Here is a 72089-nt window from a genome sequence, read left to right on the forward strand (position 1 = left end):
TTTGGTAACTTTTCATCTTTACTTTTACTACATGACGGACCAGAGGACGCTGATGACTGTGAACACTGAGTTTCCGCTTACTGACGCCTTTCTTCGTGCCTTTTAGTGTTTCGGGAGATTTGTTTCTGGCGAATCAACGAAGAGAAAGAGAAGAAGCGTAGTGGAATGTACAGGAATGATAGAAGGCGTGTTGGAGGGAATGCTGTAACTCCGCTGGTCAGGAAGGCGTGCCTTGCTTTATCTGCTGATGCAGTTGGCGTCTCTTTAAGCGTGCTTGTTTATGTGTTCTCGTGCATTTGCCTCTTTGGGAAAGCAGACATACGAAGAATAGAATGATTTCTGCTCACAGGAAACTTAGAAACAAAGTTTGTTCCCGCTAATGTATATAAACTAGGACACTGAGGGATGCAGGATTACTCCCCCTACTCAGCACACTGTAAGCTCTTTCTAGAGTAATCAAAATCCAACTGTTGTGTGGAGTGATATTCTCTTCACTCGAGTCACTTGCATATTTGGCAGCATTCGAAATCATTTCAGATCTTTGTTGTTATTGTGCAGAGGTCACCGACTTGACAGGAAATAAATATGTGCACTTGAATATTTAGACATTTTGGAGAAATTGAGTTTTAAATAACATGATAATTGGATGTGTAGGTGGACCTCATTTAAAACACAATGACTTAATGTCCAATTCGTTGCGTCCAATCTACGAAGGCTACCACTTCACCACAATCTGCGTGTGCATATTTCTTTTTATTAATTTTCCTACCGAGTGAGAAAGGTTCGTACAAAATGACAAGCTAAGCACTTTGCCTAATGTTCTAAACGTTATGTGCAGATACGGCATACAATCTTCATATCAGATGCGGGGGATATAAAAAGGCTTCGTGTGGTGATACAAAATAATTCACTACCTTTTTTCCTCTTAAAAATATTGTCATGCATCACATTTTGGTCATCAATATGATAAGCGTGAACCCGTCAACAATGTATTATCAGGTTGGTATTTCAAGCATTTAAGTCTTTTAGAAGGTCTTAGAAACGGCACAAGGAGGGTTTCAATATAAAGAAGTAGGCGCAATATATTTTAATTGCGTTGAAGAAGTGACACTTCGATTTATTTAGCATCACAGCTGACGTAAACTATGATGTTCTATGATGTTCTCAAACATTTTGCTACCACGTGTACATATGCCCTGATAATCAAAATACCCCAGAACGATGCACTGCTAAGATAGGTAAATGCGATGTTTATTAGTATAATAGATGGGGAGTTCAAACAGACAAACACATTCATGAACATACATGAAGTATGGCTGAACTACCCCCTCCTTCTCCAAAAACATTTCTGGCTACGCAAGTGCTAACGAAACTTCTTCTTGCACCGATAGGCTAATCAAAATTTTACATACTCTGATTCACTCATCATCATCATCATCATCATCATCATCAGCAGCAGCAGCAGCAGCAGCAGCAGCAGCAGCAAGCAGAAGCAAGCAGCAGCAGCAAGCAGCAAGCAACAGCAGCAAGCAGCAGAAAGTAGCAGCAACGCTATGCGCGAAAATGCAAGGGCTTCCTGCGATCTGCTAAAACGATCCGAAGCAGCAGCAGCAACAGCCTGACTACGTCCACTGCAGGACGTAGGCCTCTGACCTGTACCACCAGGGAATGTGGCCCTGTTCTTGCTGCTGCCACTTTCTACCCACAAACTTCCTAATCTCATCTGCCCACCTATGTTTATATCTCCGCCTCATGCCCTTTCCTTCTCTGGGAATCCAATCAGTTAGCCTGAATGACCAGTGGGAACCCTGTCTACGTGCTACACGCCCGGCTCATGTCCATTTCTTCTTCATTTCGACTCACCACTCACTAATCAAGACATTCCGGCCATTGCAGTTGCCCTGCTGGCTCTATCGAAATAAATATTCAATATGCTTAGGGGTACCTGTCCTGAAGCGAGACTCTGAATTTGTGTACTTTCCCTGTCAGTGCTAGCTCATTCATTGGCTTCTTGATGGCTTCAGCTCTTAGTGAGGAAACCAACCTTAGCATAGATACAATGAATGATAATCTGACGAGTATCATTACGGAGTGTGCAGTGGAATTTTGAGGCAGGGTAGTTAGACAGAACACTGGCAAGCTTACCCAGGAAACGAAGAATCTCATTAAAAAGCGTCAAATCATGAAAGTCTCAAGCACAACAGACAAAACTAGAACTGACAGGGCTTTAGAAGTTGATTTATAGACGTAAAGTATGTGATGTAAGAAGGTATAACATGGAGAGAATTGAACACCCTCTGAAAAACAGAGGAAGCATCAAAGGAGTGAAGAGGAAACTTGGGATAGGCGAAAATCGGATGTATGTACTAAGGAACAAAGAAGGCAAAATAACTACCAATATGAATAAAATAGTTAAAATAGCGGAGGAGTTTTACAGAGATCTGTACAGTAGCCGGGACAACCACGCCTTTAATAGTATAAGAACTAGCAGTAACCCAGACGACACCCCACCAGTATAGATAGAAGAAGTCAGAAAAGCTGTGGAGAGCATGCAAAGAGGCAAAGCTGCTGGTGAGAATCAGGTAACATCAGATCTGCTGAAATATGGAGGACAGATTGTGTTAGAAAAACTAGCCACCCTGTTTACGAGGTGTCTCCAGACAAGAAGAGTACCAGAGTCTTGAAAGAACGCTAACATCATATAAATACATAAGAAAGGAGATGACAAGGACTTGAAGAATTACAGGCCGATTAGCTTGCTCTCGGTAGTATACAAGCTATTCACAAAGGTAATTGCTAACAGAGTAAAGAAAACATTAGAATTCAATCAACCAAAGGAACAAGCAGGATTTCGAACAGGCTACTCAACAATTGACCACATTCATACTATCAATCAGGTAATATAGAAATGCTCAGAATATAACCAACCACTATACATAGCCTTCATAGATTACGAGAAGGCGTTTGATTCAGTAGAAATATTGGCCGTCATGCAGACACTGCGGAATCAGGGTGTAGATGAAGTATACATAAACATCCTGGAAGAAATCTACAGGGTATCAACTGCTACCATAGTGCTTCATAAAAAAAGCAACAAAATACCAATCAAGAAGGGTGTAAGGCAGGGGGACACAATCTCCCCAATGCTATTTACCGCGTGCTTACAGGAGGTTTTCAGAAGCCTAGAAAGGGAACAGTTAAGGATAAGAGTTAAGGGAGAATACATTAGTAACGTGCGCTTCGCCGATTACATTGCATTGCTGAGTAACTCAGGGGTTGAATTGCAACTTATGATTACGGAGTTAGACAACGAGAGCAGAAAGGTGGGTCTCAAATTGAATCTGCAGAAAACGAAAGTAATGTACAACAACCTCGGAAAAGAGCAGCGCTTCGAGATAGGTAATAGTGCACTTCAAGTTGTAAAAGACTACATCTATTTAGGGCAGGTAATAACCGCAGAGCCGAACCACGAGATTGAAGTAACTAGAAGAATAAGAATGGGGTGGAGCACATATGGTAAGCACTCTCAATTTATGACAGGTAGATTGCCACTATCCCTCAAGAGAAAGGTATATAACAGCTGTATCTTGCCAGTACTTAGCTATGGAGCAGAAACCTGGAGACTTACAAAGAGGGTTCAGCTTAAATTGAAGACGACGCAGCGAGCATTGGAAAGAAAAATGGTAGGTGTAACCTTAAGAGACAAGAAGAGAGCAGAGTGGATTGGGGAACAAACGGGTGTTAAGGATATCATAGCTGAAATTAAGAAGAAATGAACATGGACCGGGCACGTAGCGCGTAGACAGGATAACCGCTGGTCGTTAAGGGTAACTAACTGGATTCCCAGAGAAGGCAAGCGGGTTAAGGGGAGACAGAAAGTTAGGTGGGCAGATGAGTTTAAGAAGTTTGCGGGTATAAATTGGCAGCAGCAAGCACAGGACCGGGTTAACTGGCGGAACATGGGAGAGGCCTTTGTCCTGCAGTGGACGTAGTCAGGCTGATGATGATGATGATGATGGTGATGATGATGATTATGAAGATGTTGCTTAGGGGTATGACGTTATTACCGCAATTAAGCATACCGGTACCTTGTATATATTTGAAATCAGAACTTCATATGCACTAGAAATAATGTTGCACATACATACAGCAAAAAACAGCAAGAGAAAACATTCAGTAGATAGCCATCGTTCAGTGTGGATGGCAACGAGACAATGAATTCACCCGTAACAAGACTTTTCTATACTAGTGTGGCATTTAGGAGGCGGAAGAATGAAATAGGAAGGACGGGGAGGTTAGCCAGGCATTTAGGAGATACTGCAAAGTAGGTGCGGCACTGTGTGGCAAGCGCTGCATGACTTAGAAAGGAAATGTCATCTAGCTCGCACGAAAAGACGCAGCATTTATATGACATGCACTCATAAAAGTCGAAGCCAAGCCGCAATATTTCGGGGTAAAATGCGTTTGTGGGAAATTTGGCACTGTTTTTGAAACTTCGTAGAAATCAACCTACTTCTCCTCTCATTGAAGACTCGGCCGCTGCTATGAAGTATACTTCGAGAGACATGTTCTGTGGATGGCGTTTGAAGAGAGAAGAGGTTGGGAGAGATTCATTTTATTCGTGGCGCAGTGTCTCGCAGCGTTTTTACGAAGTACGACAGGGAAGGACGAAAAATTGCCTTGAATTAAATTCTGCAAAACGAGAAAGCCACTGCGTGGTTCCTGTTCTCCTTTTGAATCTAACAATAAGAATGGCCTCTTTAGTTCTCGCGTTGAAAGAAACGCAGAGAACAGTTTTTTTAACTGTTCATTTCGTATTTTATAGAGATGATTGCATAAACTAGTGCACGGCGAGGAAAGTCGGAAAGCAGCAGACGATGACGAAGAAGTACGGATTGTGGCCTGTTGTCTCCTCTGTTCTTGCACCAAGAAGTGCGTGCACCCCTAACACCATCATAGAGAGTAGCGTTCGTTTGTCGCCATAAAAAAAACATTCTTTTACTTGTAAGGCGGCTCCGTATTTCTGGCGGCCCTTCATCAATCGAAGGCTGGTGTTCCGTGACAGTGGGTGTATGGTTTATTTTAAGGACGACAGACTGACACACTGAAGATTTTAAAAAGGGCCTGCAACAACTTTCCAAGCAGCCAAGTGTTGTTTTCACTGAAGAAGCTTATTACCTCAAAAATTGACCACCGCTAAATTTTGAGAATACATTCAGTACGAGTTGAATTATAAATAGTTGTAGCGCACAGCAACTGCATTCGTTCGGCTCTTGTCTCGCCAAAAGCGCTGAGTGCTAAGCAGGGAGGAATGACATGGGAGAAGACTTTACGTCACGCATGCCTCATGACATTGAACACATTTAAAAACGATAATCTTTCTTAGAATACTTCGACGCAAAAACTTTGGTCTATCGGTTGGTTGGTTGACTTGTCTACTTGTGTTACCCAAAACTGCCAAAAATTCAACCACATTCGCAGCGTACCCACCCATATTGATCTGATTTCCGCGTTCAAAAAAGAAACAACGAGCGTATCTGAGGTACAATCTCGAAAAGTCAATATCGGTGGTGAGTATATTTGTGCTATAAATGTCTTACTTAAGTAATTACAATAAACGTAGCGTTTATTACGCTGCGTTCACTATGCAACGCTAGGCGCAAAAAACCAGTATATATATATATATATATCTATATATATATATATATATACATATATATATATATATATATATATATTAAGTGTGAATACACTTTATAAGCGACCCCAAACTATCCACCGCCGTCGGCGGCGTCCACAGTCTTCTCTCTCTCTCTCTCTCTATATATACATATATATATATATATATATATATATATATATATATATATATATATATATCGGTGTCGGTAACGCGCCTTATATCCAGATGGTAGCGTTGCCTTCGGGACATCCATCGCACGACCCGCTCTCGACGGGAGAATGAGAGAGAAGGCGGGCACGCGAGAGAGAGAGGGGTGCGCGCGCAGCTGCAGCGAGTAAAAAGAGCGGAGGAGCGACACCGATATCAGCGTCGCGTCCGTGGCTTATTCCGTAGAGCGTCGCGCTGCGGCCTGCCAAGTCCTCTTTCTTTTAAAGATAGAGAGAAGACTGCGGACGCCGCCGACGGCGGTAGATCGTTTGGGGTCGCTTATAAAGTGTATTCACACTTAAAATGCGAGTGCTTGCTGCGATCTGCTAAAAGCGATGCGGTGGTCGCATCTATCCGCCACCTTGCACTCTGCAATTTATAGCCTCCTAGAGTTAACGCAGTTGCGGCGCGGTCGTTGAATCCATGGCCAACATTTAGTTTTTTTTTTCAATACTCCTGCCACATAGTGTTCATGTCTCACGCAGCGCCTTCAGAATCCGTTTCTCAGATTTCCTCGCGTGGAACGTAAAGCTCTTCTGACCATTTCGATAATCGGATCTGTACTGAAATTGATATGGCATAACATGGCTGTATCAGGAGCCTGGGTGACCAGTTATAACATCAAAATATTGAAGTGTATGTCATAATTCTCATGCATGAGATGTCATGTTCTTGCTGTTCTTGCGGTGGTTTCGTTCCCATGACATATCGCAAGACTGGTATGGTATGATATGACTGCATGGCGAACGTAAGTGACAGGCCCTAACATGGAAATCATAACATGCATATCATGTGAGTCACGACTACACGCTAAGCTCATAGTGCGCCCACGGTCGTTTTGCTAGCTTCACATATACCCAAATTCGGTATTACGTGACGTGAACGGACAACGAAGGTAAATGACATGTCTAAACATGATGATCATGATATGCGTACTGCATGTAAAATATGATTGCATGCTATGCTCATAGCGCGCTCCCGGTTTCTTTGCTAGCTTCACATATACCAAGTTTAGTATTACGTGATGTGAATGGACGACGAACACAAATGCCAGGCGCAAACATGACTAACATGGTATGGAAGTCATGTACGGCATAAATAACGTCCGCCTAATTTACGTTCGCCCCATAATGTTGTGCTGATGTTAAAGTGAAATATCAGCCTTTCTCTTTTGTGCTTCGCATCCCATCGATTGCATTTGTGCGTAGAGCCTACCATTTTTTTTGAGCCTGTAACGGCAGTTTTCACGAGAACAGAAAGCACATTTAGCTGATCCTAAAATATAATGTGAAGTTGAGGCCGCGTGTCGCGCTCCAATATTTGGCTCACGAGTATGGTATTTTGAAATGCCCGCAAAGATACGGTATTTTATCATACACGGCAATACACAGGAAATATGAAGCAAAAGTTTATGACAATATTTCAAATGTAAAAACAATAGTAATCCAGAAATTTCTCACCTAACGTGTTAGGCACAGCTTCCTGTACATATTCATTCTTTTATAGAACACATTGGAGGTTATAATTCAGTGACTCCAGTTTATAGTGTGTGCGTAAGCACGGTACAAGCCATCTCTTGCATTACGAGTGTTAATAGCGTGGCCGTTAAGTCGCAGAACTGGAGTTGACCTAATAAATTGCTTATATGTAGGATAACAAAAATAAAGTTTCCTCTCAATCACTAGCCGAGCTGTGGTTTTCGATGGGGATCTCAACCATGCTGAAAAACTCCCACGTTGAGCATGTTCTCGGTTGTATAAATGTGAAAAAATTCGAGACGAAGCCTCGTTCTTTTCTTCTTTTATTTTATAAATACCTTCGCGCTATCTCAGTAGATAGCATTGTTTGTGGGCACTGCGTGCTCTTTCAGCGCAGTTATTGCCATCTGCTCGGTTTTCACGTGATAGCTGTGCTGCCTGTTTTGTTTTTTTCTAATGTCACCTTATACACGGATGTTGACTTGCTTACATTCAGCTTTATAAATATTGTATACGATGCTAGTATTATTCTCTATTCAGAGTTTTTTTTACGGTTGTCACAGCTTAAATGAGCTTGCGTGCAGGCACGTGAGCGACGTGGATTTCGCTGCCCCGAACAATTCAAACAATCAGAAAATGATCCCACAGTGAATCACAACTCAGACAATATGCCCAGTTTTACACCCCATGCTTACGTTACATCAAGAAGACCGTACTATCGAAATTCCAAAAAAAAACTTAGTTTTTTGTGAATGAGGTCGTCGTAACAATATTTTTGGTGTTTTCGCGAAAGTGTTTCTGCCGGGGTTCATTACGGCTTTGCTGACGTATTTCAGTCATGGATTTCAAAATATATATCCATAAATTTATTTGAAGAAACGAGAGAGAAATGTTGCATCATAAAACCACAAGACGTATGTATTGCATGTTACGCCACAAGACATGTTGCACCAAAAGGCAGAAGTATCCAAACTCTCTTAGCAAGATTGCATTTAGACCGGCTGTAATCATCGGTGAGGCTGCTGGCAGCTGAAAAGCAATGTGCTAGGAACCGATCGATGCCTTGTGCTGTCGACAAAACTTGAAGAATCGATTATTTGAACCTGTTATCTACTTTTTGCACGCTTCATCGTAACGTCATTTTCAGAGTATCAATAAATTTTTGGAATTACTAAAAAGCACCAATCGATTCGGTTGAGGATGCACGACGTGTATACTCACTGCCCGTAAGACAGTAGACTCTGTTGCCAATGATGTCTGTGCCCTGGCCTGTAGCAATTATGGAACCGAATCACAAAGACAAACTTAGATATGCTGAACTCACTAATGACCGACGGGAATGTGCGTAAAATATATGATGATGATTCCATTATATAATTTACAAAAAGTTTTCACATTCCAAGACAATTCCGCACAATGTCAAGTTTTACTATTGTTGCCCGCTAAAAATGAACGTACTGCATTTCACACCGTACGCACTCACCACTATACAGTGGACGGAGGGCTAACCACGTAGATCCGTCATCAGTGCGTACGTGTACTGTGGCCGGTCGCCCAACATTACCGTTAACACACAAAGATGACGCAATCTGGCTGACACGTGGCCGCTAATTGAGCCTTGTGGAACACGGGCTCACAGCATCGAGGGAGAAAACTGACCGGGCTCCAACAGAGACCTCTGTCGCTATACACGTTTCGGGTAATCTCCTGAGACCATCAGTCCTCACTCGAAGACGCCTGCTACGGGAACGAACTCCGTCACGTCATAGATTGTTTGTGGCATATACAAGCAGTCGCTGCACAGGAATACGGGATTTCTATGCATGAGAAATCAATACTTACAATTCGTAATCATTCCTTCTGCATTCTCGGGCATGGCATATTCACAGTGGTTGTGGTTTTTAGAGTAGTTTTTTGTGCATACTAAAACCAAGGTTTGTGCGAGTTCCTACATACACTGCGATTTAGTGACACGTTAACTCGCGCTTAATTTCATTAAGACCTATTGAATATGCGATCTTTTATGGCTAAGCTTTGACAGCGTGGATGCAATCCTGTATGCTCGGAACAAACATGACCCCTTTGAGGTGGGAGCCTTGAACGTGCACATAGCTCAAATTTTGTTTTGTTCATCGTTAATACACAGAGTATTTGAAAAAAAGAAAGCGTTTACTATAAGCAGACGCTTCTCATATGTTCCTGGTAGTAGCTATTTTTTGCGAAACAGAAATAGTAGTTTTTTTATTGAAATTTATAGGAAATTATGAAAATATGCATCACGAATATTGAGGGGGCGTGAAAAGGGTGACGCATATTCGAAATACTGCATGCATGCTGATTCGCCGAGATATATTTGAAATGTACAAAAAAACAATGCACAAACATTGTGGCTACTTGCACGACTAATGAGGATAAAGAAGACAATGGAAACGACAGCACCCTTTTCATTGTCCGTGTTACTCGAGGCGTTAGCCAAAGATAAACTCTAAATATTTGACCGCCTTTCTTTCTGCCTAGTGTGTGAAACAATGTTAAGTTCACCCAACGGTATACACCGGGCTTCCAAAACATAGATGCATTTTTTTACTCCTAGGTGCTTCAACATAAACAGATGCAAAGAAAAGGTGAACTAAAAGCACCGCTGACAAAGTGCTACAAATATGGTTGCAGCAGACAAAACCGCACGCCAGAAAATTATGACAAATACGTGACAAAACATGGATGCATACGCACTAAAAAGATAAGGTTTTTTTATTCTTTTGTTGCTTTGTGCATGCTAATTTCTGGACCCTTCACGCTTTCACATTTACCTTTCTTTGTCTGTGATGTGTGAATATACATACGGATACAGTTTCTATTGCAAACTGCTGGACGAAGACCGTCGTGGTGAGGTAAATTTATAACTAGTAATATCGTATCGCGTAAAAACTGAGACACAGGACAAGGAAAGGGGACAAAGGTGAGCGTCCCTTCACTTGTCCTGTGTCTCAGTTTTTACGCGATACGGTATTACTAGTTATGTATTACCAACACCCTAAATACATAACTGGGTCAATTTACACTTCTAAGCCATAACAGCGTATGTTCAGAGTTGATGGAAATAAAGTGCGGTGTTCTCCAGGGGTCCTTTGGGGTCCCCTATTTCTTATCATTTATAATAATGGTATCGTGAATATCGATTATTCCTGAAGTGGTTCTCTACGCCAACGATGTCAGTTTATGTTTCTCTGATAATTATTTAGCTGACGTGGAAACGGTGGCAAGTCATTGCTTGCAAGAAGTACTGGCTTGGTAGTCTCTCAGCCAAATTGAGCTACATATATTTAAAACTAAATACGTAGTACTTCAACCCAGGAACAAACCTGATGACACTGGCAATCGCGCATGTTTTGATGCTTTTGCTATTGTTTGGTTATCGTGAAAGCTCTGGAAGTATTTTTCAAAGAACCTTTCAACTGGACTGATCAAGTTACTAAATCACATACTAACATTTATAGTAGACTTTATAGTACGAAAACATTTATTATCAAATGCTTTCTAAAATCTCGCATCTGGTTCCGACATGGCTGAAACATGAACTATATTATTCGTTGATACATTCAAACTATATTAGTGCCTCATAATCTATATTAGTGCCTCATAGGCTGACAGCCCTTCAATGCAAGGTGTCCGACACAAAGAACACTTTGGGTAGCTTGACCACACATCATGTTTTTTTACAAAAATGAGATTCATCAAGTTGATCTTCTATATAACCTTACAGTTCCTACATAACAACACATAAAAATACGAAGAAATGAATGAACTTTTTCGCTCATGTACCTAACTAAACGCGATACATGTATAGCGCTAAGATGCAGCCAGTTCGAACTTCCGCTTTGTAGAACGAAGTATGGAACTAACCAACTGAAATACCTGGTGCCTACTTTTATAAATCAACATACCTAGGTTCTAGTTAATGTGGATGACGCGATGCGAACATTTTTGATTAGGCGTGTTGTTAAGTCATATTAACGCGACAGCGCTAACGAGCTCGTTTCGCAGAAACTTCGGTGTCAAAGTGGGCGTCGGCGTCGGTGTTGTTGGTTTTCAGTGAAAAATTATTAACTTATGCGTGACCAAAAAGTCAGGAGTGATACAAATTAAAATAAATAAACAGTCTTCGAGCAGAATGAAAAATTAACCAGGGTTGTTTGGGTCCGAGTGGGGAACGAACCCAGGTCGTTTGCGTGGCAAGCCGGTGTTCTAGCACATAGCCACGCCTCTGCTTTTGAAAACAGTGCAACTAACTTACTCTGCTTGGAAATGCAGTGATAGTAGCTTTCATGCTTCACAAACACACGTGTCGTGTATACATGCTGCACAATGCAACATGAAATATTGCAGTAATATTGCGTGCTATGAGCGTCAATTGCCAGCGGGCGTCAGAATATGTGATTATCATAATGGCTCCATGGTTTAAAGCTGGTGCCCCACTACAAAAGGCACACACACTACTGCGCCTATTCCTTTAAGGCCACGTAAAGTGGCTGCATAGCAAATTTTAAAAAGTTTCAAGCATGAAGTGTTTGAAATGCGCCAGGGAAACAAGATGTCGCTTGCGCGTTCAACTCTTGCAGGCAAAGCTTTAGGGTCCCCTAACTTTTCCCTGACATATGTGTCTTCCGAGTATAAGCAAGAACAATGCGGTCTACGTACTTTGTGTGAAACACAAAAACTAGAACAGTTTTTATTGCATTCTTTAGCTCACCGAGATGCATACCCGCACAAACTGCTAAACGCCGCTACGCTGCAAGTGAAAATATTTTAATATACTCATATGAATACATCTCGCCAGCTTCTATAAGCAGCCGCTGCTAATGTGGTCGGCGCTTGGCCTATCTGACTTGCATTTGAAAGAAAAATCCTCTCCGGCTATTCCAAAAATTCACAGATTAGGGATGCCATATAAGAAGAAGGCGAATTAATGGCCCACAACAAATTTTAATGCCAAAGAACCAATGACAAACAAAGTAGCGTAATTCAACTAGTTCAATTTATAATTTTCATACGTGGTCGTGCATAATATAAGTTGTCACTACGCAATGGATCATTTTCGCGTCATCTGTTGCCTCCAGTAACGAGCTAGTACTGGGTTATTGACCCAGGATATTTAGACTAATTATATACAGTTAAAGGCTATTTCGAATAGAAGAAAGAAAAATAGTTTAACGTTTTAAACTCATATTCACCCGCATGTTTTCTTTCAAAGAATAAGTTATTTTACACCCTTTGTATCGACGTATATATAGTTATGCAGAAAATGATTCAGAAGTTGAAAATCTTGGTAATAGTAACGCTCGACTATTAGCAAACAAGGTTAACTGTAATGCCCACCACAAGCCTTAATATATGCAGGAAAGTGTAATACTTAATTAGAAAAAGTATAAAAATATTCATTCAATAAAAACATATTTTAACTCTCCGTCACAGAAATCGGTATAACACAACATTGAAACATGCTTTTACAGATGTAATTTAAAGTTTCCTGTGAATAAATAAAAGAGGGCTTGCCGAACGCATGTTTTGATATTTCAAGGCTATAGCACTATTCAAAGTGCATGTACCGTCGTGAACACATGGACATCGCCATCCCGACAACTAACAATCATGACTAATTTCTTAAAAAAAACATTGCGATATCTGTGGATAACAATTACGAAAGCATACTCAGAGATAAAGGGCGTGATAGCAAAGTGAATCTCGCATCTAATGATTATTGCGCTGGACTGCCAACCCGAAGTTCGCGGGATCGAATTTCAGCTGCGGCGGCTGCGTTTTTGAAGGAGGCGGGAATGCTGTTGGCCATTGTGCTCAGATTTTGATGCATGTTGAAAAACCCCAGGTGGTCGAAATCTCCGGAGCTCTCCACTACAGTTTCTTTCAGAGTCATGTAGTAGTTTTAGACGTTAAACACTAAATATTATAGCTACTACTGTATTGCACGCAGAAAGTTGGCTAAGAGTGCTGTCCCTCGGCTTATTAAAGTGGGATCCAAATTTTTGGCATTTAAGAAAACAGTAAGCGCGTTGTCTCGCCAATTTTTTTCAAACCTCCTTGGTTTCACCCTGTATACTAGCAGTGGTTTTCTCGGAGCACGCGCAAGCGAGGAACACCCTTTCACTGTTTAGAAACACGGACCTTGATGACATCCGGTTTCACTCATCGATGTGCTTTAATAGCAACGGTGGAGAACAAGAGCTTTAGAAAATAGCCCGCTGATTTTCTGCACTTACTCAAGTGCAAATATTTTCGAATAAATGTTCGTCCTAGCTACCCAAAACTTACAAATGATTCTCTTGTACTTTGTGTACGTTCTTTTTATGTGAAAAACGACAGGCTTTGCTTACCCTTGAAAAGAACTGTAAAACGGTCATTTACTTTAAAATTAAGAAGCTGGTAGATGAGACAACCAGAAGGTTTTTTTTTGTAAGGCCAATGGGTGCAATGCTTGAAACCTTGAAACCGTCTATGATATACTAGTGACGTAGGCACGTGTAGCAGGGCTATTTTTAGGGGCGAAGCTTCTTAAGCCGTGGGTCGTGTGTCGTGTGTCCGCGATGTATGTAGCAGTAGTAGTAGTAGTAAGACTAGTAGTAGTAGTAGTAGTAGTAGTAGTAGTAGTAGTAGTAGTAGTAGTAGTAGTAGGTAGCCACCTCTACGGCCGGACTAAAGGAGCGGCACGCACCCGCTCTTTTGATTGAAGAGGAAATTTGCGCACGTTGGTGATAAATAAAAGAAAAATGGCTGTTTCTGATGAAGTAACCTATCAAGAAGAGTATCGGTGACTTATTCTCTAATAAACTTTGCTTTTAATTTGATGCTTATTAAAAAAAACTAGTAACGGAAGAACGCACTTTGAGCACTATCTGACCAGAAAAGGTTACCCTGTTAAATTCGCTGGGCGTAACCTCCTTGGTCTTAGCAAGGGGTTGGGCAGAAGTGCCATGAAATAGCGGTTGTAAAAGGTTGGAACTAGACGCGAAGCGCTGGCCATAAGAGAGTGCGTATGTCGCTCATTTAGTCCGGCCACCGTGCCACTTCTTGTTTAGTCCTTGGAATGTCCGCTAGATGGCGGTACCTCTATATATGATGATGCAGCCTTGTGCATGAGATGAGAAGTTCAAGCAAGATTAGAAATTAAGCAACGTGGAATAGGTAGGCTTGCTTTAGGAGCTCACGTGAATACAACAATTCAGGGAGTACAAGGTGATATGAGATGGACATCATTTGAGGGCAGGGAAGCTAGCAGCAAGATAAAATTTGAGAAGCGATTGAGAGAAATGGGGGAGGAGAATTGGGCTAGGAAGGTTTTCAGCTACTTGTACATGAAGAATGTCGATACAAAATGGAGAAAGCGAATTAGGAAATTGACTGGTAAATACTTAGAAAACAGCAGGTGGCCAAACCAAAAAGAACCATCGGTTAAGAAGAAAGTGAAGGAAACGGAGACTGACATGTGGAGAATGGGCATGATTAAGAAGTCTGCACTAGAGATCTATCAAACTTTTAAGCAGGAAATTGCCAAGGAAAGGATCTATGATAATACTCGGGGTAGTTCTCTACTGTTTGAGGTAGGGACGGGAGTACTGCGAACCAAGACATATCGGGCCACGTACGAAGGGGTAGACACAGTATGGAGTGCGTGTGGAGAGGAAGAAGAAACATCCGAACATTTATAATGTTCCGTAAAGGGCTTCACCCTATAGTTCAGGATGATGGCGCAGAGTTTTTCAAAGCACTGGGGTTTAGGGACCGGGAGGGCAAAATAGACTTTAAGCGGGTAGACTTAACTAGAAGGAGGTTATCTGATTGGTGGCTAAAGTCAAAGCACGGGTGAAATAAACTGTTCACTGCAAAGTATGAATCCTCAAACTCACTTTTTAAAGAAAAAAAAATAAATCTAGTTTTTGGTTCATTAAGTATTACGGCTTGGTGGCGCTAGCCACTGCCCGATCTAAAGGGTACACCTATATTCATCCATTCATCCATCCATCCATGAATATAGGATGAGAAGACGCAAGATGACGGCACTTGGAGTGTTCACTAGATGAACGGATGGATGGACAGACGCATGGATGAATGGATGGACAGACATACAGATCACGGACGGATGGACGGATGCATGGACGAATGAACGGACGCCCAGAAAGACGCATGGTTGGCTGGGCGCACGGACGGACAAAGGCACGCACGGACGGACAAAGGCACGCACGGACGGACAACACACTCACGGAAGCACGAACGCATGAGTGAACGGAGGCACGGATGGACGCAAGGATGCATGAACAGACGCACGGAAGAATGAACGGACGGACGAATGCAGGAACAAACGCACGGACAAATGGACGGACGGACGGAAGCAAGAACGAACGGGCGGACGGAAGCGCGGACGGACTGATGGATGCTTCGGCCCACTCATCGTCATGCACTCCATGTATGTGCTGTGACTTTTTTTTTTAGGCCCTATGAGCGAAACTGACGCTTGGGCTAAGGCCGCCGCGTCGCGGTACGTGAAGGCTGTAACAAAATCGCGCTTGTATTGAAAGCGTGCCGAATGGGTCAGACGAGCAGCATGCAGTGTAGGCGTTGCAGGTGATAATCGGGGAAGCCATGTAACGATGAATTACTTTAGCGCTCCAAGAGGGCGACGATACCCCGCTGACGAAGAGCACTCCTACAGGAAAATGTGACATAAATAGATGTCACTGTAGTCTTGGTGGACGCTGGCATACAGGAGTTTTGCATTAAAATTCAACAGATATCCCATGAACTGCGAGAATCGGTTCCATATGACGCTCTCAGCGAGTACTTGTCTTTGCCGAATACCTTATTTTCTATCGGACGTACGTCACAGGGTACATTAGCTCGCTTTTGTAAATAGACTAGTAGTGGTCGACTGCACTGGTGTATTAAAGGAAATTTATGACACACCGCAACATCAGCCCTCACATTAATGCATGGACGTAACATTTAAGGAAAAGAAGCGCGCTATGTTGTAATTATGTTGACATCGTTTGTCAGCGCATTCCTCCGTTGCCGAGTACTGCTTGATTAAATCTTGCTGAGTCAAATGAATGTGTATATAGTATTCACGAGACTTATAAAAGTGTAGCAGACAATGAAGCCACATCGTCACAGAATGCCACAGTACCAACTTCCTTGAAGACGTTTGCACCCTTCTGCCACAATTAGTGTTAACGGGACATGTCGTTCACTTGTATAGAAGGAGTACATATGCAAAGTTTATCTCCTTGTTATAAATTTAGATAGCTATCATTGTAACCATAATTATTTGTACCGCTTTGAGGTCTTCACAGTACATTTTACAAAGTATATTGAAGATTTTGTCAGGTTCTGTGGTAGAATGCCTCACTGCCCCACGAAATGCTTTGGATCGATTCCTGTAGGGGTCCTGATTTTTATTGTTTGCAGTCGTAGTATCAACGCTGCCAAAGCCGTGTTTCTTAAAGATTTTTGCTCTAAATTACTGACGTCCTTGTCCCTGCTCCTACGTAGATACAAACTTTAAGCCACCTACCCACATACCGCAGCTCGCGGTATACAGGTATGTGACACACAAGCCTGAAAGAAAGTTTCATTATGTATACAGGAGATAATTTTCTCGTTATTTATGTCTGTACCAAAAACATGTTCTCATACACCCGCGCCCCTATGCCGATTTCGGAATATGCAAATGTGATGCGGCAACTACGAGTGCACTAAGGCGTAACTGGCCACAAAGGTAGATAAGTCGATAGAAATGCTCAAAATACCTTTGGTTCCTCAAGGATTACTTCGCATTTCAGAAGTGAATTCTTTTTGAACTGTTTTCAGTTGTTCAAGATATTCAATGAATGATAAGAATATTTACTGTTGAGGAGGCCACTACCAACATTATTTTGTTTTTGTTGAAAGTTGCGAGCTAATGAATAAAAAGCATCGCGTGTGATTGTATATACATCCCAAACATACATGTGTTGTCCCAGCGCACGCTGCTTGAAACGGATTGTCTTAGGTTGACGCCATTAAACAAGTGCTGTGGGTACAAAAATCACATGAAAGTGCAAGTGCATAGCAGAGGCTGTCATCTTTCTTGATATATATATATATATATATATATATATATATATATATATCTATATATATATATATATATATATATAGTGAAGTAGATCCTCCGTGAGCTTTCACAACGTGGTTTATTTCGACGTTTCGGCATAAAGTCTGGCCTTCATCAGGATCCTGTGAATCCTGATGAAGGCCAGACTCTAGGCCGAAACGTCGAAATAAACCACGTTGTGAAAGCTCACGGAGGATCTACTTCATTATAAGCAACGCTAAGGCCACTCAACCACCATGCCTGCCTGCATACATATATATATATATATATATATATATATATATATATATATATATATATATCAGCTGACGAGCGTGGAAGGTAGATTTGCCCCCTCTCCACTCGCTCAAGAGTCGGTACGCCACTGAGGACGTATACAGACAACGCCATTATTTGAGCAAGTCATAAGTTAGAGGTAGCTATATATTACATGAGGAGGATGGAACGACCTGTGGCCAAAGGAGCTTCATTCCTGAATGGGGTTGCATATTCCCTAACTCATATATCACTCGCAATAGGTCTTTCGGCATCAGCTGAGCGCAGTGGTTTGTCATGTTACTTCACTAGGAGTCTGTTTTGACACTAGCTGCAGCTTGGAAACCATCCTAGAGACTGTAGGTAACAAGAGCGCTACAAAGTGGACAATAGGAAGAGAAAGCTGGCTTACACAGACAACGCGTAAAAATTTAAACGTGAGATTTGCAGCAAGCAATATTTTTTTTCGCAGCTGCATGAAGACTTTTATTATCTAGTTGAGATCGCGAAAAAAAATGTTTTTTGCCGGAGACACTTTCACTAGCGTGGCAGATACATTACTTGTATAATATAGACCCTGACAACCTTCAAGAAAGAAAGAGCCAGAGAAAAAATCTACAAGATGTGTGTTTGATTTCCGGCCTGCGTTTCCGATGCGACAAAACTGAAAAGCGCATCTGTTGAAATTGAAGTAGACGTTAGAGAATCTCAGGTGGTCAACACTACACAGCTCTTGCCCTTGTTTCCATCTTTTCTATCTCTCCTATCTTCTCGATATATCCTGGCTCGCTGTCCCAGCCCTTTTTTTTCTATCTCTCTCTCCATACCTTTTATTATATCCTTTTAATCCCTCCTCACCCCTATCCCTTGTGAGCTACTGTTGAGGTGTCGCACCCTGATGCAAACAGTTACGGAACTCACTTTTCTCTTCTTGTCCCTCCTATAGCCACATCTCACTACAGCGTGCTTTTTAGAGATAGCAGGTAATAATATATTTATTACGTTCACATAGACGATGCTTGTATTTCTGCATAATTTAGTGAAGGCCTCGACAAGTTCCAGTTATAGCAATAGATCCGGAGCCGCAGATTGCTGTACGTATAACTGACAGCGCCCTTGTGAATAAAGAGGGCTTCTATTACGAATGTTTTGCTTTGCTTGTTTTTTTCTCTTTCAAACCTTTCTCGATGAAAGCATTGAAGTTAACAAAACAGTGTTGGAAGTTCTCAGTTATCCACTTCAAAAACAAAAAAAAACATTTTTTTTATTTACGCGGCTGTCACTCCACAAATAAAACTACACCACGAACTCACACAGCTCCCTGTAAGACGTAATATACATCACGGCTTGATGATACACAAAAAAGATACTTTGCGGTTTTTTAACAAACATCAATTTCTAAACATGCCGCACTGCTGAAGCCTGTCAAGAAACTGCATAGCAAGCCGCGCATTTACTAAGTATCTCTGAAGTTTTATAAGCAGTAAAGCCTCAGAAAGCTCTGAAAAGTGCCACACTCAAGCAGCCTAATTAAACTTGCAGGACTGGTAATTGTAAGCAGCACAGCATCAGCAACAGCTGCCTATCCAGGGTCGCATGGCTTGCCTGATCGCGGTGCATTTTGGTGCATAATAAACCTGCCACATTGTTTTCCCTATAGAAACGCTCCGAGTGCTGGCTTCAGTTGACCAGTGTCTTTTAGTAATGCATGTTATCATATCATCGCAATGAAAGCGGACTGCATTCTTTACGTTTTACCACATGACAGTACTTCAGCGAGAATTCGCGCAACAAGGTACCTTACTGCAAGTTTATTTGCGTTGAGGACTTGAATGCTGTTCCACTGCGCCTCAAAGAAAGCGCTTCCATAAAAATGTTGCTGTTTTGCGTAAAATACTTTATGGCACGGAGAAAACGGCAATCGAAGTAATAATTAGAGGTTTTATTTTGTACCAGAAACACGCGTCAAATAACTGACGCCCATCAATATATAAGGTTTCAAAATTATGTTAAATTCTCATTTCTCGTAGCAATTCGCATTTCTTTTTCCTCGGCTTAGTGCAATGTAAGCATTGTTTATACAGGAAAGTGAATGATTTGTAGCCAGAAAAACCTATTTAGAGAACTTCGATCTTATTCTTTAGTTTGATGTGCTAGCCTTCGTAACAAATATTAGTCAAGTACACAAGCAAGAGCGATCATTACTTCTCATGCAGCAGTGGCAGCAGGTGCTAGCATCAATCGCAATGCGCAACTAAAAGCAGCAGTTTCAGTGAAGCAACTGCACTGCCGTTTACTATTAAAACCAGTTGGCGTGTGCATTTTGAGGTTGATGCACACTTTCCTAATTAGATGGTATGACATCGTTACCTTCATTATTAACCACAAAAATGAACAAGTCTGCGAAGTTTTTGTAAAATCGCTCGACAATTAAGGCACGTCAGCTGATGAAGTGTGCTAAAATAGTTGTACATCGTACTTTATCAGGCATAATTAACAACTTAACAGCGTTGGGATTTCAATGTTGGACGCTAAGCATCCCTGTTCGGTCAGAGATGAACATTGTTTCAATTACACAACTCTGTGAACTCACTACCTGTCGAGAGAATATTTCACAGGTAATGAGTGCAACTATTTAAATAAATTGTAATGCAGATTCAGCCTGTACCATGGCTACCACACTACTTGAGCCGAGACAGACAGACATCACATTCCGTAACATTTCGTGCACATTGATATTGCCATATGCGCATTATTCTCCAAAGAGTACTTCTCATTTGTAATCTTACGTGCGACAGCATTGATTTTTTCAGGAGGGGCAAATATGGGAGGGCCAAGTCCCACTCTGCGGCTGATTTATCTTTTTTCTCTCCGTGACACTTGTAGACGTTTCGCGATCGATGCTGCGTGCTGAAACCAGTACGATGCCTAAAAACTTCACTACAACAAATTAATTATGATGAAAGGGCAAAAATAACATTAATAAATACACTAGCAAAAGTGTCTCAGTATATGCATAGGCTTATATAGCCGACCCGCACAAGCAAGCACCTGTACTTTGCAACTTCTAATAGCAACAAACATTTTATGCACTCTACTGGTGTACATACAGTGGATTCACTATACCGAGGCACCCGACCAGTTTTACAACAGGTGAGTGCATGACGCCCTGTGTCCTATGACACAGATATAGACGCGAAAGCTATGTCAATGTTGTATTGGCATCGTTACTACGATGCAGCGTGTGTTTTGCTTTTCAGTTCTTCTGTTCAGTTTTAACCCGTCAGCTATTACAGGCAAAGTTAGGTAGCACATAACGAGAGGCTTACTTCACGTCCAGAGTGCACGCATCTGGTCGCCCTGCTCTTAATGAAGGCACGGTCTTCGTTTTCAACGTGCACGCTTTGTTTCCAACAAAGCCGTTCCGTCGCAGCGGAACCGGGTTCAATTTGTCAAAGTGGCCTTTCTGCCAGAGACGCAATCATTTTGTAGCTTTAGTTTTACAAAATTGGAACGTATTCTTATTTATGGCTTTATTTCTGCTCAATGGTTCGAGCAACAACTTCTCACGTGTGGCAGTTTTTTGCAGGAAGGCCTTTGCATGCGTTACAATTTTATTTTGCTGAAGTTATGAGTCTAATTTGTCCTTCCTTACAACTTTACACATGTCTCTGGAACTGAGGAACCTTAATATAACCTTGACGAGGTGTTCTGTAAACGCCACAGGTAGCGGCGTAGTTTCAATTACTCTTAAGATGTTGAAAGCCGCTATGTTTAACAATTCTAAGGCAGTCAACCAGAAGTAAACAGTTTATGCATTTTGTATTATTTTGAGAAACATGAACTTTTTGACCTGTCGTCAACTGCCAAGAAAATGAGCCTACAGAGGTGACGCAAAAGGCAGCGATGAATTGTACAGACATACTTGCCTGCTATGCAGCATTAGAGAATTTCATAGGTGCGGCGATCTCTAGCCCCGTGCCTACGTTTCATGGTTACAGATGAAAATAGAATTTTAAATTTACTTTAAGCTGTATCTGAAGAAAAGCCAAGACGTCGCCATGTATTCTTCAAAAGCACACCGAGATACTTTTCCTTCTGAAGTAACAATGGCATCGAAGTCGTAATACATTTCGAGCATCAGATTGCATAGTCTCACTTTATATTTCCTTCTTTATTTGACCAGTTTCACCTCGTAATTATGCATTGAACGCGAGCGCGTTATGTAGCTGCTTTCGTGGAAATTCTGGGGCTGCTCTCTGGAATCGGTCACTGCGTGGTTAGTTGGTTGCGAAAAATTATAATCTTGACTGTGATCGGAAAATTGATAAACATGCAAATAACATCAATAATACAAATGTCCAGGTTTGAGTGAGAATTGAAGCCATGCTGTCTGCGTAGCAAACACTTGTTCTACAACTGTTTCACTAAACTTTGACATAAAAAAGAACTATATGAATGTCTTGTAGTAGAGGCAGATACATGCAATGTTGCGTTACTGAAGTGTACAATTGCACCAGGCTTCAAAACATTTGAAATTCTCAACAAGTGGGTGTTTCAAAAGCCCCCTCATTGCAAAGGACTCTGACATATTGGGTGATCATCTTGAGCAAAAGCACTAGAAAGTGGGTTAGCGTGTTGCTTTACAAACGAATAGTAGGTCCTTCGACACTTCGCAAGATATAAAAATGTGGCTTAAAGAGTACTTGACAACCTTACTCACAGTAAGTATTCTAGGATACTTTCAACTAGCCGATCTTACACGCACAATCACACGTTTTCCTACAGCACAGTTGAGACATGCACCGAGAAGTGAAACCTATTTAGCAGTTTAAGATCATTCCCAGGAGACCAGATTAAAGGCGAAGCTCAAGCGTGCTCCAAGTGTTTATCACCGTAGAAGAAGTCATTCATACTTATTTCAATGGCAACAGCAAACTACCGTATTTACGAAACCACAAGATACCTTCAATGTCCACAGCCTTTCGTGCACATTCATCTTGTTTTCCCTGTCTGCCTTTATCTTCCGTGGCAGCTTCGTCACTGTACAGCCTTGTTAACTGCACTTGTCCCCTTCTTTCACCTTGCAATGTAGGCAGACAGGAACCAAATGTAACGGAAACAAAGTTGGAAAACGTCGGCTATGAAAATTCAACTCCCATGCTGCAGGAGCGTATGATTGCAGAAGTCTTCTCGACGCTGGCACTTTTGAGAAAAGAACGTGTGCTCTTGAATTGTCAGGTTTGTTTTGTTGTTCTCTTGACGTGTAATATTTGTTAACAGTGAACCCCTTATATAGAGTGAAATCCTGTACACAAATTTTCCTCAGCGATACCTTGGCCACATGCACACAGTGGGAAAAGAGCAGAAGAGGGTGGCTACTTCTTATCCCTTCACCCTTGTTATCATCAGATAAAGGAGCCACATCGTCTCCATATCTTTGCACATCGAGACTTGTCTTACCATTAATTTTGAAAAAAAAAGTGCGAAAAAAACCCCAACACGCAGCAAGGAAGTATAACTAAAAGTAGCGCACGTGATCGCGTCTCCTGTGGCTGTGTGCTGTGTTTTTTTCGCACTTTTTGAAACATGATTTTTATCCAACTTCCACAATTGTCTCTGCTAATTCAGAAATATATTTCCCCGTATTTATTGTTCTAGACACAGGATTTTCGTCATGCACGTTTTAGGAGATTATGGCCGTTATGAACTGCTCATATGGTGTTGTAACTGTTTAAATTCTATGAAGGCCGCTGAAAAGCCAATAGTCTAAAATATGCCGTAAATACGCACGCCACAATTTATTTTTCTGTATTTTGCGTCCAAGACAATGTTTCTTTTCTTTCTTTATCGACCAATGGTGACAGGCGGTGTTTACGCCAAAACTTCGAACCTTCCCCTCCCTATTTCACTACAAAGCTATGGTTAAGTATGAGCTAAATCACATTTACCACATGAAATTGTCGCCAAATGCTTAGTATTATTTCTGCGACTTTAAGGGAGAATGAGCCTGAAAACAGTGTCACTTTCTTCCGGTTAAAATATCCTCGAAGACAAAGCTAGAACGCTCCAAGAGCCGATACGAGCCTAGGAGCCACTTTTCGGTATGGTAGTGCCCACTGAAGAACCATCGTCTCCACAGAGCAGATAAACGAGTTGGCCGGGAAACCATTGTTACGGCTGACCTGTTTCACTCGGAGGACTATTTACAGCACCCTCTTGCTTACAAAAGAGAAAAAAACGAAGTCAGTTTGGCCGAAAAACTTCTTATCATCGATCTGCGAGAGAGTGAGAAAATGCTGGCTGGTTATCCGCCTTGTGACCTTGTTTTGAAATGGTAATAACGGGATGGCCTTAGGCTCAGGCTCAGTGCGACCTAATTGTCAACGCGCATGAAAAAGTCAATTAGCCGCTGTTTCAATCTTAACTGTGGCGTCTGCTTTAGTTGTCCTCGATATAGTGGTGATGCTTCTACAGCTAAAGCTGATATGAGATCAAGACTCGGGTCACGCGCAGTTGGCCGCCGCAACCGGCGGTGTCTGTAACCACATAGTGCAAAATTAGGAAAAGAAACCTAGAACTAAAGGCGCAGTGGGGCTCGAAACTCGGGTCTACTGGGTGCCAGCCCAGTATTTATTCGCTGAACTACGCCGGTGCTTGTTATTGCAAACCTAGATCCAGAGACACAGTTGGGCTCGAACCCAGTTGACCTGGGCGCCAGTCAGTATTCTACCGCTGAGCCATGCTGGTGCTTGTGACTTGTTGCCAAACTTGCCTTTCGCTGGCCTAATGTCGGGATAGCAATCACGTTAATACGATTTATGAACCGTTTTAAAACAGCGAAAGAACAACCAGTCGTCGCACAATGCGAATCGAATACCGTAACGAGTGGGCCGTCCAATTCTCCAACGCATTACAGAAGCTTGTTCTTGTTCACCTATAAACAGTGGCACATACCCACTTCAGCCATAAATCCTCATCGTCATCAGCCACTTCATGAACAACTGGCACAAAATTCCTTGCAAGTGTTTCGCGGATACCTTGCTTCTCAGAAAAATGACAAAAGATAGCATAGTGAACGCCGGTCTACTACCCAGAATTTAATATTAATGCCCTAGTCGGTAGCAAGCAAGTGTGCTTGCAGCAGCTATCCAATGAGTGTTTTGAAAACGCTCTCAAAAGCCACTCTTCTAGCTTTTGCAGTGACTGTGCTGCGCGTTCCGCACAGGGCTGACGTTTTTTTTTTTCAGACAAGGACGAAAAGCTTGAGTTTTGTGTGACAACTTTTCACGAACCGTATGTACAAACAAGCTGTTTGTTTTTGCCCATTGGCCTATAGAGATATACATTAAAAATTGCAAGCCAATCAGGAATGCATTATATATAGCGGCCCTCTACAAAACAGTACTATCAAGCATTTCATAAATTTTCGTAAATTAAAGCTCTGAATCAGAATACATATGTCGCAAGCGCTAAAAGGACAAACCTGTTACCTCGGAGTCAATTATACTTTCAAAATTATACTTGCGGTTTCAAAATCAAGAGGATAGTTTCTAAGTGATGTGTTAACACGGCCTGATGCGGGTCTAAGTCAAGTGAAAACTCGGGGTGTCCTAGCAGCAGCTCTTTTGCATGGCTGCCAGGTACATGTGGGGCACCTAAATAACTATGAATCAACGTTGTCCAGCTGCTTCCAAAGCAATTTTGGGTACATGCAAGATGTTGCGTGCAAAAACACACAAAAGTGGGTTGAATGATCATGGCAACGTTCATTGTGGCGAAAGTGGCTTGTGAATTTCAGCGTGGCTGGCTGGCTAGCCCTTAATAAATATATTAAAACCAAATTGCCTTTTAGGTGCTTCTTGGCTGGGGTGTGTGTAGAACTTTATTGTATGCCTAAAAAAGAATCATGCTCATCGCGCTAGGCCTTGAATTATTATATTTCCTCCTTTACACCAAGTACACTTTCACGTTGTTTGGGCAAACAAAATTTTGACGTACACGCTACAATATCTTGTGAACTGCATCAATCTGGTTGGATATAGCGCTTGTAAAATTGGGAAAGTCATTCGTGAATCAGTACAGGTCGGTGGTCTTACGAAAATATTCTGAATATTTTATGAGAAAATTAGGCAGCCGTGTCATAAGTGATTAGAGCATTTTTAGTGCCAAGAAAATTCCTAATGTGAGTTCCACCAACTTCCTTGTTTTATTTTAAATTTTTTTTACTAATTTTGACTGTCTTATACAAGGAGTCGAGTCCAAAATTATTTGATTGCTGTGACTTTTTTCAAGTTTATCTTTGGAAGTAAACTTGCACGATAGAAGTGGGGCATGCAAGACCCACTTATCATATATCTGTAATTGGTTATATTTCACTGACTTTGCATTATCTAAGCTAGTAATATTTCTATTGCTGAAGAATTGATGGGAATATGCAACATATTAGAATATGTCATGTATGCTTCGATTATAATTGGCTATTCGGATCATATGGCGGGAATGATGGAGATAATCTGGCGCAATTTCTAAAGGCACAACGTCAGAAAGCCGTAGAAAACTGGGATACTGTTTGGTTAACCCTGATAGTAAACGGTACAAAGGAGACAGGCAGTCCGATGCAATCTTTGCTCTGCTTTCCTGTTTCATGTTGCTTCTATTTGCCACATGATTATTCATGAAAACTTCGAGATGATGGGACCAATACGAGAACACGTCTGTAGTTGATTTAGTTGGCGCAGCCTAAGAAAATGCAGATTTTTTTAGTGCGTTATTAGAACGGCGCTGTCCAATCAGTATTTAGAGAGTTTTTTTTTACATTACTATTGAAGTTATCTTGTTTACAATCATGTTTTATAAATGGTACTCTTCATAATAAATAATTATTCCGACAATTCCTTTCACGGGATTTCTAGCCGGCCCGTGCACATTGACAACTCATCTGATCATTTTTTTAGTGTTCTCCGGTGTCTCCTTGCCAAGCTGCCATATCAACCGAATTTTCGCTTTTCTGAGTGTTTCACGTGCCTCTGTCATCTACTTCGTACCTTGAATATGCGGACTCGCACTTACGGATTCAGGTGCGCTTGCAGTCTTATAAATTTTATAGGTGTCATCAGAGTGCAAAGAGTTCCCACGCTGTCCTTCTGTTATGTGCAGTGATGGTGATACGTGTCGCTGAGTTCTTCAAGCGCACGAAGTGGTGTGCAGCTGCCGAGCGCACTTACAAGGGCGTTGCGTCACATTGTTCGGTTACATTTCTGAGACTGTCGCTAAATCACTTGACAAGTAGAGCTGCGCGACGATAGTTATAGCGCGAAAACAAAACGACGACACAGGGACAAGAAGGACACGAAAGACACGAGCGCTCGTATCTTTCGTGTCCTTCTTGTCCTTCTTGTCTCTGTGTCGTCGTTTTGTTTTCGCGCTTTAACTATCGTCATGCCATACCAACTAGCCCAAGCTGCCACACTTCTAGAGCAGTGCCTTCTTACAATGCACCATCAAAACAATAACAGTTCATTGATTCATAAATTTGTGCTGCATTTCCTGTTATGAAAGTAGTGCTCAACGGTTGCAACTGCAAACAAACCTTTGAGATATACGAAGATTGGCACGTTATTGATCACTGGACTCGCTACTCTGCTGCTGTGCGCTAATTTCCGTAATCGTGGCAAAACCCAGTTAAACACAGAAGAAAGAAAGAATGCTTCCGTAGAACAAGAGTGCGGTACATCACTTTAATCTTTACATGAAGCTATTTTAACCTTCAATATTCATTTCAGCTTCCTAGTGCACAAGTACCTTATTATCTCAAAGCAGAGCTTCTGCGGCCTCACTGTAGAATTTCATGCAGCTGAACCAAAATGTGAGAAGCATTGGCCCAAACCAATCAGCGAAATTCTACAGAGAGGCATTGGTTTACTAACTGAAATCAACGCGCGAACAAACAGCTCCATAGGAGGTGGACGGGAAATCGAATGAAACGCAGATTATGGGTAGAATTTACTCGCATCATTTGCGAAACAGACGTTCTCATTATCAATTCGGGCACGTGCGCCCATTTGTGCAACTCTATAAGGACCACCCGCAAGGCTCGTAGCACTCGGTGACATCTGGTCGTCTTTGAGCGCTTGCTGGTACTGAGAACAGGCTGAGCGCGAGTCCGTCAGGATGGTGCGTGAGGCAGGGTGAGAGGTGGCGTGTCACGTAAATAATCCTGCTGAGCACAAACACCTGTACCAGCTTGCAGCCTCCTTTTAGGGGCAAAGCTCCTTATAGAGGCACTCGTTCATCCCTCGTAGTCGTTGTAGTATGTAACAAGTATAACATTTTGACCTCAAAGGTGGTGCCGGTGAGATATTTCTTCTGTGCGTTGTTGAACAATAAAAATAGTACTCAATGTACATGCCAATGGCTTATATAGAGGAATAAGAGACAGGAGCATTCGGCTTTTAGATAACGCGCACGCTGCGATCCCCATTAGCAGCCATTGGCATGTATATTGAGCACTATCTGACAAGAAAGGGTTGCAACGTTATACTCGCTGGGTGTAACCTGCTTATTTTTAGAAAGGTTTAGCGAGCGTTGAGCCGCAGTGTCATGAATACAATGATTTAGTATATACTATGATCGAACTCGAGGTGGTTAAAGGTGAGAAGTAGATACGTAGCGCAAGCCGTAAGAAAGTAAAAGCCGAATTCTCCTGTTCCTTATTTCCCATTAGCAGCCATTGGCATTGTTACGAAAGACGGGTGACGCCAACATGGTGCCGAAGGCGCCACTGCTCCGATCTCCGCCGAACACGGTCACCAGCCGTTTGGTAGCGTAGGTTTCTTTGCTCGCGACTACTTTTGCGCAGAGCTGATAGATGAGCGGACGAGACGACGGTGAGTAAAAAAGGTTCATGTACAGCATAGAAAGACAGGCGTTACAAATTCGGCACTGAGGCCGACAATTTAGAGATTCGAAGAGCCGAGCTCTGTTCTCTGACCCATAGGTCTATACACTCGCGACGCGCCGCAGGGCTTTTTTTATAGGCCCCGGGTGGATTCTTTGAGTAACCAAATGTCCAACCAGAAGCGCCGCAGGCCGGGAGGTCAGAATCCTCCAATGGGGCTCGCCGCTGGACCGCGTCATTCTCATCAAATTCGGAGCCGCTTTGCGTGGTTGCAGCCAAGGACGAGTGACGTCGCCATGCATTGCGTAAGACTCGCCAGACAGGAAGGCGCCTAATGCTGCAATGGGTTCGTGGGCTGAGGGGGCTCGCTGTGCGTTGCGCGACAGAAAGGCGCCGCCGCGTGATGACGCGGTTGAGTTCTTCTCGCCAGGTGGGCTTGCGTGCTGGATTTGACACAGATTGCCTTTTTCAGAGGCATAGACGTTCGGTGTGGACTCGCAGGCATAACAGCATGTACATTCAGCACTATCTGACAGGAAAATACTGCAACGTTATACTCGCTGGGCGTAACCTCCTTGGTTTTAGAAAGGTTTAGCGAGCGTTGGGCCACAGTGCCATAAATGCAGTGAACTAGTATATACCATGAACTGGAGGTGGTTAAAGGTGGGAAGTAGACCCGAAGCGCAAGCTGTAAAAAAGTGTGCGTGTGCCACCTCTCGTTTAGCCCTTGGAATGTCCGCTGAATGGCAGCGCTTCTATATGGGGAATATATGATAAAAAGATGCGAGATCGGGGTACTTGGAATGTTGAATAGAGGGACGAACGAACACACAGACAGATGCATGAATGGACGCACGAACGAACGCAGGGGTGGATGCATGGACGAACGCAGGGGCGGACGCACGAACAGACGCACGCACGGACGGGCGGGTGGACGAATGGACGGTCACACAGATGGTCGCATGAACTGACGGAAGCAAGAACGAATGGACGGACGAATGCTTCGCCCCACTCTCCATCATTCACTCCATGGATATGCTGCGAATTTTTTTTTTCGTAAACCCCGCTCTTACGGTTAGTGATTCTCCTGATTAGCCTGACAGTAGCATTGACTGTGGTCTTAAGTTTGTCAAGAGACACCGTATTCTTCCTGTTAGTTTGAATATATAGGCCAAGAATAATAATCGTGTGACTTTCAGCTCCCTGCCTACCCTCTATATTTTACCTCCAACGGTGGTTGCGGAATATAGTGTCTTGCTTGTAGCCCTCTGGGTTTGTCCCGAACCACAAAGAGCTCGGACTTGGGCTGAGAGCATGAAAGTCCCACCTCCCCTGCCAACTCTTCAACAATATTAACTGCCTGTTGTAGTGTTTTTTCCAGATGCGCGTCACTACCCCTGGTTACCCATAAAGTAATATCATCTGCAGAAAATGTGTGTTTGAGTCCCGGTATCTCCTCCAGACTCGGTGGTATTTTAATCAAGGCGCGGGTAAACAGCAACGGTGACAAAAACTGAACTTTGTGGCGTCCCTTTGCCTACCTATTTGAAGGAATCTGATTGAATATCTCCGATTATCTCCGTTCGGCCAACGAAGAATGATCTGATGTAGCGGAATGCCCTGACCCTTGGGCCATTTTCTGATAGCTTATTTATTATTGCCTCATGCGAAACATTGTCGAAAGCTTTATTCAGGTCAAGCTCCAATACAGTTTTGGTGGTCGTGTCATGCCCGGGATCGACTACATCTTGTTTCATCTGCATCATGATATTCTGCGTGGACAAATTCACCCTAAAACCTGTCATAGTTGGGGGAAATAACGCTTTGTTCTCTGCATAACCCTGAAGTTTGTCGAGAACCACGTGTTCCATCAATTTGCCCATGCATTATGTCAGCGATATGGGGCGCAGGTTCTCCATGAAGAGTTTCTTGCCTGGCTTAGCAATATATATTATCTGCTTACTATGTGCTGGGGTCTCCCCGATCACCCAATGCTCAATGATGATGTCTATGATTATCCTAACGGCTTTGAAATATAGGTTTCTCGGCATTTTATTAGTAACCCCCATCCGGGCCTGCGGCAGACGTAGTATGCAGCTGCCCCATGGCAAACTCCACCTCCGCAATTGTAATCTCTTCATCTAGTTCCGAGTTTACCGCCTCCGAGTAGTGTGGTGAGCAACTGTCTACTCCACCAGTCATGTAACGATTCCGGAGTTCCTGTACACACTCTCCATTTGTGCTTTCATATTGATGCATTTATCGAGTAGTTTGTCTTCGTTGTGCCAATATGGTGGCTTCCGCATCCACAAGATGCCTCAACAGCTGCCACGTCTTTCTGCATCCAAACTGTTTGCTCATGTGATCACAAATCAGGCCCCACTGCTTGGCTTGCAACTGAATTGTACAGTTTTTGATTTCACGTTTAACTTAGCATTCCTTCTGCGAAGGACGCCATTAGGTTTTTCTCCTTCCACCTTCTCAAGAGGCACACGTGCGCTTCCCACATGTGTAATAGTCTAGAGTCTGCCGTAAACTCCTCCTGGTTGACTGGCACTTCTACCGTGGTATTCTTTACATCCTCCTTGAGAGCCTCTACCTATGTTTTCAGGTCTTTCATTTTCCTGTTCGCAGTGTTTGCTCTGTTTTTCCAAAATCTGCACCAATCGGCAATTGTATGCCCCTTAAGTTTGTCTTTATCCTTCGCAGGCCTAAACGTCGTGGAAAGGATATGGTGATCACTTCCTAGTGCTTCTCCCGTGTTATTCCACTTTACATTACTGATACCTCGCAAAACGTAAGGCATGGAGAAGTATCCATGCTTAAGCTGTTGCCTACCCTCGTATGATCTTGGGGATTGCTTACCAGCGTCCATCGCAGATTCCTAACAACTTGTCAAAGCCGATTGCCCTTTGGGCTGGCTCGAATATTACCTTACTCCGGGTGAGGAGCACTAAAATCTCCTACCACTATAAGCTGATCGTGGGCCGTTAACCGTTGAGTTTGAATCAGGAGTTGGGGCAAGCCTAATCCTTTATCTTTTGGAGAACTATACACATGAAGTAAAAACAGACTCTCCTCATCCTTTCAGTTAGTCAAAATCTCTAGGAGGATGAGGACTTCCTTGCTGCTATCTACCGAATGCTGAATGGTAGTGATGTTGTGATATACTAGCACGGCTGTGAAGACGCATGATACATCCCATGAATCGATACATTGCACTGTAAATGCCCTAAACCCAGGTTTATTACGGAACCTCTAGCATCCTGTAAGGCTGTTATGTCCGGTTTACTATCCATATTTTGTACGTGCAACTGCAGGTTATCCCGCTTGAGACAAAAGCCCTTGCAGTTCCACTGCCAAACCTCAATTTGCTGGCGAGGCACCTAGTTGAGCCACCAGGTTGACTAATGGCGCTGGCCACCCGCGGGAGGCAGTCTTCCCTCCAATAGAGTATGAAGCTGCTGAAACATGCCCATGACCTGGGGTTCGGAAGCCCTAACTTCACTGGAGACCATGCCGAGACACTCCTCTACTGTGTCTATCTGGCCTATTTTCTTTTTTCGACTCGAGCCTCCAACCAATCCTGTCTTTCTCCTTGTTTGCCTACTTTATCCGCAAGGGTAGTTACATCCGACTTAAGACTATTGACATTCAAAACAGGCAGCAGCATGTATACTGGTGACGTTTCAGCTAATTGTTTTGCCATAGCTTCCCCATCCAGCGGCAGTGATCGCTTCACTTTCTCCCGATTCCCCACTTCCATAGCCGCACTCTACTGTACACGAGCAGACGCCTCTTGCGTCGCATTCTGTAGGCTTTGCACTGCTGGTGCCTGTGCTCTTGTCGGTGGTCGTTTTTAATTGCACGTTCCATCTCTGCAGTTCTATTTTCTATTTTTTAAAACAACACTCATCCGCTCCTTGGCCACCCTCGCGCCCTGGCAATGACGGGAAGGAACTCGACCGGTCTCTGCTTTTGCTTGTGTCTTCGTTACCACTTGATGGTCTTCGAGGGGTAAATTTAACCCTTTGTGGCCCTCGAGGACTACTCATTGTTGCCAGCTTCGCTCTCTCTTTCAATGCTCTGCTGCCGGCTTGTCGGTGGCTTGCGAGGCAGGCCAAACTTGCCGTTCCAGCTCCCTGTGTGATGCCCTACATGGCACACGATGCAGGCCGGCATGCGCGTGAGCGGCTCTCCTTCTGGTGGGGCATGGTGGTCCTTCCCGCAACGGTGACATAGGTTGCTCTTCGGACAATAGAAAACGTCCGCTCGATGTTTCATTCATATGCAGCTGTAGCAGGTCTCGACTAAACTTCTATACCGAATCACAGCGTACAGACAGTTTCAGTAAGTAACCTGTCGGGGCATGCGTCTTCCCCCGAAAGTATTCTGAATCGCCTTAGACTCTCCAAAAGGTCTCGCGTACAGAATATGTATGCCTTCATTTTTTTTCTGGAATCCCGCCAGGACCTCTTTTACTGGGAATCCATTATAAGCATTAAGCATTGTAAATCACTCCCGCACGGAGTTCTCCAACGGCGCCACGAACGCTGAATGGGCAGGTCACGATCACCCAGCTTGAGCGTCTTCACGTGAGGTCGCATAGGTTGCACTGCAATTCATTCAACGTGTGCTGGCCGTGAACGTATTCTTTGTGCCATTAACCCGCACAATGTCTTCTCCCACGGCAATCGCACTCGTTAGACGGGCAGCCGCTCTCAATGCACATCCAAGTTTTCTCGCTGTCACTGCACTCAAGCCCTAGTTCTGGGGCCTGTACACAACATTAATATCCGTGGTTGGCATCTTGAGAAACGGTCCGCGTTTCTTTCGCACACCCCCACTTGACTTCATGCGTTCCGTGCGTCTTGCGCCTGTCGCTGCCAGCCTACGCTTCGCAAGGCATGCTCTTGGCGTTGTCGCCACGCAGAGTCTTCTTAAATTGGTCCGGTGCCTTCAGCACTGAAACCCACTTTACCGCTTCTAAATCTTCGGGCGTTATAGTCTCCCTTTCGACGTAGTATTCCATCCTCAGCCTAACAAGGCACACGGTCATCATGCGCAAGCCGTACTCACGGTGTAGTGGCCCAGGCTTGGCCTAGCAGCTAGGCCTTGCCGTGCAGCCACGGGGTATATAGGAAAACCCTGAACACTCTTAAACGGGGACAAACTTGCCTACACGAGTGGTGTTCGTATGTACAGTGCCACCTCCTGAAGACGAGCCCACTAACAGCAAGTCCAGAACAAAGTGCGTCTGCCGATAGTCGGTCACCGGGCCAAGCTCTTGCGAAGCACGTCCGCACGCGTCTCACTGCAGCCACATCCTCTCTTTGCACGGAAAATTGCGCAGCCCCAAGTTTGGCATATGTGAAGTTAGCTAAGCGGCCGCGAGCGCATCATCAGTGTTGCATGTAGTCATGTTGTGAAATGACAGTCATGTCGTGGTTATAAAGTTTGGATATGTCATTTACCATGTCGTCCATTGGCGTCGCGTATCACCGTGCTTGGTACATGTGAAGCTAGCGAAACGATCGCGAGCGCATCATGAGCGTAGCATGTAGTCATGCTGTTACATGACATGCATCTCATGATTATCATGTTTGCAAAAGTTACATATCATCGTCACCCATTCAGGTGGTACTGTACTACCAAATACGTATAAGTGACGCTAGCGAAATGACGGCGAGCGCATCAAGAGCGTGGCATGTAGTCATGTTGTTACTTAACACGAATGTGATAATTTTCATGTTAGGGTCTGTCGCTTGTGTTCGCCATGCAATTATACCATACCTTACCAGTTTTGCAGCACGCCATGCGAACGAAACCACAGCAAGAACTGCAGTACCATCAAATATAAATCATACCATTCATGACATACATCTCAGAATTTTAATGTTATGACTAGTCAAATACGTCCTCGAATATGTTCATCAGTGTGGCACGTAGGTATGTTGTTACATGACACGTATGCCGTGATTATCATGTTTCGATGTGTCATTTACCTATGTCGTCTGTTCGCGTCGTGCAATGCCGAGTTTGGTACATGTGAAGCGAGCGAAACGGATGCGAGCGCTTCATGAGCTAGCATATAGTCATGTTCTTACATGACACGCATCTCATGTTTATCATGTTTGCACCAGTATCATAGCTTCGTCATCCATTCACGTCCCGTAATACCAAATTTGGTATAAGTGAAGCTAGCGAAACGGTCGCCATCGCATCATGAGCGTCTCATGTAGTCATGTTGTTGCATGACACGCATCTCGAGATTATCATGTTGGCACCAGTCGCATACCTGCGTGATGCATTCACGTACTGTAATACCAAATTTGGTATATGTCACGCTAGTGAAACGGCTACGAGCGAATCATGAGCGTGGCATGTAGTCATGTTGTTACATGACACACATATCATGTTTTTTATGTTAGGCTCTGTCGCTTGTGTTCGCCATGCAAATATGCCTTATCATATCAGTTTTTCAGCATGCCATGTGAACGCAACCACCGCAACAGCGGCCGGACCATGAAATGTAAATATTGACATTTATGACATACATATCATGATTTTCATGTTATAACTAGTCAAATATGTTTTTCATACAGTCATGTTATGCCATACCAAGTTTGACATCGATACTATTATTGAAACGGCCAGGAGAGCTAAAAGGCATAGGTGGCTAGATAGATAGATAGATAGATAGATAGATAGATAGATAGATAGATAGATAGATAGATAGACAGATAGATAGATAGATAGATAGATAGATAGATAGATAGATAGATAGATAGATAGATAGATAGATAGATAGATAGATAGATAGATAGATAGATAGATAGATAGATGCGCTCGAAGTCGCCGAAGTTCGCTAAGAAATGCTTTGCATTTAAAAGGTGCGAGATGGCGGTACTTGGAGTGTTCACTTGATGAACAGACGGAGAGGCAGACCTGTGATTTTTTTCTTATTTCTTACCATTCTAGTTACGGACACCAGCGGCGGACAACTGTGGCGCCACACATGATTTATCTTCTGATCTCATAACAGCTTTCGCTATAAGAGCTGTCTCATGGGCCTCAGTGTGTGGTATTTTCTTCTGCAACAAAACCCATGTGTATGGTTCCTCCTGAGACAAAGTGAAACGCAATACATCATCCACGTTTTACTCCGTAATACCTTCCATGATGCAATGAAATTAATATGTTTAAAACAATAGGTAGTGTAACTAGGCATTACTTGGCTGCATATTCGCCAGTGTGTTTGCGTAGTATTTCCACCAGTTCATGACGCTTTTATCTCAAGTTTTTCTATTTTCGAAGGTAAAAAAAGGTATTGGGAAGTGGTTGTGATGTGTAGCGCACACGTATCCCGAGAGAGTAAAGCCACTACAGTGGGTTCGGTCTCAGCGAGCAGCAGTTCCGCGTTCACCGTCTCCTCGCGTTAGTAACGCCACTGCACAGGCGCGTTCGGACACCCAAGGCACCGAGTGTAGCACAGAAAGTACAGGGTACTGCCCTCAAACAAGTGGCAACAGTTTATTGGCTTCAGAAAGAGCAAACATTTAGTAGAGTGTTTGCTGCAAAAGGCGACGGGAAGGCAAAAGAGGCTTATCCACGCCAGCGGCGAAAGTACTGCACAAAGGGTGCCTCGAGCACGTCTCCGTAGGCAAAAGGATTCACGGTGAGACACCGCTGAGGCAAGGCACCATTGGCGAGTCCGAGCGAGTACCAAGAACAAAGATAGCTGAAGGACAGAAAATAAAAAGGCGTGTTCACCGTTCGCTGCCAGGAGTGCGGGAGACTCGAGCGCAGCGCCACAGTCAACATCCAGCACGATCCGGTGTTGGGTGAAAGCGGTCAACGTCACTCCCGCTCTCCGAGCACAGACAGACCGCGTAGGAAGGGAAATATTATGTTAGTACATGATAACGGCATGAATGGGTGACAAAGCCCGTGAAATGCTGGAGGGCTAGCCTCTATTCCCAATGGTGTTGTACGCAGAACTGGAGCCCGGGTGCTGCTCCTGACACTGTTAAATTTCATCAGACTGCTTAATTTTACTACGGTGGAATTTTTAAGATAAAGAAGTTCTCGTCAAGGCGAACTTTAATATTATGTTAGTACATGATAACGGCATGAATGGGTGACAAAGCCCGTGAAATGCTGGAGGGCTAGCCTCTATTCCCAATGGTGTTGTACGCAGAACTGGAGCCCGGGTGCTGCTCCTGACACTGTTAAATTTCATCAGACTGCTTAATTTTACTACGGTGCAATTTTTAAGATGAAGAAGTTCTCGTCAAGGCGAACTTTAATATTATGTTAGTACATGATAACGGCATGAATGGGTGACAAAGCCCGTGAAATGCTGGAGGGCTAGCCTCTATTCCCAATGGTGTTGTACGCAGAACTGGAGCCCGGGTGCTGCTCCTGACACTGTTAAATTTCATCAGACTGCTTAATTTTACTACGGTGGAATTTTTAAGATAAAGAAGTTCTCGTCAAGGCGAACTTTAATATTATGTTAGTACATGATAACGGCATGAATGGGTGACAAAGCCCGTGAAATGCTGGAGGGCTAGCCTCTATTCCCAATGGTGTTGTACGCAGAACTGGAGCCCGGGTGCTGCTCCTGACACTGTTAAATTTCATCAGACTGCTTAATTTTACTACGGTGCAATTTTTAAGATAAAGAAGTTCTCGTCAAGGCGAACTTCAAATCGCGAGTGCAGTAGCACTCACTTTAACAGGGATGGAGTAAGGAACAGTTAACAAGCGATTGTGCTGTGTCGCAGGCTTCGTCCCAGTCGGAGAGAGCGCTATTCCGCTCGAGTAATGCACCAACAAGCAGAAGACACTTTTCTTGTATTTCACAGAAGACGTAATTCGACAGGGCCCAAAATGTAGCCTCGGGGAAACACTGAACTCTTCATTGGGCGAACATCTGCCCGTAAATGGAAGTAACATGCACATAGTGCAACGATGAATACATGTGCACACATAGGCCATGAATTGTCTTGCGATCTTGTGAAGGCGTCAGTGTTAATAAAAGCGTGCTCGTGCTATCCAGAGCTATCGATAGTGCTCAAGCCATTTCTAAGTGCTCAAGCCATTTCTAAAACTAACTTCATCGAATGTGTCGTGCGCAAAATTGTTCAAGGTCATTAGCGGACACTCAAGACTGCTATATTAAGGGTTTGTGTAAATTCAGGGAGAATAGAGACAGTATTTGTCAGGCTGCTTTTTAGCAAAGTACATATAAGGAAAGCGCTCACATGAGGCGAGCGCTGATAGGCGATTCCCTCACACTAAAACGAAAAACAAGAGCGCGTGTCCCTATCGCACTATATTATATATTTGGCCAAGCTGAGCTATGTGATTGCTTCAAACCTGTATATCTAAAAGTTATAATAATCACATATAACCGACTGAACACAACATTCATGCAACCGAAAAAAATATTGCTTTACATGATATCAATTTTTTAGAACACAACGCAGCAGCTATTAAAAAAACACCACGAAAGAAGACTTGATAATAATTGTTACAGCTTAGTATTCTTGAAAGTACACAAAATCTGCCGTACATGGTAATTTTTTGTATAGCAACTCAGTCATAAAGCGTCTGCCAATGCCCGGACTAAACCTTCGAGTACACGCTGAGTAGGGCCATGCTACAGACAGAACCTTTCGATGTAAAGCTTGCATTCTTATTAGTTACAGTGTGAGGTCTTTTTTCCACAGTTGAGCGTTACATTCCCCGTATTGCGTTTGGTGGAGTCGGCCTTTTATTACTCCCACAGTACCGGGGGGAAGGGCACCTTTCAGGAAGTGGAACCTGCCCAGTGGAGTTCCTATCGCAAGCAGCCGAGCGAAGGCACTAATGGATACAGCACTGCATCGCGGACGCGTTCATGTTGATGGCTATTTCTGACTGCCTGAGGGGAATGGTAAGATGGGAAGGAAACATCTATTTCCTGGCACTCTTCGAGACAAGCGCTACGACGACTTTCACAGAAAACGGTGCGTGGCTAGGTTATACGAGCAAGGACTTAAGAAAGAAAGGAAAAAAGCTAAAAAAAGAACGTGTAGGAAAGCACCAGTTCATCGACTAATAGAAAAAAGAAAACCGCTAACGGCACCCCGTTTACGACGACTGACCGCTTTCGCTCGATGAACTCTGCAGCCATCGCTGGTATCACTGCTTCAACGGGATGACCCGACGAGCGATAAAGCTTACTTGCGTGGTGGCTACATTTTTGTTGTCGGGTCGTGTGACCTCGAGCAACAACGACGAGCTTTTCGTTTTTTTTTTGTTGACCCAATTACCGCAATGAAAGGAGGTCGGTGAGAAAGCTAGTTTTAGTTTGTGATGATCTTGCAGACGCCTCGCACATTTCAATGGTTAGCATTTATTGGGAAACATTCTACAAAAAAGCTGTTAGGAGATCAAATAGGCTGTTTTGGGCACCATAGTTGTCCACCGCCACCACCACTGCCTGCGTCCGTAACCACTATCTCTAGTAATAATAAAAAGAAATACAATCAGTAAAAATACCCAGGATGGAATCAGGTTCAGAACTCTGGCGTTCTTTGTCCGACATAAGAGTTCTACTACATAGCTAGGCATTATTTTTTCTCACTCATGGTATTTATTACTGGTGTGCGTTTGTTATTAGTCAGGCGTTGTGAAAACGCTTCAATATCTGTAACACAGCGTGATAGAAGAGTAAAATAACAACCAATGATCGTAAAGTCTGAATTCACTGACCAGGTGTCTCACAATACAAAATGCGTAACGAGTCGGTCATTGAATGCCTTCAACAAAATCATGATCGTAAGCCACTGCATCAACAAAGTGCATATAATACCTTGCGATGCGCAGCGAGTTCATCGCTTCTCCACAGAATCTAAATAAGTATGTAGTAAGTGCTTCTCAATTCGACAAAAATTATGATCTGTGCAGTAGTGTACAATTTGCAAGTGTACTTTTATTGTAGCCCTAAGAGTGCCAACAAATTAACGGTTTCTACAAATTCCGCCTTACACTTTTTGCTGCGACTGTTCTGTGCTTTCCGTGCAGTCTATGCTTTGCTTTTTGTTTATTTAGAAGTCTCATGTTTAGCCCCTTCATTATGATTGCCCACTAACAAGTTGTCCGGTGATTGTGTTTCCGTGGCCGGTATTGGCAGCTGCCAAATACCTCAAACGTTTTAGTGAGCTTAAATTGAGCATATTACAGACGTATTTGTGCTGTTACTCTAGTCACCCGTTTAGTGAAACCTTAAGTGTAATCAAGCTCGTACCTTCAAAAAGGGGCACTTTATTATTTTTGAAAATAATAATTCATCTAGCATGCGGGTTTTTCAGGCAGAACCTTCAGCTAACCAAACTTCCAATAAGGTGTTTTGTCCGGCCTGATACGCGGATATTGTAAGTAGTATAGTTCATCTCGTGTACACTTTCTCTCCTCATGCTAAAGTGCCCAACTGCTTATTTACGAACTAAGAGCATAAAGTACTAATATAGGCAGTGTAATAGTAAACAGAAGAATGAAATATATTTTTGCAAAGCTGCAATTTATTTATTTTTTATGAACAACGCAAAAACTACAGGACGCTTGAGCTTCCAGTGTAATAGTAGAACGCGATACCGTAATTGACTCGGAGGGCATAGCCTTCTCAACTGCCATTGTCGCGTCAGTTCTCAGTGCATGCTTCAAAAGTGCCCCAAGAAACAAACGACTGCGCACAAAACATTGCTCTTGCTTTTTCATTATTCAAGAATGCCTACGGCCAGTATAAATGTTGTCTGCCTTATAAACCATATTGCCAATGTGTAGTGTATTACGCCTTAACCTGCGCGCAGTCATTTCTTCCCAGAACCTCATCAGCGAAATGGAGTTATGTGCCATAGTCAATAGTAAACATTCCTAACCTAATACTTTTGAGAATTCTTTTGGTTAACACGGGCGAGTGTTGCAAGTTTTTTGCTTTTCCCCCTCTCGTTTGCTGTTTTAGCGTTCCGAACTTCTGTCCCTTTAACGTGATTGCGTTAAAGATTAGCTCATTTCACAAACATTCTGGCGTGCGCATCGATTTTTGTCAGTGAAAAACCGTCATCTTGTGCGCGGCAGAAAAATCGAGAAAGATGATTACATGAACCATAAAGTATTCTAGTTCCTAGTGAGGATCGATCGCAGGTTGTTTGCACGTGACAAGCAATCGTTCTACCACACAGCCACGCGTCTGCTTCTGAATGCAGTGAAAGTAACGTTTTCTGCTTTTAAATTAGGGAATGTAACTCTCTCTGCTTGGAAATGCAGTGAAAGTAACTTTCACGCTTTTTAAATACGTGCGTTTTGTACACATGATTCATAGCATGACACAAAATATGGCAGTAATATTGTGTGGTACAAGCGTACATTACCATCAGGCGTCAGTATATGTGATTATCATGGTGAATGTAGGGTGTAAAGCAGGTCTTCCACTAGAAAAGGAGCACTTTACTGCATGCATTCTCTCAAGGCGACGTAGATGTGCATGGCAAGCTCGAAAAGATTCCATGCACGAATGCTTGAAGTACGTATACTATAGGGACAGGGTGTCGTTCTCGCGTTTATATCCCGAAGGTGAAGCCTTAAGGATTCTGAAATTCTTTTTATTATTACTATTTAGTTCTACTAGATGTACTTAACGGTAGTATACATTTTTATTGTCTGTAGTTATACCAATGTCTTTACTTACTTCAACACGTTACTGCTGTGCATTGCTTCGGTACTCACTTATTCGACAAACAACCGTTTTTTCTTCCCCCTTATCAATTTTTGTTATTTGTTATAAGTAAGTGTGCTTGGCACCCACCAACACTGTATATAACTTACTGTAGGTACCTTCAGGATGGCTTGAATAAATTACAAAACAAATAACTGAGTAAATATAAATATTACTTTATTCGAGAATAAGAGAAGCAACCACCACGGGCCTGCAAGGTGACGGGTAAATTTACGCAGCCACTCATTTTGTTTATGCTATTGCAGCTGATAATGAACAAGTGTTTTAGCGCTTTGTAGTGGGTCGGCCTCAAAATGACCACTCGTTCAGCAATTCACACTTTTGAGGTCTTGCGCGATTGTACGCTTCTGCCACGCAATATTACATACGTTCATGAGATTCCTTTCTGTACATGAAATTCTAAATTGTGGCGTTCTTTTTGTTATTTTTTCATGGAGTTCATCAAGAAATACTGGGGTCTGTTCTACAACACATGCTTGCCATGAACACGGCCTGGCTTCGACATCTCACTAGAAGCGAAGTTCTTCGTTGCTGGGTCAGGAATAAAATGACGACTTTTCTCTCGCAACCAACGACACCATTGCCAGCCCCGACGCTTTCGCTTACATGTCTGTGGAATAAGTGCTATCGTGTTCAGTCCTTCCAGCAGGGGGTCACGCCGTGAAACCACTTTTCCTTCATATTTAAGAGGGAAGCTTTTTAGGCCGTGGGTCGTTCCCTCCTCGGTAAGTAGTATGTAGTCACCTCTAGTTTATGACTTTCTAAATAGATGGCGTTGTGTGCATATGTCGCTTGCGGAGCCTTCATGCTCGGGCTCCTGAATTTACTTGGAAATAGTATAACTAGCTGGCGTTAGCGGTTTTTAAGAGAACATCCATGCTGTGAATGATGATTAGTGGGGCCGAGCGACCGTACGTATGTTTAATCATCCCTGCGTTCGTCCGGTCGACCGTCCGTCTGTCCATCCGTCCGTTCGGCGAACGCACAAACAAATGAACACACGAACGAACGGATAGATGGTCCACCCCACTCATCATTATTCACTCTGGGAATATGCTGTGCTTTTTTTTTCTTGAAACACGTGAGCTCCGCATGTCGGATTTTCAATGTCGCATATTTTAAAGCATTTCGCTGTCTGACAGAGATCACTTTCATCTCAAATATTCGTGTTTTAAGCATTGCGCAATAACGTAACAATGATTTAGTTGTTTTACTTCTATGTTTCTGGTGGTTCGATGTAACTACACGAATCCTTTGTTACAATATAGCCTTTTTATTTTTATTTCTGAGACTATAATGCTAGATGTGAACTGCATCCAACTTGACGTACATCGTCCACGTAAAAAATTAGCTTTAAGAGTATACATTTTTCTCGTGTTGTTGTGACCTTTCATATTTAGCATGTGACAGCGTATGCGTTTTGAGAAGCCAGCAGTGTAAAGAAGCGCACCGTATACGAAATCTACCCCTTAATAAGCCGCGTATCTCTGAGAAGCAGAGTCGCACTTCTGCGTAAAAGGCTTAATAAACACGTGGTCATTAGGTTTTAACTCAGTGTCCACTTGAGACCTCCTTAAGGGTGACTCACGAGAGCTTAAGTGTTCCGGTGGTCAGCGGAAAACAAACTGAAAAGTGAAAACAAACGAATAGGAGAACTTCCTAAACCAAACCCCTGCCTCGTTCTCGTGCATAGACGCTTCTTTTTTTGAAGCATCATTATGCAGCAAAGCCGACCCCCGATTCACTTAGCCAGCGTCTTTATGTGTAATATCGCTGCGAGCCGTGTGGGATAAAGGATTATGTCTTCGCCTTGTTACTCTGTTTTCAGCACCACACAGAGTGTTCGTAAAGCACCTCAATTACGTCTGCTAGTTAGCCTGTGAGAGAGAAATATCGGGCATAAAAATTATGAGAAAGCAGCGCACGTGCTAACGAAGCAGGCAGATTTTGTGCCATGTCTTTTTTTCGGTCCCCATCACTTCCTGAATGCGAAGAACGCGCGCATCCACTAACTACTTCCCTGCTAAGCACGGTATTGTGTCTCTACGGCCTCACTAGAAAGCACTGATAAGACTCTTTTAATCTCAAGCTGAGTTACCCCACCTCCCTTTCGCGTTTTCAATAGCCGTTTCGGCAAGCCTTTGTTACGGAAATTGGGTGTTGCTCCACAAACCACCATGGGTAGATTAGGAATCATAGTATTACACTACCAACATATTAATAAAATAAGAATGATTTGATTACTTGTAATACTAATATTATTAGTATTAGTAGTAGTAGAAGTAGTAAAAATAAGCCTGACTACGCCCACTGCAGGGCGTAGTCCCATGATACGCCAATCAAACCTGTCTTGTGCTTTCCCCCGCCACGATATATGTGCCAGTACTTTAATCTTATCAGCCCACTTAACTTTCTGGCTCCCCAACGTGCGTTTGTCTTGTCTGGGAATCGAGTTAGTTACCCTGAATAACCCGTCGTTGTCTTGCCTACGTGCTACGTGCCCGGTCTATGTCCATTGCTTCTTCCTTTCAAGTATCATACCGTCAACCCCAAGTTGTTTCCTGGCCACTCTGCTCTCTTCTTCCATTAAAGGTTACAACTACCATTTTCTTTTCCACCGCTCATTGCGTACTCTTCAATAAAAAATGAACTCTTTTTGTAGGCCTACACGTTTCTGCTCCGTAGGTAAATGCCGGAAAGACTCCGCTATTACACAGCGTCCTCTTGAGGGTTAGTAGCAGATTAACATTCATGATTTCAGAACTGAAGATATGTGATGTGTAACGTCCCAAAGCCACCATGTGATTACGAGGGTCACCGAAGTGGAGGGCTCTAAAAATTTGGACCCCTTAGGGTTCTTTAACGTGCGCCCAAATCTGATCCCGCGGGCCTACAGCATTCTCGCCTCCAATGAAAATGCTGCCACGGCCACTGGGATTTGTTCCCACGACCTGCGCCTCAGCAGCCGAGCACCTTAGCTACCAGATAACCACGGCGGGGCATAATTTGAGAATGCTTACCTAATGCGATCCACTCCATCCATATTTTTCTAGATATTTTATGGCCATACTTTGGCTCCGAAGTTACTGCGTGTCTTAAGTCCTTAACATCTTTCAGCGTCTCTCAACCCATCGCAAAGTGCTGTTTCTTTCCGAAACAGTTGCACATTACTTTAGTTTTGTGCATGATAATTTGCATACCTACTATAATTCTTTGCATGTCTAGTTCAGAAGAAATCAGCTGTAAATCATCCCCTGAGTCACTCATCAAGACGATGTCATCAGCAAATCGCGGGTTACTCCACCGACCCTGATTAATAATTTTTCTGATTATAGGGCCCTGAAAAACTTCTGTAAACACGTCTCCCTGCCTGTAAACATGTCTCCCTGCCTTACACTCCTGATTGGGATTCTGTAGTTTTTCCTATAGAGAAGAATGGAGGCTGTGGATCCATGCCGATTTCTTTCAATATGATTATGTAGAGTTCGTCGACGCCCTGATTCTGTAGTGTATGAATTACTGCTGGTGTCTCGACTGAGTCAAACGCCTTCTCGAAAGTTATAAAAGCTAAGTATTAGGGTTGGTTGTATTCAGCGCACTTCTCTATAGTATTGATTAGGTCTATTATTGAGTAGCCTGTACAGAATCCTGATTTCTCCTTTCATTGATTTAACTCTAACGTCACCTTAATTTTATTAGCCATTTCTAGTTTGTGCAGTTTGTAGAGAAGAAAGAGTTAGCTGACGCGCCTGTATATATTCAAGTGCTTGAAGTCTCCTTTTTTTATGGATCAATATGCTGTTGGCGTTCTTCCATGATTTTGGTATCCTTCCAGTCAAAAGACATTTCGTATACAAGGCGGCCAGTTTTTCTACTACAATTTCTCCTCCATCTTTCAGCAGGTCTGTTGTTATCCTCATTATAAGATTTCTCTCTTTGCATGTCGTCTAGAATTTCCTTACTTTCCGTGTTGCTACTGGAAGGATGTGGCATTCCTCAGAGCTATTGTTGCTTCTAACGATATAATCCAGGTTGTTTCGGCTTCTGTACAGCTGTCTGCAGAACTCCTCAAGCAGCGGAAGTGTTTTATTTATATTGGTTAGGACAATGCCCACCTTGTCCCTTGATGCATACATCCTATTTTCACCTATGCACCAGTTTTTCTTCACAGCTTTTAAGCTTTAGTCGCTTTTTACAGCCTGACCAATGCTCTCCAAGTTAGAGCTTATATTGTAGGCTACCTTGCGCCTACTGATCAAGTTCGAAAGCTCTACCATCTCTATATTGTCGGTTACATTTGAGGCGTTCATGGTTTGTCGTCTCCTAATAAGTTTTTTCTTGACCTGAGATAGTTTCCCATTGTCCTGTGTAGTGACTATAGCTCTGGATGTCACACCACACTCTTCGATAATACTACATTGGTCAATGTGTCAATGCTAACGTTAGTTACCTCGTTTAGAGGCGCGAATCTATTGTGAAGCGAAACTTTGCATTCCTGTACGTTTCCTCTTATTTCTAGCTCAATAAAGTGACTTCATGCATATGAGTTAGTGTTTGCTTTTCAAATCTAGGAAAGTCGAGTTGTCATTCTGTGGTCACTGCACCAGGCTTTACCAACGACCTTTACAACCTATACACTGCCTGGATGTGCACAGTGAATGACAACTATTTAATTCGTAGTTTCGCCATTACGACTTTGCCACGTCCACACACACTTAGACCGCTTTGTGAAAAAGGCATTCAAAATCCGTAAACTGTTACGTTCTGCGAACTCTACTGATAACACCATTCAAACATTTCTAGAGCTGATGCCATATTCCCCCACTGCACGACCTCGGTCCTGTTTCTTTCCTACTGTGGTCGACCATCAGAGTAGTATACTTTGTCGTTACATTTCTGATGACTCACTCTACGTCTTCGTAGAAGCGGTCAACCAGTTGATCATCATGGCTGGATGTAGTCGCGTAGACCTCTACCTCCTTCTTCTTGTTCCTTTTGTCAAACTTAATTATTATACTTGCCCCTTTCAGTGATAATATAGTATTCCTATATGTTGCACGATATTCTAGTGTATATGTAACCCCACCCTTAGTTTTTTCTGTCAACTAATCCACGATAGCCTGAGACGTGTTTGTTTTTCAGCACTGTATAAGCTGTTTCATAACTTCGCTGAGTACTACTACACACCATTTCACACCTTTATATTTCTCGAATTGCACAGCTAGACTAGCTTCACTAGACAGCATTCTAGTGTTGAATGCAGCCCAGTTCAAATTCTAAAGTCGCCTTGTGCAGACCCAGAGATTCTTAGCACCTTCTCCTGCCTCTTATGTCTTATCTTTGCCTGGAGAGTTGCTTCGCAGCCACTCGGTACTGAGGGCCAACAGTTAATTGCTCTATTCAGTGGAGATAGTGGCCCAGTACTGCATAAGTGTGGCCGATCCTGCTCTGGTGAGGAAGTTTATTACCGACCACTATTCACCAGTGAGGCTGCACCCCAGACCTCTTTTTTTTCATTTTTGAATATTACTTTATCACGTGTTTTAAGTAAATATTCAGAATGGTCCAGCATCTGCCTCTGAAGCAAATTTTGTTATTGTATGCTTGGCAGCTGCGCTATCTCTAAGTAGATGATTCTGTTGCATTTTATTAACACTTTATATTACCTCCTGACAGCCTAGCAGCTTTCAACTTCACATGGCTCGTAGATAGCCTGGCCTTTTCTTCACTCTTTAAAGTCCACATTTTCATTATTAAAAAGGCCGGTGCGATTTTGAACTTCTGATAATGCTAGCTTAGGCAGACTTAGTGCCCTGAATGGCCCTCTTTATCACGCGTTTATTCTCTCTTCACTTGTTCCTGTCTCGCTCAATTTTGACATTGTTGGCTTCAAAATGCCCGCAGTATTGGAGTTTTGTTGATTTCTAGCGGTCACACTCCACTTTGACTTTTCCTGTGAACCGATGAGTTGCGCGCTCCTGTTTTACAAACTAATCGGCTACTTCTCTGTGATTGATACGTTGAGCGCGTACGTTATGGGTGGTTGGAGTGAATGAAAAGTAAACGCTAAAAGTTCCTAACTGCTAAAGAATAGACTGGCGCTGTCTTTGAAGGTGTATTCTATTTCTTTTGCAGTATCCAACTTTGTGGTAGCAATTCGAACTCTGGTAAGTAGATTTATTGCTGGTTCTCAGCCGGGAGTCAGTTATACATAATACTAGTTAGGTATACGGCTAGCCTCTTAACGTAGAAATATCAATCAAGGGATAAAGAGTGCAATATTTGTAAATATAGATAGTGGCAAAATTGACGAAATTTCGTACAAAAGTAATGACGTGTTTGCGTCAGTCACCACATAGCGTCAGCTTGAATTGATAAATCCCGACAAGTCTCGGCTGTGATAAGTCTAGTGACGATGCTCTTAATAAAATATTAATATTAATAATAATATATTGTCTTAATTATAGTACTGTTATATTAGAACTATCACCTGACGTTTTAGGTACCCCATTTCAAACAAGCGCCACCCCATACCAAAACTCGGTAGGTAACACTGAACCGACTACGAGAGAAGGCGAAGAACTAAAGCCCAAGATTTCGGCCGCAGTAACAAGAAGCACCAAAGAGAAAGACGAAGCCAAAGCCGAGAGCAAAAGAAATTTTTAAATACCATATTATTAGATTACTTGGAGCATGCAGAAACTAAAAATATAATAGCCACAGATGCGTCCGTAAATAATCAAAAGGCAAGTGTAGGCATTGCCTCTGATTCGCTTGACTGGTCCTTTTCAGTGAGACTGCCTGATTTTACTCCAGTTTTTGAAGCGGACCTCGTAGCGATTATTTTAGCTCTTCGAAAACTTCCATCACATCAAAACAACGCAGTTATAATGACGGGTTCTCTTTCAGTTTGTGCAGCTCTGACTGCTTCAGAGAAATCTCGAATTCTAAGCACATTCAAAACATCATTACCCCCGCAGTTGAGACTCCTGAGGTTCCTATGAGTTCCGGGACACTGTGGATTAAGATTAAATGAATTGGCCGATTCCTTAGCACGAGCCACACTTAATGGGCCAGTTTTGTCCATACTGCCAGATGTTGAATATATCACGGCATTAAGATATCTAAAATCAGCAATCTCCACTGATACGATAGAAAAAGTAACTACATGGACAGAATATAACCACCTCATGTTTCCATGGCAACCCCACTGGAGCCAGTGCAGAAACCTCGAAGTCTTAATTACTAAATTTCGATGTCGTGTCCCCCCCTCCCCCTAAACCTGTATCTACACAGAGCTGGTCAAACAACATCACCCCTCTGCGCATTCTGCGGAGATATGGAATCACTAGATCATTATTTTTTGTATTGTCGCCGCTACGCTATACTTCGAAAAAGGTTACTAGTTATGCCATTTCTGAAAATAGGCGTTAGATTGACGGCGGAAACGGCGATAAGCTTTGGTGCCTCAGTTTTAGGACATTGCCACAGGGATTTTCAATGCCATTTGCGATTATATTCAGGCAACCAAGCGAATACATTTGTGATCTTCAATCAAAAAGTTATTATTTGTTACTCCCCAAGGCAGAGTGAATTAAACGCAGCTGAGTGGTAATCATAACACCCCAAATCTCAAAATTGCTCAACTTGATTTTTTTCGTTTGCTCTTTTTATGTTGTTTTTACATTAATCTTATTATATAACAATTCATTACACATAGGTAAAATGATCACAGAAAAACTGCACTCCACTTTCTTGGCCAATACCTCTAAGTGGGTAGGAGCCATCATCCCACGGAAACAAACAAACAAACAAGCAAAGGAAAGCAGATGTACTCCAAACCCGGTGCTTCGAGAAAAGGCAGTGAGGTAAAAACGTGAAGACCAGCAAAAATAGTAACAGGAAAAGACAGTGAAAAAAAGAAAAAATTCAGCCCATCCCCGGAGTGTATGATGATGAGTAGGGTGCAGCTTCGGAGGTTTTTATCTATGAACCATGAATCCTCCCTCCGTCCATCCGTGCATCCGTCTGTGCGTCTGTCTGTCTGTCTGTCTGTCCGTCCGTCCGTCCCTCCGTTCATCCGTACGTCTGTCCATCCGTCCGTCCGCACCTGCTGAGTGAGTTATAAAACTAGGCGGTCTCATACCAAGAGAGCCAAGCATGTACAGATTCGCGTCTTAAGGCGCTTCGCTCCAATCTTTCCCTCAGAAAAAAATAATCCACATGTCACAAAGTCTATACTAAAACTCCACTCAAGCGAAACACATGTGAGTCTCTTCTTTCATGTCGTCGTCTTCCTTCTTCCTACAAAAGGGCGCATGCATCACGAGCAGGCGCTAGCGAATTGCCAACATGCGCCACATACCACATTCATTTCCACACCACCGTCTCCTCTTGAGGACGTTTCTTCAGCACTACGAAGGTTTCTTTTCGTTTCGCTTAGAAGCACCATTGCTGGTGCGCAAAACACTAAGGCGGCGTAAGTGCTGGATGACTGCTGGTAAAAGCCCCTCTTATTCTGAATTTTCTGCTGCTTTAATTCAACCTTGGTTCCTCACACTGTTTATTTTTTACTGTAATGACGCGTTCGAGACAGTATATGGGCCACTTCATCACTTTAGAGTTATTTGCACTGCGGCCATTAGGAACACGTTTCATTTAATTTCTTTCACAGAACCGAAAACTGGACACATGTTAAAAATTAACTTAAGGTGATGAACCATGTTGTATTGTTACATACGCGTAGTGTTTGTTGGCATACGTTTTTAGTGTTTTCTAGAACTGTGTGGAATACTTGAATTCTAACTTTTTTGTAACGCATTCTATTACATTATGTGGTCAACTTATGCGTGTGCTAGGTAAAACAGACAGTAGCCGCAGGATAAATTCCGACATGTCATCATCCCGATATCGATCGGAGGCAATAGAAGTACGGGTACTGCATGTTCTTCTAACCCTTTGATATTGTTTGACAATTGGTAAAGGCTAGGCTTTCGAATGTTGCTTCGAATCGGACCTTCATCACATGGTGGCCGAAGTTTTAGGCAACAGACCTTGTTTCTTCTTTAGTCAAAAGCTTTATGGAATCCCGTCTGGTTGAGGACAATCATGGTTGACTAAACCAAAAACAAAAAATGCCGGCCAAGCTTCAGTGCACGAAAATTTAAAAGACGTTTCGGCGTTGGAAGTCTGATGATCAATGTGAACAAGGCTTTTGTGTAAGAAGCCAAAACAACTTTTCAATTTTTGCGCATTTTACATTGACCAGCGTCATTGCTTTTGTTTTATTCTGTTTGTCGCTTTTCACATTGGGCCACCACAGCGTATTCGTTAAGCCACCACAGTGAGTTTTACAGAGAAATTGCTTCGGTGATTTTTTTATGAAAGACTTGAGATACAGATCATTATTAAGAGTTATAAAAAGAGAACGCGAATTGCAACAGATCACGAAATATTAAAAGTACTGTAATGCAGCTGCAGCGTTTGGGTCTCGATGGCATTTATTAGCCGAATCGCCTGATCGAACGTCGTCTTCGAACGAAGACGACGTTTTCCGTGATGATGAATATATACAGATGAAGAAGATAAAGGCCGAACACTGTGAATATTGCGCTTAAAATCATTTCCCCCTCGCGCGAAAGCGGCCAATGTGGCTGCTGTTTATGACGGTGGTGTACGTCCCACGAATGGTTTTAAGCGCGACACGTGAACAACCTCTGCACCACGAAAACGGCCGTCGGAATGCATGATAACAGGGGTTACTCGGTAGTTAACAAGAGACGTCTGCTCGAACATAGCGTAGGGGCCAATGAAACGCGAGTGAAACATATCACACAGGCCGGGAACCCACGTTTGGGTCCACAACAGTACTTCTTCTCCAGTATTGCAGTGAACCACACAGTGGACGCCATCGTAGCGAGTCTTCCGCTCTTGATGCCTTGCCGCTGTATTGAGGCGGGCGCGTCGGTGACAATCGGCCAGGCGAGAGATTGAGTGCTCACTCGATGACAATGACGACTTCACAGGGAAGTCAAAAAGGAGATGTCGAGCGGAGATGTCGGTTGATGGCCATAGACGAGAAATAATAGGGATAGCCCGTGGTGCGCTGCGTAGCGGTATAGTACGCAAAAGTCACGAATGGCAGAATGGTATCCCAGTTGGTATGGTCGGCGTTGATATACGTAGATATCATATCGGTCAAAGTTCAACGAAAGCGCTCTGTGAGGCCGTTAGTCTGGGTATGGTAGCTGGAGAAGTCGTCTTATGAATCGTATTACATGTGTGGAGGACTTGTTCGAGTATTTTCGAGAGAAACGCCTTCCCGCGGTCACTCAATAGGATGCGTGGTGCACCTTGTCTTAGAAAGATTGCCTCCAGCAAAAATGTGGCAATGTCCTCTGCTGATCCTGAAGGAAATGCAGATGTTTTGGTAGTGGTCCGTACAGGACAATGCAAATGACATCGAAGGGAGCGTCAGGACACGGCAGAGGTTGTACGAGACCGGCCGGGGAGGAAGTGGGTTGCTTGCGGCGTTGGCAGAGAGAGCATGACGCAACATATTGTGCTACGCAGGTAGAAAGCCCAGGCGAGGCCAAATGACGGCAGATGCATTCATAAGGTTTTTTTGAAAACCGAGATGACCAGCCTTGGGGTCATCGTGAAACGCCTCTAAAATCTGCGCCCTTATGGAACGAGGAGTGACAGGAACCAAGCGCTGGCCTTCGGGGTGGAAGACAAAGTGGTAACGGATTGAGTTTTCAGTGTTGAAGTACCGCCGCTGTCGATGGGCGTGGGCGTTGGGAGGAAGAGAGGAGTCTTGAAGGCGCTGCATTATAGAGCGACAGATAGTGTCGCTGCGTTGGTGGGATGCAAAGGTCTCGTTGTCGAAGGCAGAAAGAAAGTCGACAGCGGTGAGTGAATGAATTCACGGAGACGCTTTGATGGGTTCACTCACAGTTGGTGACAGGCCAGGAGTGCCTGATGAGGATGGTAAAGGACAGCGGCTAAGGGCATCGGCATCATTGTGTTTCTTGCAGGATTTGCAGGTAACGTCAAACTCGTATTCTTGGAGACGAAGTATCCAGCGACTGAGATGTCCAGATAATTCCTCAATGTCGACAACCAGCACGAAGCGTGGTGGTAAGTGACGACGGTAAAGTAGTGGCAGTGAACATATCGTCAAAGCTTCTGGATAGTCCAAACAACAGCGAGACACTTCTGCTTGGTGATGGCGTAGTTTTTCTCTGCTACTGCGACGGTGCGACTAGCGTATGCAATCACACGTTTGCCATAATGCTCTGTTCGTTGCAAAAGTACAGCGCCGAATCTGTATCCGCTGGCATCAGTATGAAGAAGAGTGCGTGCGGCGTTATCCAAATGACAAAGCACTGGCTCAGACGTTAGGGCACAATTCAAGGTGTCAAAAGCCATTTGACATTCATCGTCCCGTATGACGCTCCCGAAGAAAGTAGTTGGTGAAGTGGCACAGCATTGGTGGCTAAGTCTCGTATAAGCGCAGAAAGTACGATGCAAGGACACGAAATATTCGGAGCTCTTTGGCGCGTTGAGGCACCGGGAAGTGAAGAACGGCGATAATCTTGTCGGGATCAGGCCGGATTCCGTCTTTGCTGATGAGATGTCCGAGTAGTTTAATACTTTTGCTTGCAAAGTGGCACTTTCTGGTGTGTCGCTGAAGGCTAGCAGCTGCGAGACACGTCAAAACTTCATTTAGGCGCTGCAAGTGCAGTCGAATGTTGAAGAAAATATGTCGATGTCGTCAAGGTAACCTAATCATGTTTTCCACTTAAGGCCTCGCAACACAGTCTCTATCATTCGTTCAAACGTTGCTGGTGTACTGCAGAGGCCGAAAGGCATGACGTTAAATTCGTAAAGTCCGTCAGGTGTGGTAAAGGCAGTTTTGTCCTTGTCATCCTCATACATTGCAATGTAATAATAAGCGGAGCGCAGGTCAAGGCTCAAAAATATTGCGCTCCTTGTAAGGAATCTAAGGCATTATTACTGCGAGGCAAGGGATATGCGTATTTTCTGTATACTTTTTTATTGCGCGGTAGTCAACGCAGAATCACACCGACCTGTCTTTTCTTCGCACGAGAACGACGTACAGGTGACGACCAAGGGCTTGAGGAGGGGTGGATGATGTTTCGTCTGAGCACATCAGCAACGTGCTTGTCGATGATCTCGCGTACGCTGGAAGAAACACGGTATGGTCGATGACGGACAATAGAAGTTCCGTCGGTGTGTATGCGATGAGCCATCGCAGAAGTCTAGCTTAAAGCAACGGAATGTACGTCGAAAGAATGTTTATGCTTAGACAACAACACCAGTAGTTCGTCTGCTTGCAGGGGAGTGAGATCCATGCTGGTGGCATTGACGAAAGCCGTAGTAGGTGGAGCACGTGTTGGTACTGAACGTGATTCCACCAGACTGGTACCCGAAGCCACTACAGAGATAGGTTGTGTGTCCACGCTGGAAACTATAACAGTGCCCTCGGTAAGCAGAATCGGCTCATTGGTGAAATTCAGTACAGCGAGAAAGGCGGTGCCATAGGAGAAGCGGACAAAACTCGATGGAAGTGCAATCCCTCTGGATAGACAACGGGCTGATGGAGTGAGTAGGACGTCACTGTGGTCAATGGAGTCAGACATAAGCCTGATAATGTGCTCGTGACTAGGTGGCACAAGGAAGTCATTGGCTGTTCGTGGCTGGTTACGTGATGATTTCGGGGAGATATCGTACGTCTCTCGCATACGTATGAGTCGTTGTTGACAAGAGATAGAAGCAGCAGCATCAGAAAGAAAGTCCCATACTTAAATAAGCATAAAAGCACAAGAAGCCAACATGGCAAACTAAATATGATGCCGGATCCCACCAATGAAAACTCTGATGGTGCACTGTGCTGATGGCCGCATCTGCGAGTCATTTGCGCTACATAAAAGAGTGCCAGTATAAGGTGTGGTAACCTTATGTAGACGAGAACATAAATCCGCATGAATAACAGAAATAGCAGCCCCCGTGTCCACCAAATGCTTGAACTGGTACGCCTTCAGCATACACTAATAACAAAGTGGCTGGGCCCTCTGGAGGTCTTGGTGTTTGTTCGAGCGATGCATCTTTCTCTCCTAAAACTGCACCATCTAGTTTTCTGAGTTGTGGTCAGAAGTAGGTGCAGCCGGTCTCAGAGGAGATGTTGAGCGTCGCAGAGGTGAAGGAGACCGCAGCGTCCGGGATAGTAGGAACGAGGTGTGGCGAGTGGAGAAGTCGAAAAGAAAGAACGTGTCGTAGGTGGTGCTGGTACTGATTCGGGGAGGGCACCGCATCCCTTTCTTAAATGTCGTAGCCACGGCGTTTGTCCTGCTGGAGTTTGAGGCAAAATTGTGAAATATGGCCCCGAATGCCACAATAGTAACATATCGGGTGAGGCGAGCGCCAGAGGGTGTAAAGTGCTGGAGCTGTCACAGGCGCTGGTACTGGCGCTGGGACAGGCGAGTGTGGTGCAAATGCTGCTACGTTGGACTGCGCAGAAGCAGGATGCGCGTGCTGAACCAAGGCAGGTGGCATGGCAGCGCCTTGCGCATACGTCATGGGTGGCGTTGGTGGCGTCGGATGGTTCGATGGGAGAGCGTCAGCCATGTATGAGAGCTCCTCTTCGGTGATGTCGTGCAGACCAGCAGATGGAGAGTGAGGAGTGGGCGCACATGCCAAACCTTGCGCTTGAAGTTCCCGCGAAACAGAGTGCGAATCATCGTGCGCAAATCCGCATCCGAGGAAAGCCGGCTGTCACTGGCGTCTGGATAGTCTGGGTGCAGTCGAATGGCTCGAAGTTCATCAAGATGTGGACATGTGGTAATGACGTCCTCAACAGTGGTAGGGTTTTTAACAGCCAGAGCCTTAAACGCGACATGGCCTATCTCTTAGATGATGTTGCGAACACGATCAGCTTCGCTCACCACCGAGTTCAGGCGGTGGCATAGGGCAAGGACATCTTCAATGAACGAAGTGTACATCACCCCGGGATGTTTGGATCTTTCGTTTCGACACTTCGAAATGGATGCTCGGTTTCCCAAAAATGCTACGGACTTGTTGAGAAAAGCTTGGCCAATCCGGAAGCTGCACTCGTGGTTTAAAAAACCACGTTTTCGTCACATCAGACAGATATAAGGCGACGTGACGAAGTTTTTGAGGCTCATCTCATTGGTTATAGAGACTGGTCAGGTCGTATTCTTTTAGCCGTGCCTCGACGTCATCGCCTGGGAGACCAGAAAAGATGGGTGGGTTGCGCTGCCAGGCATTGACGATCCTCGCAGGAATGGTTTGTTGGACAGGGATGCTGGATGTTCCGGGTGGTGGTTCTTGAGCAATGACAGCAGACGGGGGAAGCAAGCGGCGACCCGAACGAAGCTCCAGAGGAACGTGACGTCAGAGAGGACTTGGGGATCGAAGTAGCCTCCACCACTCTGTAAAACAATAGCAGCGTTGGGTGTCGACGGCGTTTATTAGGCCGAATCGTCTGATCAACGCTTCGAACGAAGACGACGTTTTCCGTGATGATCGTTATACAACGATGACGAAGATGAAGGTGAAGCGCTGTGAATATTGTGCTTACAGTACTTCTACATACACTCGTGTCTAACTATCATTGTGGGGATATATATGCTGTTCATGCCAGTCTTTGTGCTGTTGATTTCTGAGCAGGTGAGTTCAGAATAGCGTACATGGGGAGGGTGCAAATTCTCTGCTTCAGTCTAAGGTAATATCAATTGTGTGACATCATATGTTGATCACGGTGTGCTGAAAACATTCAAGAGGCGTCGCGTCTTATTCCCGGTTGTAATGGTCTCTCTCATGAAGCAACGTCCTTATTAGATGCTGCGCGCAAAACAACTCTTTGGAAGTAGTGGAACTTCTTATGCAGAGATAGACGAAAGAAGCGTTCATTCTTATATATGGTGAGGCAACGTTTTGGCTGCAAGACACTTCTTTTTCTCGTCGAGCCTCTGCTCCCGAACACAGGTCCGACTGATAATGATGAGTATGTACATATAAAATGACGTGTATGACTAATGCTCCCGCTTACTTTCTCCCCACGCGTGAGCGACGAGCCCAGACGCGTCTTAGACGGAAACAGAACGTCGCACGAAATGCTTCAGACGTAATACATAGACTATCTGCGAACCACTACAGTGACGATCCGAAGAAAGGGCGGTGGGAGTGACATGATAGTTCACAGGTGACGTTCGTTCATTGTTTGTATAGGGTCCAATGAAGCGCCATCTCGAGCTCTGAAGGAGGCGTCGTGATGAGTGCTCTCGTGTCGTTGCTTGCGATCTTTCTGATGGACATCAGTATCAACGTGGGCTTGTTAACGACATGGCTCGAGCCTTGCGATGAACTCTTCGGATACCGTTGCCGAGGAGTCATTTGGAACATTTGGGAAAGATACGCCGATAATGAATGATAATAATGAAGCTGCTGTGGCACGTCCTACAGCAGCTACCTCGACCTCGGTTTACTTTCCAGAAGCCTTCTGTCTTCCGCATGTTGGTGCACAGATTTAGACACTCGTGTCAGTAACCATCTTTCAATCTATGTTCAGTTCAGGTGGTTTCGCCGCACACACACACGTTAGATCCGTCAAACCAACTGGATACTGTTCAAGGCATCTGTCATTTCCAGCTGTGAGCACACGAGGTAGAGAACATCATTGCTTCTTCACTGCGTGGCACAACTAAAAAAGTTAACCTACCGATGCAGAGATCAACAGTGTACTCCCAATACGAGGCCCTTCGTGCAATCCGTCGCCGAGCAGTACGCTGATACAGACGAACAAAGTCGCCTTCAGACCTTTCCGCCGGTCGTCAAGCTCAACAACATGTTCTTCGGCATCTTGACTAGATTGAAAGGGAGCGTTGGAGAAAATTCTGCGAATCTTTGGGCCCTAGGCAGCCTCTATCTAAAATTTGGCTGGTGGTACGAGGTCTGCAGACAACTACCCAACAACGTCAACCGCTTTAAGCTGTTGCACTACATCAAGGGAGGACAGAGGTTGAGATAGCCAGTGACTACTGTAGCCTCATCATGGCCACCGCTGATAGTCTTGCCACTAATGAGCCTCTTACTACCATTGCGCCTATATCGTCTGACGAGCACCTTGATGTACGTTTTACAATGCATGAGCTTGATGTTGCGATTTCTACCTCCCGACTCTCATCGGCACCAGGACCTGACGGAATCACGTATGCCACACTCAACCATATTGGTACACAAGCATGACATGTCCTGTTATCTCATTATAACACCCCATGAGAGTCACGAGAAGTCCCAGCTAATTGGAAATGCAGTCGCATTATTGCATTGTTTAAGCCGGAAAAGGGTTTTTATGCACTTTCCTCCTACAGACTAATCGCCTTAGCCAGCTGCGTCGGGCAAGTAATGGAAAGACTGGTACTGTCAAGAATTGAGTGGCTTCTAGAGAGCAGCAACTCCTTTCCTGCATTTATGAACGGCTTCAGAAGAGGCCGATCTGCCATTGACGGTGTGGTCGACTTGATCACCAGCGTTGAAGAGGAAAGAAGCCGACGCAGACTAGTGGTGGCGGTCTTCCTAGAACCTAAGGGTGCCTACAATAATGGGCTGCATTATGCGATTCTTCTCGCACTGGAAGATTTCGACATCGGTGCATGACTGTATGCTTGGATTTTTAGCTACCTTAGGGACCGCACCGTTTACATGACGAGAAATAACGGAGACACCGATCAATATAAGGTTCATCTTGGTGTTCTCCAAGGAGGAGTTCTCCGCCCGACTTTATTCAATGTCATAATGATCGGCCCAGCAGCAGAACTTCCCAGCACGGTGAATATCAGTGCATACACGGACGACATATTTATATGGGCCCCCGAAACTACTGGTCCGCAATTTCGAGCTCGACTACAGTGTGCAGTGACGATCACATACAAATATTTATGACGTCAGGGGCTCACTCTTTCAATCGACAAAAGCGCAGTGTTGCGTTCACGCGCAAGCATATGTCGCAATACCCGATATTTATTAATGGGACAGCGATCCCTGCTGTAACGCACCACAAGTTTCTTGGGGTTGTCGTACACAGAGATCTGTTCTGGATGAGACATGTCGCAGTACCTAAATCTAAATTGAAGAGATTTGCTCTCGTTCTTCGCCACGTGGCAGGAGCAAGATGGGGCCCATTAAAATAATCACTACTTCAATTGTATAATGATCTATTTGTGGGACACATTCGATACAGAATGCCAGTGCTCTCAAATATGAGACCTAGTTGTGTGAAGACGCTAGAGAGTGTTCAAGCTCAATGCTTACGAAGAGTCTTGGGTCTACCACGCTGTACTTCAACAGATGGGACAATCGCAGAGGCTCGGGCTTGTCCCATTAGTGTATACATGCTCTGCAAACCACTTAGAATTCACCTTTGATTGCTGAGCCGACACAGACAGCACCCACTATCAGTACTACCCGTCACTCACCCAGATTGTAGTTTCTCAAGAGTAATACCGCGGCATGAGTATGTTATACCATCAAGCTTCTCCCCGCCAATTGTCCCTGCAGTGCCTCCATGGATCCTGCCTAAACCACCTGTTTGTTTTACGATACCTGGAATTGCGAAGAATTCGCTCGTTTCTTCTGTAGGCCTCAGACAACGGACCCTACATCACATTTATACAACTTACAGTGATTCTCTGCACGTGTACGCCAATGGGTCCCCCACAACTAAACACCTCCGCCGCAGCTTTTGTCATCCCAGACATGGATATCGCTCGACGATTCAAAGTAGACCATAAAACTACATCAACTGCCACAGAGCTTGTCGTTATCCAGGAGGCAGTAAGAATTATTTCAGGAGAGCAACCTCGTGCCTGGACGATTTTCTGTGATGCCAAACCCGCTTTGAAAACCATTATTGGCACCATGAAGCAAGGTCTGTAATACAGCTTGGCAATAGAAATCGCAGACTAATTCAGGTTGCTTCAACAAATGGCCATCTTATCACTTTCTAGTGGATTCCCGCACATTGCGGCGTGAGAGGAAATCAAGAGGCCGACGCTGAAGCTAAAAATGCCTTAAGCAATGCCCCTGAGCAGTGCCCCTGAGCAATGCCCTGAAGCATTGCGTTTTCACGAGCTGACACGAACGCCCTGCATCGCTGTGTGATGCGAAGCTACACACTTCAGCACTGGACCAAACCGGAACGGCGACACCGGGAACTTCACAAACGGAACCCGGAAATGAGGTTCTGCATGCCCCCTAAATTGAAACGGCAACTCACAAGTATGATCCACCACATTCGTCTTGGTGTGGCGTACACCAGACGTTACGCACATATCATCGGTCGCAGTGACACCGGTCCTAATTGTGAACACTGTGATGTACCAGAAACACTTGAGCACATATTTTATGTCTGCCCAGCATACGCACGTGAACGACAAACACTGATTTCTTCTACTGAACGATATTGCAGTAGGTCAATAACTGATGAGACCGTGCTGGGCCCTTGGCCGGACACCAACAGTGCAATTGTGGTCATAAGAGCGGTTATAACCCTTTTGGAAGCAACTGAACTATATGCGCGGCTATAAAGTTTGCATCAGCTAGGAAGAATACTACATACTCACCTATCTATCTCACGATCGCCATCCATTATTCTTTCTTTTCCCCTTTCCCCTCACCCAGTGTAGAGTAGCAGGCTGGAGCAAGCTATGGCTCAGGCTGACCTCTCTGCCTTTCTTTAAATACACCTACCTCTCTCTCCATAATGAATGTCGGTAAACGGCCGTACATAGGGTAGAAAGGAGAAAAGCGAGTAGTTTTTTGAACCATGACGCTCCAATCGGCTCGCCGTGTGCGCAATCAGCACACGGTCATGTCACAAGACGAGCACAACGCGGCTTCACCCACCCCACCTGCACCCGTGGCCATGCATTTTTCTACTATCACCGCCCCTCAAAAAGATCCCTCGGTGTTCGCCGGCCTTCGCGAAGAAGACGCTGAAGACTGATGATGAGTATGTATATATAAGATGACGCACATGACTGATTCTCACAATATATATTCGCAGAAAATACAGACCACTGGTAAAAAACTTAGCTTCTTCCGAAACAAATACGTGGATCTTAAAGGCGTGAAGTAGACTTACCTGAATAAACCTTCAGTAATATCCGCATGTTTCGCACGTATTGTGCAAAAAAATATGAAGCTGTGACTTTTTAACTTCCCTTTCATGCTTTGGACGCACGAACATCAGTGTTCTTATTTCTATGTGTTGCTGTCTGGGATGCGATCGACTGAACGTACACTTAAAAACTATTACTCAAGAGGTATTTTACTCAATGCACACATCGCTTACTAAACGCCACAAAATAATGCCGCATAACGTATGCCGTAACATTCACATGCAGTTCATCTTTCAACGCAAAAACAAGAACACAGACGCTTGCCATCAAGTTGTTCGTTCAGTAACCTGTTTTCAAAGTCGGAGTAGTGCATTTTGCGGGGACTGCTGTGCACTGACGTTACAATATGTGTGCTGAAATAAGCATGGTCACTCCAGATAACTAGTCTGTAGTTAAGTAAACACCTATCGATTGGAAGGCACTTATCGTTACATGCAAACGCGAAATAATTTATGCGCCTAGCAACCGTGGAATCACGCAGGCAGGAGACTGCCTGCGTTTGATGTGTAGGTGTTACCTAAAAATTCGTGATGCCTACGTATTTATGCGTATCATATATCACCTGATGTTTTATGTCATTGTGTCGCATATTTTAGAGGAGGAGTTGCGTACTTAGTAGAGGGGGGAGAGAGAAACGAGAAAAAGGAAGGCAGGGGGGAGTAGCCGGGGGGAAATTTTAGGTATCCTTAAATGCTCTTAGGAAAACTTCGAGCTTTATCCTTTGAAGACAGAGACGTAAGAAATTGAAAATTTTGAAATTGGAAAGTTCATGGTGAGGTTCACTGATAAAAACGTCATAGCATTGCAGAAAAATAAGACGTGCTAGAATTGCGCACTGAAACTTAAAATACGAAAGCGCGCGCAAACTCTCTAGTTAACGCTGTCATCTCAAGAGACATCAGAATTATTGAACGACGACGCCGTTTGAAGAATTACTCTTCGCCGATGACTCGACGGGGTCTCTTGAGAAATCAGCACATGAGTGTCTGATCAGTCTTCTCACCGAGCGCTGAAATTTCTTCGAGACGAACGTTGAGGAAGGCATGGCACACTCTTTAGGCTCTACCACCTTGGAAGTTCTCTTTTATTTCTCTTCTCTCTTTCAAGTGTCAAACGTGTCGAGTATTCTCGGACAGACTAGCACACACACGATTACTCTAATAAACTCAGACATGCTGTCTCTTCCTACTATACCTATGTTACTTTAGAGACTAGAAAAGTATATAAACTTGAAAAAGGTAAAAAGGAATCATTAATGCTGTAGAAGTGCAAGAGCGGTTGGTGAGCAAGAATTTAAAACTGGCTCTAAGTCATTCTGAAAGACATTTACTGGGCCTGTATCAGAATTATGGAGATATTATAAAAGTGTATAAATGATAATTTAGCTTCTCATATGCATAATTTCTGTTGCATGAGTTTTAATAAATCTTCAAACCGAAGTGGTGGTATCTTTTGTTTGTCTAGGGACAAAGTTATATGAGCCACAATTGCAGCTTAAACGTGAACACAAAACTTTAATTAGTTCTCTGGCTGGGTGGTTGCCGTGGCTTTCCCCTCATTCCATTAGATTCTGAAGTCATGCATCAACGCGAAATAATTACTCCGCAGAAGAGCAAATTTATATTCAAATTCAAATTCTTTATTTCTGCATTGTAGGGGTACAGACAGTGGAGGCACAGAAAAAGCTGTCAGAAACAGCCTGACAAAGCCACGACAACCTTTCGTTCAGCAGCACCTTGACAGTGAGGTTCATTAGGCAATAGTAATAACATAGTGTACTGGCAAATAAACAATAATCAACAAATACAAAAGAGAAAAATACAAGAGATTGTAAAATACTGTTCACATTAATACACACAAAGATATATTTAAAAAGAATAAAAAGAGCAAAAAACCCAAAAACACTAAATTACATATTATCATAAATAGCCCGCAAAGCACTTTTTCACTTACTGTAGAGATCAAAATCACTATGTAGATGTGAATTTATCAGAAAAGGAAGAGTGCATTGTAGCCGTTGTCCATCTGAGTTCATTCTGGGTATGGAGCACTGGGCAGGACTTTCCATGGCTTGCCAGAAACGCTATTTCTCGAGCATGTGTATCAGCAAGGTATCGTAATTGGTTTATATTTTTTCCGGGTTTTGTGTTCAAACCTGGAACAAAAACAAAATCTCTATAAGTTCCGGATCGTTGTTGCACTACTTTGCAAAAAAATGGCACTTGGTGAGGGCCAAGGTACATTATGAACATGAGACAGCTAGGAGTAGTCGTGCCCCAGACTAAGTGGCAATAGTTCAAATAGGAATGAATGAAAAAGGGAATCGTACAGTAGTTGCTTTATTTGTTTTGGAAGAACGTATTTACCCTGCTTACAATCCCAGTTATTTCAGCCAGTTTTCGTAACATGTGATCCGCATGATGCTTCCAAGACTTAGAGAAGAAAAAAAAACACTCCGAAAAACTTAAATTGTTCAACCACATCTATGGATCGTGATTTCAGCTTAATGTAGATGGTAGAAAAAATTTCTTTACTTTTGGGACGTAATACAACAGCTTTTGTTTTCTTCTCATTGATACACATGCACTTGGTTTCCGACCATTTTAGATAAGTTGAGCAGTTAAGACATTAAAGCATACTGAAGGTGTATTTATCTATTACTAATTCGGACAACCACACTCAATCACGTGCCTAAATTTTGTGCCCCTGACAAGGAGAGGGTATATTCATGATTCTGTGTGCTGAATATGATTAGGGGATACAAAGTTCGAGGGGTTTTTATAGACTCTGCGAGATCATGTGTCTGAAGATGGACAATTTTTTGTGCCTATTATCAGAAGTGATAGCTGCGCTGCACTTTATTGTAATACGTATTCGGGTTATACGCATATTTTTGGTATGCTGCAGTGAACTAAAGGGTGCGAAAAATCTGAGCTATTTCTTGTTCGCCAAAATCCCGATAACGTTTTCTGCATTAAAAAACAACACATTTAGCTCTTGTTTCAATAGTTAGTACAATGAACAGAATAACGATCACAACGTGACCTCATGAGAATGATGGTTCCCTACAAGCACACAAGGTGTGTTATAAAAAACGGGACGCTCTTGAGCTTTTAGTGATTTCTCGTGAGTGTTTCTATTATTTTGTGCGATTAGCTTTGAGGAAACACGTTGGCACTAGACACTTCAGTACTTAAGCTCTCAATAAAATTGGAACGAAACTCCCGATTTTCTGTGTAGAAAGACAATACCTCAAGTTGCGAATGGTTATTTCGCACTCACGCTGGCTTTTCAGGACTACGTCACACTTATCTGACTAGTTATTGAGAGCGTAGGTGTAATTTTGTTAGCTTATGTTTTGTAGCTGTGCCATAATATGGTGGTCTGATATCGTTTAATGCTGGTCACGATGCGAACTCATAGAAAGAAAAAGTGGAAGGTGCCCGCTTTTTCAACAAAACGGTGTTTAAAGCATGGAAAACGTTACTTTTATGTTAGCTGAATTTACTTTCGCGTTTCCACATCAGTTACTTTTGTACGACCAACAAATTAGTGCCGTTTTGGCTTCAAACTTACATCATGGCGACTAAATAAAAGCCTTGGAGAGCCTATTACGTGAGAAATTTGTGATTATAACTGTGTTAAAAGAAGGGCAATTACCCTTAGGAATTTATACGATTTACGTTTCATGGTGAAATACAGAAAAAGGTTACTGATGTGGTGACGATAACCTTACGTAAAACCGCCTGAAAATATTTTTGCAACTATAGCTAGGACATAAATATCCAAGCTATATACATGTACCCACAGATAGAACATTTGTATTAAAAATTCTGGGTTATTTATAATGAAAACGTTTGTGAATCAGGGGGTAACAATGTACACAAGGTGCAAAAAAAAGTATGTAAAGAAAGCTGTTCTGCATGGTATCACTAGGAATGACGAGGGCAAAAAAATGGCAACAGAGGATAATGTCAGTGACAAGCTTCGTTTAGTGTTCAATGCCCAATGCTGGCCTATGGTGGCAATGCAAAACATGTTTTGGTGGATGGCTTGGTGCACAAGCTGGATAACCGTGCCATGATGAAAACATCTTGGATCATTATGGTATAATAAAAGCGCATGGCAGTATGCGGAATCAAGGGTATTTCAAATGTTTTCAGGTCAAATGCGCAAAAAAATTGTGTTTATAGTAAAATGAAACCGGCATCAATCATCCCTCTTTCTAGAACGGTTTCTAGAACATCAACGTCTCAAAGAGAGCTAGCAACAACATGGTTATTTTCAAAGCCAGACCCACGCACTTGTGTTCAAATAATTGTCTGACGAATGTGAAATATAAGGTCTCGTTTTGATAGATAAACAAATCGTGACTAATATCGCTGTATAGTGTTCTTGTGTGATGGTCGCCCCTGTATAGTTTCGCACTACGTGCACCGAGGTTCTTCAAACATCAATATACCGTCTTCTAATTTCGTCTTCTCAACAAACACCCAGCTTTTTATCCGTTCATTATCCATTGTACAGATTATTTTGTTTTTCGAAAGCCGACCTTCAGGCATACTAATTCGTGGTGTGAAAGATGCACATTTAAATTGGACACTTGTGTAAAAAGTGTAAAGTGCATAGTAAAAAAGTTCGTGAATCCACTTATCAAGGTTCGGTAATCAGCCTGGCCTGAGACCTGTTACACAGAAGTTGACAAGAGGGCTTTATTGTATATATTTACAACCTCACAGCAAACACCGGCAGCATCACAAAATGGGCATGATATGATTTGTGCTTGGTGGATGTGACCGGTAAAATGAAAGCTAATAGGGGAGGTCCCTGTATATTTTACAATTTCTTGGATATCGCTCTTCGCGTATTTAAGTCAGTGTTATTCGCATATCACTGCTGATTTTTTCTCTTGAGTGACTATTGAAAGAAAGGTAGCAGGCTGACATAGAATGCTACTAAGGGGAGCAGTAAGTTTCTTTGAAAAGTCTATCCTAGAGTGATGTTCTTTTTTAGACAGTTCCTGCAATGCAAAGGTGGTTGACGTTCATGTATTATAGAAATTCTGCTATACTTGTTGACATTTAGTTGTATTTGTCTTTTCTCCTCTTCGGCTCCTCCCCTTTCCTGATTATTTATTTCCTTGATCAATTTAACGAATCGCCATGTGTTAATTCTGCTTGTCAGCTCAGTCTGCTGTCTTTATTATCGAATATCGTTCAGCTTCATGTTCTCACCTATAAACACCACGCTCTTCGCAATGCTAGACCTCTAGAATGTCGGCCGCATCCTTCTGCCTGAATATCAACACATAATGAATGAGTGATGCAAAGCAGTTCTGAATACTAGCTCAAAGTAAAGGCATGCAACAAATATTCCACTACCCTTTCTTCAAGAAAAGGCAACCAGTGGCCTTGTCACAGCTCCCGAAAGCTCCTCTGGGTTATGTGTTAATTAGCTGACCACACTTAGCTTGCATTGTTCAGTTCCTTGGGCAGTCATAAACAAATGACAACTTTGCGATCGTAGATTGCTCTCTTCAGGGCGGAAGAAATGTGGCAGCAGAGTCACTTCACTGTCGGAACCATGGATGCATAGTCGCTGCGTTAGTGCCAAGCCGCCTTTACCGAGCAGTCCTTGGTTAAGTTTATTTTTGTGCGCTAAGGCTAGAGAGTGACTATCAATTCTCGCACGTGGCATTGCTGCCCAGACAAAGACATGTAGCGATCAATTGTGTGGAGTTATTTTCTGGAAGCTCTGATACATGCAAGAATAGTGCACGTGTAGATACACTGGCCTAATGTTACAGAGACCTACCCTGTGTCTTTTATGTGCTGTTGGAGGCATGCCCTGGTTGGTTGAAAAATAATTGCGCAATGTTTTGCTAATGCACCAAACTTCTGCAGAGACCATAGACTGAAACACGTGACACACCGCCGTATACGCCAGGGCACGTTAAGAAAACAACCGCTTGCTTCTTTAGCAGCCAGCTGAGGCATAACTGAGTAGTTGTGGAAATGATGTAATCATCTATTTATGCGAAAAACATTTACTAGACTGCCTCAGATAACAAAAATAATTGACACAAGAAAGCTAATACGCGTTGCTGTTTGGGATACCGAGACGTTAAGTGCTGTTTTTTTTTCACTCCATTCTTCGCTGATTCGTTGAAAATAGCGTGACTAACGGGCATATAACCTAGTCCTTGTGATGGGACATTACCATTAGTGCCAGTTTGCCATTTTATTTACCTGCCGCTTCACTGATAAGGCAATTATTCTTCATTCGTGGCTCGAACTGTTATAGTCGGTGCTGTTAGAAATGTTCACAATGTATGAAGAATAACTTTTGTTAATTTCTATACAGAACGATATGTCTTGAAAAAAAATTCTGAGTGAAACGTGCTTTGCGTCTCAAATCATTTCACGGAATGGCCGGCGTGCAGCATGACACAGTTCAGTTTGTCATTTTTTTTACCTTTTGCGCTACGACAAAAGTGAGAGTCTCTGTGGTACATATACACACTCGACGCCGCAGCCTCTAATTCACTTACGTATACTTCTGACATTTCTGGTCTTCTTAACATTCTCTCAACGCTAAGCATTAAATGCCGTCTTCCTGCTTGTGACATCTTGCACTGCCTGAACATAAGAGAACGCTTTTAGGTAAGCTAATCAGCATGAGAGCTAGGCCCCGGGCTAAGCTACTCACGAACTTTACATGACATACCATGTTACACATTGCGAAAAAAGCTATGCTTACTAGTAGTGTAGAGTACTCCACACTTACAATGATGGCATTATCAATGACATCCTTTTTCACACCACTACACTGTAGTGTAGTATAGCCTCGTTTTTATACTACTTTTCATCGCAATACTTATCCTACATTCTTTAAAGTAAACCTTTCAAACGACATTTTTTTTCTAGAAAAATATCAGGCATTGTCTAAACTTACACAAGTAAGCAGAGTCGTCCAGTTTACACGGGGTATGATTCAATTATTCATGTTTGCTCACTGTCCTGTTGCTATTGAGGATGTTGACAAAAAAATCAACAAAGGCTCTTAGTAATGAACGCTATACTTCCAGGTCGGATCATGGTTGGCTTCACATTTAGAACAGAGAGAGAGAGCGAGAAAGGAAAGGCCGGGAGGTTAACCAGATATTGGCATCCGGTTTGCTATCCAGCGCTGGGGCCGGGAAAGTAGGGGCAAGAAAGAGGGGGTAGATAGAGCAAAAACGCACGCGCACTCATAAGAAAACGAAAACACACACAGGAAGGGCGTCCTAGCTACAACCGTTCAGTAAGGCCGGTCGATCGCGAAAAGTGTAGTAGCGCTTTGAGGGCCTTCTGTGAAGTTGTATCTTGTCGATATTGTAGAATTCCATGCTCCTACAGAGGTTGATTATCTCATTTGCTGAATTTCTTGCGAAAGCATAGTCGTTTACTATACGCTAGGCAGTCAAGAAGAATATGTTGGTTCGTTTCTTCAGTGCCACAGGGTCCACAGGCTGCGTTGTGGACCATCCCAATGCGGAAAGCGTAGGCGTTGGTAAACGCAACGCCCAACCACAGCCTACATAACAGAGTCTGGTCTGCTCGGCAAAGCCTCGACGGAACTTGAAGACTTAGCGTAGGGTCAAGCGAGTACAGTCGGGCATGCTTGAAGTGTGGCTGATTCCATTGTGATGTGGTTTGCTGGCGAGGAAGCCTGTGGAGCTTTCGTGCAGCATCTGTCCTAGAAAGTGGTAGTCGCAGTTTATGATCTTCTGTGTGGGCTCAGCGGGCAGCTTGATCGGCCCGTTCATTTTCGACGATTCCGCAGTGACTGGGCAACCACTGAAATGTAATTTGGTGCCCTTTCTCAGTCAGGTGGTGTATAACCTCTGCTATCTCTAGTACCGGCTGCTCGTGTGGTCCACGGCGTAAGGCTGATAGTAGAGACTGCAGTGCCATCTTCGAGTCGAAGAAAATAGTCCACTTGCATGTAGGTTGATCAACTGCAAATTGTAACGCGGCACGAAGTGCTGCCAATTCTGCTGCAGTTGATGTTGTTGCGTGAGTTGTCTTGAAATTAATTGTCGTGGCCAACCTTGGTATCACTACTGCTCCTGTAGAGATGTCCGGCTGAACCGATCTGTCAGTGTATATATGTGTGTAGTCTTGGTATTTCTCATACAAGAGAAGAAGTGTGAGCTGTTTAAGAGCCGGTGACGACAAATTGGCCTTTTTCTGGACGCCAGGTATGTTAATATTAATCATTGGTTGAGCGAGGCACCATGGCGGAGTCTCAGGTCTAGCGGCAAGACAGAACGAAGTGGGGATCGACTCACCATGTGCGGTCATTGTTTTGCAGTAAGATGTGCATGGTCGGCCCACTGGTAGAGAGGCTAGGTGATGTCGAGGAGTTCGAGCAAGGTGTCGTATATGTGTCCTCAGCACTTGCACATCAATGTGGGTCTTGATGAGGTTGTCCCTTGTGATGGCGACAGTAGCCGCTGTTGACGCACTTTGGGGCAAGCCTAAACATATCCGGAGTGCTTGAGCCTGGACACTTTGAAGCATTCGTATGCTTGTTTTACTTGCGTTGGTTAACACAGGTAGGCTGTACTGAAGGAATCCAAGGCAAATCATCCTGTATAGTCGCAACATAGCAGTTGTCGACATTCCCCAGCTCTTTCCAGCGAACTAGAACAAATGACAGATGCCTGTCGATCGCCTTTTCACGTATGATACATGTGAGCTTCATGAGAGGTCTCTGTCAATTATAACACCTAGAAACTTGCATGATCGGAGGTGACGTATCCTTTGGCTGTTTACCAGAACGCTGTAGTTCTGCATTGGTTTGCGCGTAAATGTCACAAGTGCACATTTCTCAAAGGAAATTTCCAGACCTCATGGACGGAGGTAAATAGCAACTTGAGTGGCAGCTCTCTGAATTCGCGCTCGCAGCTGTAGACGTGTTACTGCAGACGTCCAAACGCAGATGTCGTCCGCGTACATTGACAATCTGACAGTACTTGGCAGATGCTCATTGAGAGCTATTAGCGTCAGGTTGTATAGTACAGGGCTAAGTATGCCACCCTGGGGAACACCACGGTGGCTGTAATGTAGCGAAGTGTCACCATCTTCGGTTCTCACGAAAAAGGATCGCTGAGAGAGATAGCTGCGTAGCCACTGAAAGATCCGACCACCCACTCCTACCTCCTTGAGAGTGGTGAGGGTAGGTTCATGTGTGACGTTATCGTACGCCCCTTTAACATCAAGAAATAAAGAATCGCAGAGACGCTTACGGCCTTTTTCTTGTTGCACGTAGCTGACCACGTCTGGGACGCTATCAATTGATGACCGGCCACGGCGAAATCCCGTCATAGCTTCCGGGTAGATGTTGTGATGCTCCAGGAACCATTCTAGTCGTCCAAGTACCATCCTCTCCATCACTTTGCCCAAGCAACTAGTCAGTGCAATCGGGCGGTATGATGGGAGCACCAATGGTGACTTGCCAGGCTTCTGTAATGGAACCAAACGGCTGGTCTTCCAGTTAACTGGTAGGGTGCCCTCTCGCCACGAATCGTTGTATATCTCGAGGAGGGCACTCCTCGCACACTCACCAAGGTGACACAGTGCTCTGTATTATATTCTATCAGGCCCGCGTGCTGATGTCTGTCTACATAAAGCCAGTGCTGCTTTGAGCTCATGAATAGAAAAAAATTGGTCCATGTGGTGATCGTGTGATGTCGTGCCACCACGTGAGAGCGTAGAGATGTTGGGATCTGCGAGTTGACCAGATAAGTTGGCACAGAACTCTTCTGCCACGTCCACCTCCGATCTCTGTTGAGAGAGGGCTAGAACTTTGAAGGGAGACCGCTGAATGGGAGCGGTCCGGAGCCCTCTCATTGTCCTCCACAAGTGTGATAAAGGCTTGCGAGGATCTAACGACGCGCAGAAGGCTGCCCAACGTTGTGACTCTAGCTTGTCTTTGCGGCGTTGTATCTTTTTCTGAAGACGTCTAGCATTTCGTAAATCGTCGATTGCTTTCGTGCGTTGGTACCTTCGTTCCGCACGCCATCGGAGAGCCCGAAGTTGTTCTAAGTCCACATCAATTTCGGTTACTCTCGAAGAGCTTGTGAGGGTGCACACTGTGTCTTGCACTGTGGACTTGATCACCTTCTAAGTCAAATGAGCTGTTCTCTTGACAGCGTTCTTCCATGAGAGATTCAAACTTGGTCCAGTCCACTCTTTGGATAGTTTCGCGTACCTTGCAAGGTGATAATCCTCTGTTCTTGACATATGTGGGAATGTGGTCACTCCCATATGTTTCTATGTCCGCAAACCATCCGGCACATCTGACGAGACCTCGAGAAACAAAAGCCAAGTCAAGGCAACTGCTGTATTCAGGGCCACGTAGAAATGTTGGGCTGCCATCTTAACAAGCACAGCTCGTTGTCTGAAGCAAACGTTATCAGACTTCTACCCTTTGCGCTGATCTTCGGGCTCCCCCATAGCGTATGGTGGGCGTTGAAGTCTTCGATGATCACCCACGGGCCCACAGACATGTGACAATGTAACGTTGTTGGCGAAAAATTAAATGAACTAGTCGGTGATAGATAGTAGTTTATAGAGTTACTTTCTGAGGCACTTGTATCAAGCTATTCGGACATTTACCACAAAATTGTTTAAAAGAATACATAGCACGCCATTTCACTAGTGTTCTTTATGGGCCAAACGATTTCCGCGTTGCTACTGCTTGCTTTACGAAAGCGCACTGTTATCTCAGTCATATAGCCCACCAGCGTTCTCTACAAAAAGTCCCTTGCTTGCTCCCTTACTACCGTATACGTATGCGCGTGGTGTGCTGTCATTATCAAGAGTTCTCAACTAACAAGAAGCTTAGAAACTTTCCCGGGATCACATAGTCTCCTTTATCGGTATTCTTTTCAGTGACACAGTTCTTGGTAGCCTATGCCATTCTGACAGTCACTCGCTTCACGCAGTGAATCCTTGCGGACATTTTTATCTCAATGAAATCCCTTCGATGGTCAAAGTTTCAAACTTAATATCAAAGGAGCTCGTTAAAGGCATCTTGGCTCCACCTGCATGACAGTAATTTTTTCGCGTATTCAAGGTTGTCTCACACGTCCACAAAGCCTCACCTGATTAATCACGTCCCTCGCTATATCGTCATTACTACTACTATTTAGACTTCAAAATGTCTATGATCATTTCGCCATGTTGACCCGACAACAGCTCTCATGTCTACTGAACAAGAACAAATACTTAGCGTCCTATTATAATATTCACTACAAAAATAAATAAAAACAAATTGTAATCTTTGCCACAAGAGTGGGCCCGCCAATAAAAGCTTTAAGCGTGCGCTTGGGAAGCTGCTTGCGCT

Source organism: Rhipicephalus microplus, chromosome 2, assembly GCF_043290135.1.
Source record: "Rhipicephalus microplus isolate Deutch F79 chromosome 2, USDA_Rmic, whole genome shotgun sequence".
NCBI classification, from domain to species: domain Eukaryota; kingdom Metazoa; phylum Arthropoda; class Arachnida; order Ixodida; family Ixodidae; genus Rhipicephalus; species Rhipicephalus microplus.